The sequence below is a fragment of the Acanthopagrus latus genome, chromosome 4 (genome assembly GCF_904848185.1).
Source record: "Acanthopagrus latus isolate v.2019 chromosome 4, fAcaLat1.1, whole genome shotgun sequence".
Lineage (NCBI taxonomy): Eukaryota > Metazoa > Chordata > Actinopteri > Spariformes > Sparidae > Acanthopagrus > Acanthopagrus latus.
Genome location: NC_051042.1, coordinates 4,111,157 through 4,183,245, shown reverse-complemented (window position 1 = coordinate 4,183,245; position 72,089 = coordinate 4,111,157). Strand labels below are relative to the sequence as shown.

Genomic DNA, 72,089 nt, shown 5'->3' with positions numbered 1-72,089 from the left:
TTTTAATTAAAGTGAAAATTAAAAAATCCCGTAAATGTAATTTTGTGGCTTTCATAGAGCTATGTAATATATGGGCTTGTTTGCATATGAAAGGCACCTGGAAAGAGTGAGAAATCAAATGAATTCATATTTTAAAATATGAATATCCACCAGCCTTGACAGTTAAAGGGTAATACCACCAATTTTAAATATTAAAGTTTACAGGTTACAGGTCTTGGGGAGCACTACTGCACATGTGGAAACAGTAGCATGAAGCCTTTTGTGGCACCAGAGGAAGCTGAATGTAATTTGATATATTATCTACAGTGATGTCACCAAGCAGCAATGTTGCCTTGTGGGTAATGTAGACACCATGTTCTGAAAAGCAGTGTACTGGTCTATCATTGAACTCTCATAACACTGTTGGACTCATGGACAGTTTTAAACAGAACCAGAGATATCCGCTTTTTATTCCACACATTCGACTTCCTTTTCAGAACCTGGTACCGACGTTACCCATAATGTGGCACTGAGTGATTTCTTCTTTCTTCTTTCTAGACTTTTCAAATTGTCTTGGACAGAATGGCTTAAATTATCATAGTGAAAGGAGTCGTTTTGTGGGGGTTGTGATAAATGTATCCAGTATTTTACAGTCACTTCTTTCACAATGTAAGCTTTTGTACAAAGGTCTTGTTTGACCCCGGTGCACCACACACTGTGGTAATTAGACAGTTTGAAGGTTGGCTTCAAAGCCTGGTGCTCTTCATCGAGGCTCGATTCAACATCACAATCAAGGACCAGAAAACAGCATGGAGGCCAGTGTAAATGTTACAGTGGTTACTTTTTTAAATATAATTTACTGCAGCCTCTGTTTCAAACTCAAAAACCTACTGAATGATGTTCGAGTGCCTCTTGAATGAAGATGGATGGAAAAGCGTTTATGTGTCGATGTCTAGAATTTTGATGCGCGGCATAGCTTCATGCTGGAAAAGGCCAGACGGGTTTTCATTTTCCCATCACTGCCGATTGGAGCAGGAGCCAGAAAACACTGGTGGCTACTGAAGACTAATTCTAGCCTGGATTGAAATGCTACTGTCCCTATTTACACTGGAGACAAAAGCCAGATATTAGTGAGGGTTTCAGTGAAGCTCAAGTAATTCCTCTTCAAAGATGTGTGAATATTTTACATACACAACACACATTTGTATGATTTGCTCAATTATTTTGCTTTTCCCTCCTTCTGCACTGATTTCTTGAGTGAATTATCATGTTTGTGTCACAAGATGTACGTCTCCAGATGTACCTCTGTTCTAATATGAATGTGACTCTGACTGAAAATAAGGTAGAGCCTTTGCTCTCCCTCTTTACTGGCGTAAGAATTCCATATCCTGAATTTAAGATTATTATGCCAATCATTTGTGACATGACTGTGCCTTTACATAAAATGGAAAGTTCACTCAAGTGAGCTGGTTTCAACCGGATTTAATTTTCAGTAATTATAGTCATTATTTTTTTCCGTTCATATTTTGCTTAATGCTTTAAATAATCTAATGTTCTACAGCTTTAAGGGTCAGGCTGAAGTCACAAAGAGATTTATTCTTGTTCTTGGTTGAAAAATTAAAGAAATAGATAAAGTAAGAATAGAACAGAGAAGAAAACAGATGATTGGGAGAAGACTGAAGAAAAGAAATAGATGGAGTCTGGAGAGAAGGATAGGTTGAGGGGGGTGGAAAGGCCTGTATATGTGCAGCAACATTAATCTCTGTCAGTCTGCTGGTCAATATTGTCTGTGGTCTCGACCATTGGATGTCGCTGTAAATGATTGATATGGCAATAACCTGTTTACCCAGGTGGCTTAAAGCAGTAGTATTCTGGGCAATATTGAATAAACAGCACAAATCCACTCTTCTCTGCAATAGTTTATTGGTTCACATGCATGTGTGTGTACATACACACATACTGCTCAGGGGTACATACGTGGTGGTGCCAGGGCTGCAGGGTGGAGCTGGAAACTAAAAAAAGGTTCCTTGGCTCGAGAAAAGTCCTTGAGCAAGACGTTAAACGTGTACTTAATTCAACTCCCTTCTTTCACTCACACATTTTTTGATTATATCAGGACAGGATATTAATATACTGAGTCACTGTTTATTAATTTCTAAGGCTGGAATATTGGCCAGCTGGCAAAAGATGGAAAGCAGGAAAACATGGACAGATTGCCAATCCATCAGAGCGCTAACAAACATTCATGCTGTAGAAGTGTGTAAAAAACAAGCAAATTAGACAATTTTTACGCCAAATTAGCACATATATGCAGGTTTTCAGCTTAGGTGAACCCACTAAAAAAAAGCCATTGACTCATGTCAGTTGCCAGTGTCTGAGTTTGCCTCTGGCTTTTTTTTCTGTCACATTTGTATCATTATCAATGACACAAATGTGCACAAAAACAGTTAACCGTAGAAAGCAGCTCATCGCTTATCTCATCATAATGATGCTAGAAGATGTTAAACTTGTTTTTTTTTTTTTTTTAAAAAAGTCTTTATCAATAATGCTCTGAATTAGGTACATCATTTATTCTGGAACTGAAGGAAGTAGCTATGGAATGAGACATCCCCCTCCTACAGCATCTCTGCTGAGAGCTGCATATGTGCAGTGTTGATCAGGCAGCTAGCAGGAGGCCAGTGTAAATGTGACCAGGTCACTTTTTTGTATCCTTGACCTTCAGACTGTCTTTCAAACTCAGCATTGGCGAGTGCAGCTTGAATGGAGATGGCTAGAAAACCATTTGTATGCCAGTGTTCTTAATATGTGAGATGCGTAAAAGCATCATGTTGGGAAAGGGGCAAAAAATAGTGTGTCCACCCAGGCGTTATGTTTTCATAGCCGATCAGAGGTGGAGCCGATAAACAAGGGTGACTCATTTGACATAGGAATGAATGCTGATTGCACCCTTTCACATAGAATACAAAGGCCAGGTATTAGTAGGTATTTGTCTCGTGTGAAAGGGCTAATAGTCTCCTGTCCACCCTGCTTGTTTAGACTGTTAGAATAAGGCACATCCAGACTGTGCTGCCATGCCACACGTCCACCGCTCACATTCTCCCCCTCATAAATCAGTATCTCAGAGGTTACAGGGAATTATCCGGGAGGCCAGTAGCTTTGATTGAGCGTTGCCCTCTGTGCTCTAAATGACCTGCATCTGGATCAAGAGCTGAAGGTCTGCAGAGAGGCAACAAGAGATAAGATGTAGTGCAGCTCCTGAGGCCTCAGCCGTGGGCACAGTCACTTCGACTCTTGCTCTGCTGTCCTCGCTGTCTCCACCCACCTCAGGGCCGCTGGTGCCTCCTGCCGTCAGCTGGTCAGCTTATCAGCTCCAGACTACTGACACACACACACACACACACACACACACACACACACACACACACACACACATATACTGAGAGGGTTCTAAATGTAAACACAGATTAGATTTACTACTGACCTGCTTCCAGTGTACCATTGGAAACCTCCATCATCTCAGCACATGATGCATTATCCTATTAGGCTGTCTGTATACTGAGCCATTTATACAGCACAGCATGCCACAACATATCAGTGACAGAATGCTTGGATATGACTGATGCATTTTTTTGTGTCTTAAATGTTCGTTTCAAGCAGCCCCTGGTTTTGTTTTATACAATTTCATAATATGCCATTCTATGCACATCTATTATATCTATCTTACAAAGGGATGCAAATTAGAGAGAGATTACCCTCGATGCATTAAAAGTGACAGGAATTAGTTACACCATCATTAGAAGTCATTAGAAACGTGGTAGGCCTAATTGTTTTCTAAATGTACTTCCTTTGTTTGTTTTGGAAGCTTCAGATAATCTTGATTCATCATCGTCCAGGTGATACGTGCCGAATTTGAAGTGAACCTTCACTTTTTCATAAAGGCAAGAAACTTGTGTTGTCCAATCGAACAGTTTGATGCCCTGAGCATTTTCAGATATGGAGCCTCGTGCCTCGTGGCAGCCATTGGGGCCATTTTACCTTGTGCCATTACTGAATAATATATTTGCATCATATCTCCTAAACCAAACATTATAACATGTAGAGGGTAATGTCTCCCCCAGTGTTTCCATGGTCCAGCATTACCATGATACCATATACATTGTGAGAAGGAAATCACAGTATTTGTGAACCTAGGAGAGACTTCATAAATCATGTCTGTTGCATGCACGTTGTGAAGAGTTTTTTTCTCTGATATCTACGTACATAAGCTGGTCCTCCATGAGCCTGCAGGAGAGCAAACGAGTCCTGCAGCTACTGGACTACTTCAGTAACGAGGGTCAGTACAAAGCTGGCTTTGCCTCGACACTGACCCTTGTAAAAGGATCAGTCCCAACCAAACTGGACCCAGCAACTGCACCCGAGCCACAGGTGAGCATCGCCATGTTTTGATAGTATTTACAGTTGCCTGCGAGCATGGTAAAGTCAGCTTAAAACTGGATAACTAGTTAGCTCCGCTTTGGTTCACTATGCAATGGAGTCTGAAGCAAGTTTAATGTTAATAATATTACGATGGAGCGTGGTTGTCACAGTAAAAAGTCTGGAAATGTGCAGACTGGAGACAGAGACGATGAGAACAGTGTCCAAGAGTTTGGAGACTGTGTTGGAGACAAACACAGCTTTCGTTAGCTGTTAGCCATGAGCTACATGGTAGTAACTGTAACAACACATACAAACAAAGTAACATATTCAGACACGCTAACCATTCTGAAATGTCCTGCTGCAGCCGCAGAGTCTGTATTTCTTCAGGAGCCTCTCCTTCTGGGTCCGATTCTGGGTCACACTGGTTTGGTTTAATGACAGCATCATGGCGAGCCTTAGCGTTACATCCACCATAAAAATGAGTGCATGCTACCGCTAGCGTAAGAGGCATCCTCTCCCTGAGAGGAGCGTGTAGCAGGCAAAGCAGGAGTTGACAGATGGTGCACATTAGCATTTAAGGATGCAGGCACAGAAACAGACGGCTCTCAGCAGAGCTCACCTGAGTGACTTTTAGACAGCTGGAATTCAGGACCATGGATGGATTTTGGTATATATATGTATGTATAATATGGGACCTTTAATATATTATCTAAGGTATAGTCATAGAGTGTGTAGATTATATACGCTAAATTATAGTGGAGTGTGTGAAACAGTTTGACATATATTTGACTTTTGCATTCAGTGGCTTAACATTTTCCAATTCTTTTGATGAAATTGTGTTTTATTTAATCAGTTTAAAAAATATTATTCAGAATGAAAGTATATCCTAAATCTGTTTCACTGCTTGTTTTAAGCACATCTGAAAACTTGCTTGGATGTGCGCAGCTTTGAATTGTTTATCTGTGACAAAATGAGAAAACAACATTTAAATCACAATGAAAGTGGACCAGAATGAGCTAAAGCTGCAAATGTCTTAGCATGTTATAGTGTGTCACGTGTATATAGTGTCACACATACTGTGCAGTAATACGGTCATGAATATTTAATGTTTTTTTTTTTTATTTCACAAGCGCAGAGGGGTTTAAATACGCTCATGTAATTTTATTTGCCCAAACTTTTCCGTGTAAGAATAGCAGACTGGAGGCTGAGCTAAACCACCTTCCATTATATATTTCACAATGTGTGGCTATTAAAGGAGATCTATTGCTGGCACGCTACCGTATACAAAGACATTAATTATACAAGCCCCAGTTCCCAATGCTCTACAGTATTGACTTCTTACCTTCTTTGGCCGATTTCTATTCAAGCTAATTAAACATTTTCTATGACTTTTCTTATTGCAAATGAAAGGAAAGGCCTCTGGACTGCATGAAGCTGCTGTAAATGGAATAAAGACATGATAAAGGTGTCTTAGGAGAGGAAGGCCTTCCTCTCCAGGCTCTCCCACTGCCTGTGTGTCCAGAGATTGCTATAAGACACAGGGAATTAAATACAGGACCTTTGTACCTTTATGACAGGTATATAATGAGTCCTTGAGAAAGACAGAGTGGAGTCTGAGCAGAGACAATGAGTGGTAGTGTCTATCTATGTAAACTGTACTAGGAGCACTGAAGCACCAAGATAGTTGCCCGTCAGCCGTCAGACGCCATTGAGCCATCCCTGAGTGCCTCTGACCGACAATCGCTTGTAGTTTGTGTGGAGAATCCACCCTCCTTGGCTTAAGTTGGCCCTTATCAGCAACTGCTCTGCTGATTCAGCACAGTGAATTGGCAGCAGAGGCAATAGTGAGAATGACTGTCTGAGTGGCTAACTTAGAAAATCAGTGATATTACCCACAGACGGGAGACAAATTACAGGAGAAAACAAAATAACGGTGTCACCAGAACAGCTTCAATGCACCTTGCCAGTGATTCGACAAGTCTCTGGACTCTACAGGAGTGACTGAACGCCATTCCTCCAAAATGTGTTCCTTCATTTGGAATTTTGATGACGGTGAGAGAGTGCTGTCTAAGGCCGGGCTCAGACTACAGGAGTTTTAAAATCCTAAGATATTTTGAAATTGGGTTGCATCACGCACATGGGGAGAAACTTCACAGACTTCACTTCTCTTTTAATGTCAAAGCTGAACACACTGCAAAATTCGAAAATATTGGAGCACCACACACCACAGGATGTTATTAAGATCATTATGCCAGGGATCGATGAGGAACCACTGCAGCACCTGACATGAATCCTCCCACGTGTTCTCACAGGGAGGCAGATGTAAACAAAATGGAGGCTGTGGTGAAACAGATTGCTGTGGTAACTTTTGTACTTTGCAGTGAGAAAAAAACAAAAGCAGAGGAAACGAATCGACGGAGTTTGATCTTCGTCCGATCTTCAGCAAGACCTGGAGGCGAGAACTTAATATATGTCAACAGTGGTATGCTAGCTGAAGGTAGCCTCAAGGGTGAGATTGTTTACCGTTACTGCTCCTGGATGTCTCTCTCATTGGCAATTGTTTTGCTTTTTGTAATCAATACTCAGTCAGATGACGGGTGCGACAATTACAAACTGCAAGTGTCTTCTCTGTGCAGCTGCTCCAAAGTTGTAGCAAATTATAGCAGGAGTCACATGTCATTTATAACGTGAGAAAAGGAAAGGAAAACCTCCGTTTGACAATATTTTGGATTTAAATGAGATTTTCCTGCAAATAGGGAACATGATAAGGTTGATTAGGGAAACGGCGTGGGTTACCTCACCAGCCATAACCATGGCCGCTCCGTATCCCATCACTCTCACAGGTTGCGTAAAACCACTTCCTGACATATTTCAAACTGATTCGCTGATGAAAATGACGGTTGTTTGTCTCTGTCGACGCATTTTTAGAGGACGAAAGTGGTAAGTGCTGAACAAAATGATAAATACAATTAGGAAATCCGAGCAATCAATAAATACAGCGCTCTACAGATAGCGATCATCTTTTAATTTAAAAAAGTCCAGATCACTGGGTATCTCCGGTGTTGTCAGGACCTTATTAACAGGCGGGAAAATGTAATCACTGTGGCAACCCTAAAACCGACTTGTTATTACTTTCACCTGGCAAAGAGCATGTACTCGCACATTTCACTCTTTTTAGTTAAAGGGCAACTTTAGTGAAAGGTGTGACACAACGCTGATCACCTGATCGATGAGCCTTTGTAGATGCTCGTTCTTTAAGGTCAGTTTGTTGTGTCCTGGCCTAAAGGTACAGCTGAGAAGGGCCGGAGCAACCCTGAACCACACTGAGTACTTTCACTGATGTGATCTGCGTGTAGATCATTTAATATACTGCATGAACTGGTTTATTTTTTACCATATTTGAAAATGATTCCAGGAATGTGTGTGTGCACTTGATTTCATTAGCTTACGGGCGAGCCTCTGTGCCTTCCAGCAGTTGCCTCGGGTGAAGGAAATATGTTTCTATTGCAGACTCTGTAAAAACCTGCCTAAATGAGCGGCATGGTCCATCAGAGAGACAGGAGGACTTTGAAAAGAACGTATCAGAAAATGTATTAAAAGGATGTTATTCTCCTTGTAGAGAAGAAAACCTTGTTTCTGGTATTTTTATCAGATGAAAGATGCAGTAGGAGAAACCTTTCCACCTCACCTTTGTGTTGATGAGAAGGGGAGGAGATACAAAAACATGTCTCTTTATATGGCAAGAATGAGCACTGCTCATTGAAAAAGAGCCTGTTGTTACAGCCTGCGACCTGAGTTAATGTATTTTGGAGCAAAAGCAGTTCAGCTCGAGATTGAGCAAAGGAGGATAATCAGTAGAATTCTGCCATATATAAAATGAGGTTTCCTCTAAATGAAGCTGTGCTTGTTTATAATTTGCATTGTAAATTAATTCAAATGTTCTGTTTGCAGGAATATGCACAGCCTCTCCGTTTGTCAGCCAAAAGACGACACTTTTGGCTCCATGTCCGATAGCCATTGAAGCTTCATCTCGAGCTGTGGGAGGAAGGACCATGTGGTTGTGGGTTCTCTTAGCATAAAATGAAAGCCAAATGTGAAGTGGCACGATAGAGATCCTTGTCGAAGGAGAGCTGGTCTGGACTGAGTGAGCCAGGAAATAAACACAGTTTTTAAAAAAAAAAAAAAATAGATCCCCTCTGCGACTTCTCTGTATGGTTACAGTGAGAAGAACGAATACTACAGTCAGCCACAGCCTGGGCACAACAAGAGGCCATCAAGAGGACAGTGTTGTCACTGGCTGGAGAGATTGCACAGAATGGACCAAATCATTACCTCAAGATCCCTACAGGTGTCAGAGTGTGCATTAGTATAAAAAAACACAGAAATAATTCCAGTGTGGTAAAAAGTCCCCAAAAGTTATATATGAATAAAAGTCAAGATAGCGTGTTGAAATATTACTTTTAAAAAGTTTATATCAAATATTAATACACTGCAGTTTAAGTGAAGTATAAGTTAAAGTACATTTAACACACGTATGAACTGTCATGATATCATATCATATCATTGGTCGGCTGATTATGGGCCTGGCTCATTATGGGATGTCATATTCATCATTTTTCTGATTATAAAATTCAGTGCTGTTTCTTTTAATCCATTTGCCTATTGAATAAATGAATTTAGAAATGCTTTAGTTCAGCTCTGATTCAGTATGGAATCTGCAAAGTAACCAGTATTGAACCAGTGCACAAAGTACCCAAAACTCACTCTTGAATGGGAGTAAAAATAACGTGTTACAGTATTACTTTGGTAACAGTAAAATCAAACAGAACAGTACTTGAGTGAAAGTCTCAAAATATATTATATCAAATGGGCTGAAGTATCAAAAGTACAAGTAGACAGTAGACAAGAGTACATGTATTTACATGTGTGCTACCATGAATCCACTGATCCACAGCATCTGATATTCAGCATTATCTGATTATCAGACTCTGTGATTGTTTTTATCAATTGCTGATACAATAAATTAATTTAACTAGTGACTACAGTTATCCAGTGAATGTAGTGGGGTAGAAATGTTGCTTTTGGAGTGGAAGTACCTCAGAACTGTACTAATGTACAAGGACTTGAAGAAATGTACCTTGTTACATTCAATCACACATATCTATTTATAAAAAGAACAATTGGACAATTTATGTTCATAAGTTGACCACAAACACTTTTTTGAGGATAAGCACAATGGTTGATGTGTATTAACAAACACAGCTACTATGTAACAAAACTTTATACAGTAGTAACTTGTCCTCTTTCAGATGGCATGTTTCTACGCCTCTGTGAAGACATCCTTTAATTATTCTAGCATTATCCAATTACTTTTACCTTCCTTGACAGTCATACATCTCAATGATTATCTCTCTGTATTGTGTGCATGTGTGTGGTTTGTGTGTGGTTTGTGTCACACCGTAGGCTAACATGGTGCTCAAAAATATCCCTCAGGTTTGGCAGGTAGCCAGCGTGCCAACTTAGCCTGATATGGTGATGACACTCCGCTCTATTTATGAACTCTTAATGGCTGTGCTTGAAAGGGCTGGAGTTATTCTTTTTGTACACGTTTCTTCCAAAAATAGTCTCAAAATATGTCCGCCCTGTGAATATTTTGAAGATGGTTTTAAGAGTTACTCACTCTGAATTTTACTGGCAGTCATAAAGGAACAATATCAATGTTGTTATGAGGATGTAAAGGGGCACACATTCAGACTACATGCCAAATATAGATTTAACCAACGCGGCTTTCTTTTCCTAAATTTGTTGTACTTTATTTATGTTTTACTTCTTTGCCCCAAGCCTGTTATTCTTCAATTTTTGGCCTATACATAATGGATGCTGTGTGAGTGAGTCAGGGTGGAGTTTGGCTCTGGGGCTTGTGGGCATTGCAGCGAGCTAGAGTAAAGGAAGGAAAGAGAGAGACATAGAGAGCGGCAGACTGACCGAGAGTCTGAGCCAAGCCTTGGCAACTAAGCAAAAAAAGAAAGATTATTCGCCTCAGTGGAAAGGAGAAGAAATCATGGCAGACAGTAGCAAAACCTCTGTTTGTGACCCCGGTCTGGCACAGAATGATATGGAATCCAATTTATTTAGGTTTTTTGAAGTGCTTTACATCTAAATGGCGCGGACAGGTTCAGTGAGACAAGAGTGCACTTGTAGCATGCCATTCTGATCCAGACTTAACAAACGAGCCCCGTTGTGATATGTCGTGTCACATCCATTGTTTTTTTCTTGCTCCTACTGATGACCGCCCAAAGGTACATTATGTGATTTCCTGATGGGGATAATGACTCAACGTCTGAGTCATTCGTAGAGAAGGAAATTCATCATAAGAAAAGCAATGGCAGTCACCCCAACAGCACAAAAAAAAGGCTGTTCCTTGAGTGATTGACTTAAATTTAAATCTCTTCATCCTGAGAGTCATTCTGAGGGAAGTGAAAAATCACAAAGTGATGCAGAAATAGATCAGACGGGTGATGAGTGTGTGGGTTTACAGATACCTACACTGATAACAATGTGAGGCCATCTTCAGCTCAACATTAACACGGCATGACGACGCATCCCCACATTTAAGTCAAACCACTGTGTTGGCACCATGTGAAAGTGATGACAATGTGAGGGTCTTCATCAAAGAACATGCAGGCATCTGGCCAAAGAAGCTGACAGCGGCTCACGCAAAAGCATGTAGTGGACCTGCTGATCCATTAAAGGACAGCGTGTGAGTGACTGAGTGCCTCACTTAGGCACAAAAAGTACTCATGTAGTATGAGCAGGGGGTGGTATTAGTGTACAATTTGTTCTATTGTGAAGTGTGACTGAATTTTGCTTGTTTTTTTATTGCAAACTTGACCACAGGATAAGACAGTTGACCGGCAGCTCTACACTGGTTTACGCAATACAGGGTTTTCTTCAGTGGCACACACTGAGTTGCAATTCGTTGAATTGAATCTAATGTATTCTGTTTCAGCCCAGTCTCACATCAAAGCATGTATTATACCCACTGATCTGTTAGATGATTTCCACACATACTATTTTTTTTTGCAGGGGATACAGTGGGCAAGCCGAGCTTTGATCCATGGTGACAGGTTTAGGATTTGGGACTGACTGGAAAGATGTAAGTATTCTGACAATGGAAATCCACAGTGATCAGCTCATCCTGAGTGTTTGTATCTATGTCTGCAATGAAATTCTTATGTCTCCCCACCTCTTGTTGTGACAGAGGGTAAAACGATAGCTGCTCCAATGACTCTCCAGAGTTTTTAAAATCATGTTTAATCAAATTACAAACCACACTGCACCTTCTTGGCATCTGAAAAGCCTTGAGACTCATGGATTTATCACTCAAAGTGGCCTTCCCGAATCATATCTCAAGGCCTGAAATAACATGACTTCACTAGAACACCGCCTTATGTGTTTTCCATGGGATTCGCTACCTTTAAACAGTTAGTCACCTCATCATTTGTTAAAGTTTACTCTGAATTACCCAAAACACACTTTTTACCTGGTCACTAGTCTCATAACGAGGAGCAGCCCGGAGCCATTGTGCACGGCTGACGCTGCCAACAGGAGGCTGATCGACAGTCTAAGGGTTTGGGAGTGCCTTTTGCCTGGAACCATTCCTCTTCCAGGTATTGATCTATGGGCAAGGCTAAAGCTGATAGCTGAGCTGCAACCAGCTCGGGAGCTAACTCCCAGTGTACCTGCTGCTGACAGGCCCAGACCGGCATCATTATTACAGCACTAAGCATTGGCAGTCAGGCTGCACTCTCCCCTCTCTCACCCCATGATAAACTACTGACGGGACTCTAGGCAGATAGGTTTTTCAGCATACATCAGCTCCAAAAAGCACATCAATTATTCAACCTCACACTGGCCTATTGTAATTACTCTGCATTGATAGGCTGCCAGCCATCACAACCATAAGTCAATGAAATAAGCAACGAGATGCAAAAACTGTACCCCTGCAGCACTGCCAATTGCAACCTGATTAGGTTGTCCTTGTAGCCAGCAGGACACTAAGCCACTGAGACAAAGTCTATATGAAAGAAAAAAGACATTCACAAGTCAGTATGACAGCGCTGATAGATGGTGCGCTTGTCCAGCGGATGTAAATGCTGCTTCTTGTTTCAGGACATTCATTTTTAATGCAACCAAACCTCATCTGTGACTTGCTGGGCATCTTAATGCACCGAGACTAGTAAAGGGTGGAAGTCCACAGAAACACATTCAGCGGTCAAAGTCTTCAACACGCACACGAACTAATAGGCTGACATGAACACAGACAGACAAATTGAACGAACCACACTTTGAATCAGAGTTCAGAATGCTGATCAATGTCTTCCTGTTTACGTTTCACATGACTCTCCCCTTGCCTTCACTTTTCACAAAGCCCGTAATCTCCACAGAATATAGATTGGTTGTTCATCAGTCTGCGCACGAGCTAGTCATACCAGATAGCAAACAGGGAAAGAAGAGTAAAGAGGACAGAGAGAGGGAGCGAGCGAGCGAGAGAGAGAGAGAGAGAGGGGGCATAGTATGGCACAAAGTGACAACCCAGTCTCACCTCTTTAGTTTTATCGGGGCAAGCAAATGCACACTCAGTAGAGAGAGGGAGCAGAGGAGTAAGAAGGAAATAAAGAAAGAAAGAAAGAAAGAAAGAAAGGTGACTTACCTCTGAGCGAGGGTGACGGCAGACAAAGCGCAGGTGCTCCTGAGCGTCTTTGCGAGCCTGATTGAGCCGTAAGAGCCGCCACTGACACAGATGGAGCGCAGGAGACGAAAAAAGAGAAGGAGAGTGGTGAGAAGAGGAGATGAAGAGGGAGACTGGAGGCTTGACTCAGAGCGCTGGCTTTACTTTGTAGTGTACAATGTGGAAGTGCGTGTGTGTGTGTTTGTATGTGTGTGGGTGCTCTATATTTTTTTTGCTCAGAGAGATTCCTTGGATGAGCTCTGTGCAGATACACTTAACCAACTTGCTCCTGCTGAACCTCTTGTTCACTGCTCCGCGCTCGCATTTCCACACTGCGCATGCAGCTCCACATGTGTGCCCACAAACGCACACACAAATAAACACACACACATACACACACCAGCCTTTCCAAGTCGCTGTACGGCACAGCTGGAGTGTTTAGCACCAGTCAGATAATGCCATATTCCGTTGGCTTTTTTCCCCTCCCTAAATACTGATTCATAGGCAAATAATGAATGCATCTCTGCTCTGAGCAGGCAGGGAGTTTCAGTGTTTTGAAGAGATAAGGAATTTGGGCTCCATTCACACCAGAAACAGACTGAGACAAATTGATCCCCTCATTCTCTCGGTCAGTTGTTTGTAAGTGAGAATAAGGCTGAGAGCTGACAGTTCAGTGTGTGAAGATACACTCACTGATATCTGAACACTATTATAAAAGCTATTCATATTTTTTTCTTATTGCGTAAACTCAATTTGAGTCAAATTGCCCTCCGAGACAGACTCAGAAATCTTTCGAGGAGCGGCCGCTTTTGCAGCATGCAATTAGCCTTTTGTGGGGTTATTGTTGTGGGGAATGTGAGGAAGCCATGGAAATCAGGAGCGTAATGATGGCAGGTGTTGAATTAGTGTTGTCTCGTTGTTTCCACACCGCTGCTTTGGCGGCTCCTTCAAAAAAACAATCTTCTCTCAAGTTCGTTGCAAATCTTTGCAACGACAGAAACTTTCAGACAAAGACCTCATCTGTGACTGCTGCTTGGCATGAACACCGGTGTATTGAATATTAAGCGCGCGTGGGAAGACTCTGCAGAGTGCTAGCCTTCGCGTTCTCCAGCACGGACCATGACAGATTGTCAGAATCACCTTGTTTTCTTAAGCTGCTGAAGAATTGCCGACTGTAACCTCACATGTCAATGCCTTAAATTAGCTCATTCAGTCCTCCTCCCTCCTTGCTTCCATTTCCGTCTCAGCTTCTTTGTACGTAACTCCATCCTGCCACACCCACAGCAACCCAGTTTTAAGAAAGCAGGGTGAATCTGATAGCTGACAGTGGCACCTCTCCCTCTCTTTTCTATCTTTCACAAACTCTTAGTCTGGGCTGCGGTCCACTAAAGCATGGACACTGCCCTGTAACAAGACCAACATTTCCCCATGGGGTTTGGGGATTTATTGCCTGTAGCATTTATGGAGAGGTCCCAGTTGGAGATGAAAGCATACGCACACACAAACACACAAACGCATGCACAGGAAAGGGGGTTAGAAATGCTAATTCAGACACACAGGCGGGGGGTGTAAATCCAGCCCTCATTGTGAATTCAGCACGTTGGCTGTATTGTGCAGCGGTGAGCCCCTTTATTCAATTGAGCTGCCATCCATCCTGGCTATGGCGTCGAGCAGGCACGTACAGGGAGCTCCCTCAGGAACCTAACACTCACTCAAACACACAAGGGCTGTTTGCATACACATCAACAGACAGTGACGAGATACAAAGACCCATTATGAAGATAATGACCTGATGCAACTCTCTGTAGAGTCATTATGATCGGCTGAGGTATGCCTAAATATCACTTTTTTTTAGAGGGTGGATGTCTGTGTGCATGTGTCGCTGTCTCTCTGTGTGAGTGCATGTGATTATGAACATGTGTATCCCAGGAGTGCATACTAAAGCTGTGGTGTGTTATAAAACGCCTCAGGATTTTCAACTGAGCTCGTGAGAGAAAGAAAAAAAAAAAAAAAACGACTCATGTGAATGTATGAGTGCACACTGACGTGCAGCGAGCCACTGGAGAAGTATTAATAAGTACAGGGCTCTGTGATAGACTGACGACCTTTCCAGCCTGTACTCTGCCTCTGGTCCCTGCTAATGCAATAAGTCTTCCAACTTAAACAACAAGGCACCCTCCAAAATGGTCTCAAGTCACTGTTGACTAAGTTTTTGATTAGTTAGTTTTTGATTCCCCCACACACACCTGTCTCACATCTGCCTCAACATCAAACTTGCAGCATTCACTCAACTCATCTCTCCACCTGCGCCTCAGCCCCTCATTACTTTAGTTTGTATTTAAGCCTGTGCCGTTCTCTTGCTCTTTGTTGGTTTTGTCTGATGTCTGTTGTTCACGTGTCTCCTTTGCTCCTGCGCCTGTTTCACACTCCTTGTGTTCCTGATTCGTACCTTCTAGTTGTCCTTAGTTTTTTAAATTTTTTTTTATAACTTTGGTATTTTCCTTTGCCTGCCCCTTTGTTACTTGGATTTTGGACATTAGCATCATAGCTCCTTTGCCTCTGTGTGTGTCTTGTGTTTGAGTCTCTCTGTGTATCTCTATGTGTTTTTTTTGTTAGGGGACCCTTATCATCATGATAACAATAATAAACCCTGGGTTGTGGTTAAAGAAAGATGCACATGATTGTTTTTTAATCGTTGACTGTCAGTTCCCATGTTCGGTTCTGATGTTTTGTTGATCATATTGATCTTGTTTTGCTCCAGTCAAAACTGATATGGTCAATGGGAAACTTTGATACAGGGGGCAGAGGCACAATCAACAGGGACTTGGCTCAGGGTCTGGAGGATGGCTGGTTCAGGTCCAGCATGGACCAGTCGATATGGAGAGTCTGAGGCGTCCATAGGCAAGGCACTTAACTGCCCAGGGTAGTGTGCCTTGCTGCAGAGCCATTGTCTTAACATCCCCTCACATCGATTGCATGTGTAGGGGTTTGTGTGTATCTACTATTAAGAACCAAGAGATAGCATTCGTTTCCCCAAGGGTATACATACAACAATCGTGAATGTTTACTTCAAAGTGAACATATGTTGTCATGGGGCATTTGCTGAAACATATGTTTCTGTTCATCAAAGGACAGTCTCTGTCAAGGACAAGTGGGAAAGATAACAGATGAGTGGATGGAGTGAGGAAAGGGACTGAAGAAGTTCCAAAATTGCAAACTTAAACATAAAGTCCATGCTGTCATATCTTTACTTAAAAGGGCTGCACGATTCCACGGATTTTGTACTACACCTCTGTAAAGCTGGGGGCCTCACAAGGGACACATACAAAAATTCAAGAAAGAAAATGCAACCAGTAGTATTGTGATGAAATTGTATTGAAATGTATCACTGGAAGGCTCCATCATTTCCAAAGGCAGATCACTTGTTTTGTATGTAGCTTAAAATCTTCCTTTGCTGCTTTAAAAATGTGACTCAGCTGAATGTGAATAGTCATTACAATGATGTCATATAAGTTTTGAAAAGATAAAAACAAATGAGTTAAGTTAACTGAACCTGAGAAAAGTGATTGAATACACTAATGATAGTAAGTTGAATCAACAGCCCATTATTCTTGCTGTCTGATAGGCTTTTCATTGTCTCCGTTTAAAGAGTCAGTTCTTTATTCGACAATCTGCTCTTTAAACCACAGCTGCTCCTGTTGGCGTCTCTTTGTAGCAGAGACAGCACAAAGTCAACATATGAGGCTGCTCCCAGTGACCTTGTTAAATTTTATTTGTGAAGAAGTAGAGACTAACCTTCATGGTTTACATAGTTTGTATTATGATGGAAAAGAAAGCCAGTAAGTTTCCATCATCATTTTCGTTGAACTCCTTTTTAACACTTTAACACTTATGCCTCTATATATAAGCAAACAACACGATCAGTGAGAAGACTGGCTATTTCTACACAGTCATTAAAGTTATATTAAATGCCTGTCACTGGGTTTCAGTCCAACTTATCTGGGTTATACAAGTCATAATTTATGGGGTTTTTTTTAATGTTTTTTTTTTTATATATATAATGGAATGCTGTGAATGAACTGAGTGGATCTGTAGTCTGGTGGTAACGTACGACGTTAAACGTTTTCTTTGTTTCACTTTGTTCCACAGGGGCCACCAGAATCAAATAAAAGTTCCTTGGAGCTGCTTTAATTTGAGTGAACTTGGAGCTGTACATTCATTCAACTCATCATTTCAAGTCAAAAGACATCAAGTCAGAGGAAAAGATGTTTAAAAATTCTGAAATGGTTTGAAGGTGAAAACTAGTGACTTTTTAGAGAAAGCTTTTTAAGTTGTGTCGAATACCAATGAGTAACACTATAGTTTTTTGAGTTAATGAGAAATGATTACTTGATTCCAGCCGACTTATGATAAAATGCAATGTAGTAACTACAGTTGCTTTAGTAACAGGAGTTGCATACTCAAAACACGACTTACTGTTCACTGCTGCAGACTGTGGCTTGCTGTTAGCTAGTTAGCTCATTTAGCCATGTAGCCAGCACTTCAGACTGGGAGCTCTGGGACCAGGGGTGTATGGACTGGACTGGGCTAGCACGCTAACTTCAGCAGAAATCTCTGCAACACTATACATGCACATTACAACACATTTTCGACTTAAATGATTAAATATTGCCCCTTTAAATAAAGGTTGAGGGAAAAGCACAATATCTCCCAATGAAATGTTTTTGAGCATCAAAGTTCCACAAAATACTGCAGAGCAGTCAGTCTTACTTGCTTAGTTGCTTTTTACCACTGACCACAGCTGCTGCTCTATATATATTGTTGCTTCTCAGCAGTCAGGAGGAAGCTGGCACTGACCGAACCTCAATTACGCCTGTGAGGTTGATGGGACATCAACAGTGTATCCCCGCTCATCTGCCCACTGATGGATGGTGAGAACTATAATTGTGCTGATTGGTGTGAGGTGCGCACGAGTGTAGAGAGCAGATGAGATGCATTTAGCCCGCAAAGGTGGGCTGTGGCAGAGCTACGGCAAGGTGAGCTATGGTCTCTGGCCTCGGTTATTATCAAGCTGAGTTATAGGCCTCCACCTCCCCCACCAATCTGCGCACATTACAATGCCAAGCCACGACATGCAATCCTTCCTTATGCTCTACCTCCAGCTTCTACCCTGGCTCACTCTCTCTCTCTGTCTCTCCCTCTCCTGTCTCTCGCGCTCTCTTAGCCTGTTTAGTTCATTTCTGCACCCACTCTCCATTAATAGAAAGACAAGAAATCTAATGAGCTGGAAGTCATGGGGTCATTTTTAACAAAGTGTGTGTGTGTGTGTGTGTGTGTGTGTGTGTGTGTGTGTGTGTGTGTGTGTGTGTGTGTGTGTGTGCTGGAATAGAATCATTAATGAAAGTCACACAGTCAAAAAGGAAAAAAGCTGGAATCTCAATGGCCGCTTGTCCTCCCAGGTCCTCATGAGAACTGCTGCTTCTGACTGAAATACTCAATTTAATCATGTCTAACCTAATCCCGAGTTTAGAGTCCTGCACAGGTCTTATTTTGCAAACCCGCACCCGCCTGTTTTCTCACAGTAGCACAAATTACATTCCACACCCGAGCAGACCCGCTATAAATTGATACTGACACCTGACCCGCACCCGAAGGAAAATTAGACACATTAGATAGCCTACATGCAAATTTTAAAAAAAGAAATTAAGCTAGTGTGGGGAGTGGCAGTTCTGGGTGCAAGCACGCATGAATACGCTCATATGAAATATTAATGCTTATCATTTTGAAATGCAGGCATATTTTTGTAGATGCGTCACTAATAATGATTTTTATTTTTTGCATGTGACACCTTGAAAATGTCAATCGCAAAACCTGACCCACTCTCTCCAAGTTAAAGGGATAGTTCGCCCACAAAGGAAAAGGATTTACCTGTAGTGCTATTTATCCATCTAGATTGTTTTAGTGTTTAGAGTTATAATGAGTTAGATGATGAAAAAAATACATTTGAAAAACTCTGCAGCAATTTCTCTTTCCAGAAAGCATGACCTGATTACTCAAGATAATCCACAGACCTTTGGGGCTTTTTCGTACACAGTTTGACTCGGCAGCATGGCCCAGGGAGCAGTCCTGTTACAACAAGGCTACCTGCTCAGAGGTGTGTCTTTGAGTGCTGACGCACTTGTGCTGGCCTGGTGGTCAAAGGAGAAGCTATAAATACATTTTTCTCGCCATAGAAGAAAAGCCACTCCACTAATTTGGTTTTAAACAGTTTTCATTTTCTCATTTCATTCAAGTCTTCTATTATTTAGTTTTATAAAGATGTTACTATGGAGCTGTAAATCTCGGGAGTGACTCGACACAGTTCGGCCTGGTGAAACTGGTGATGGAAAAGCACTTGGGTGGATCACATTTTCACTTGGCAAACAAAAGTTCCACATTTGTTGTAAGTAGTTTGATATATGAACTATATTGTCGTTTCCATATTACTGCACGGAAGAACGCTTGCATCTGCTAGCTAAGCTAACTTGTCTAGGTAATGTTACAGCTCAGGGAGGGGAACACAAATGATCATGCAACGAGCCTTCTGTGTTGAGCTATGGTTTGCGGGTGTAGTCTGGTATAGAGTGAAAATAGTTTCCCACATGAAACTGCTCACAACATGGTCCATGGATTATATTGTGTTGTTTTTTTTTTTTTTCTTTTCTTTTTTCTGGTGCTTTGAACACCAGAGGACAATTGCCATCTGGTTCCATCATAATGGAATGATGGCAGACTTCTCCGAAACTTGGCATCTCACACTAAAACAGTCTAGAGGATAAACAGCACTATAGTCTCTCTACAATAAGTATTTTTGATTTGGGGGTGAACTGTCACTTCAAACATGGCTAACGTACTTGACACCACAAAACAGACCTCTCTCTAACCCTGAATAACCTCAAATGAATGGTCAGATACCTTCGCCCCTCTATGACTCATGCAGATATCTCCATCAGCCATGTGATTTTGGTCATTTTCATCCCTGTTAGTGTTGCCTTGTCTTGGAAAAGTTAAGCATATCTAAAAAAAGAAACTGCACATATCTTTGTAAAGCCAAGGGGAAGGGAAAGATGCCTGCATCATGGTTCTCACAGATATCACTCCCTGCTCTATAGCAGAAGAAAACAATAACATTACCATATATAACAGAGCTACCATATGTGAGTGGCAGAGCGCCATCATTGCTCATGTGACATTCATTGTGTCGCTGCCTGCTGGTCTAGAATGCTGACATGCACTGACTGGCAAAAGTCTGACTGGAGGAGCCCTGCTGTCTGTCACCCTCACCTCCTGCTGGGAAGGCCTGTGAGTGCACCCTGGGGGTTGGGTTGAGGTAGGAGACAGACGGAGAGAGCGAGTGGGGGTGAGAAAGTCGAGTCAGAACGAATGGAACATCCGGCCATATCCATCTTCTCCATCTCCTTATGAATATGTAAACCAGACAGGTCAAGTAGGCATCAATGACTCTCCTCCCCGTGGAATTCAAGGCGAGAGGAGTAGAGGAGAGAAAGGAGCGCTCCCCTCTGGTGCTTTCATCCCATAATGGTGAATCTCTCTGTTGCATGTCATAGATACCTCCGTGTGTGTGTGTGTGTGTGTGTGTGTGTGTGTGTGTGCACGTGCATGGCTGCAGTGTGCGTCTGTCATACAAATGGAAAAAACCCTGGCAGTCATTTATTAAAATACAATGAAATTGTTGCCATAAAATTGCCTTTTCGCTAACCTGCCTCCCTTTGTGCTTTTATCACATTATGGAAATTCAGAGGAGTGAATGTAAGGAGCCCTCAGGGGTAGATGTGGTTGGGGTTTTTGTCTTCCCCCTCAGATGTGGAGGGAGGACTTGCCGAGCCTTAATATTATGATGCTCATGCCAAAACCACTCCCTTCCCCTCGCTTTGGCCTGCCGTTCCACTCTGGTGCTGCCCTTGGCTGAGCGTCTTTGAGCGAAGCATTGGCACGGCATCAGTGACAGAGTACACCTCACCACAAGTCCTTTTGATGGTCCAAGATGAGAAGGAAGCATTTGGTTTGGATTACTCTCGTTCAGTTACTGACACACTGCGCACACACCACACAGACACAGAATCCCAGTGTGCTGGATTAAACTGAGAGGTCAAGTCAGGACCATTCTTAATTGGTCGTATCACTCCGGCAGCCACATTGTCTCTTAATTCCCCCGGTCATGGTTTTCAGGCAGTGCAGTGTGACGTGGTCTGCTGCACTTTATAAAGCTCCCTATACTAGTACTCATAATCTATTGATTAGCCTTCATGGCTTGGAAGGATCCCGTGCCAGTACTTGACTTTGACTTGAGAAATAGTACGATGTAATCAATACTGTCCTTCATACTTTTAGTTTTTCCCCTTGTGTTTATTTTAAGGTCCATTGCGTACAATTTTCTGGCTAGGAGGATTGCAACCAACTGAACAGCCGTCACCTCATCCTCCCATATATGGTGGCGGCCAAGGATAATTTAAAAAAAACATCAAAGTCCCTCTCTGTTCAGTGTGTCCCTTCTGGACCACTGTAAAAATATGGCAGTGCAACATTGCAGAGAAGAAAACCAGCTTCATCTGTAGATATAAAAGACCTATTTTAAGCTACTGACAACACAACAATTGTTAGTTTTATGTGATTATACACAAATGAATGCATTTGACCTCTAAAAACAATGTACAACAATCAGATCTCAAACATGCCAAAACCTTGCAACTAAACTAACAGAGGCTTTTAGAGTGATTTCCATGTGTTTCAGACATTTCTACTGGTCACGTCTGAATCTTAGCATGGCAGCATTTTCAAATTCAATTTTTATTTTTTTTTCAAAACAGTTTATTTCCCCCAACAATCCAAAATCCAATTGAAAAAACCCGTAGGCTTTCTGTCGAGGGATGCAGGACCTCCTGTGTTACAAGTTGGGAGTGAGAATGAAGATAAATCATCTTGATGAAGATTAAAAATATGTAATTTATGTATGTGGAATTTTCCCAATTTAATCAAATTAATGATATCTTCCGGAACTGGAGGATTAGATTTACAGAAAGCAATGATGTTGCTAGGCTGCGTCATTTATCACCAGTGAATATTCATGCAAATCCTTCCACAACTTAAGAAAAAATTCAAATCACTTCACTCTAATGACTTCACTTTCTCGCAATGTCCCTCATACTTCTCATTCATAACTTCCACGTAATATTTTGAAACACTGACTTGTCATTTGCATATTTTACAGTTGCTCATCTTTTCTATATTATTTACAGCTGATATCACATTTAGAAAAAATATGTCTTCTCCTCAAGCGATCCTTAGTATATTATTTGTTGAACACATGTATCCACTCAGATCATCGAAGTGTCATGTCTCATCAAGCTAATGGAGATGCCGTGTTTATTAGAGTGGCCTTTGAGCTCATCGATGTGACTATACAAGCTCAGAGCTCTGAGGTAATAATAGGGGGATCAGTAGCTCCCCTTGTAAAACTTACCTTAATATAAACCAGATCAGAATCAAGCCGGTGACGTCTGCTGTCCTCCTCTCCGCCCAGTGGAGGTCAAAAAACACATTTCATTATTTCCCTCTCATCCTTTAATCCCCTCCTACCTGATGTGTAAGCACCGGGCTGAGGAGTGTGCACACACACATACCCAAATGGTCAACAGGAGTTTTTTCGGTCATCAATAGTGATGTGCAGCATTGCTCCTCGGTGAGGGGGTGTTGGGTGTGTACGACTCCTTGTGGAGGTAGCGAGCGAGGGAAAGAGGACGGAAAATGCAGAGTAGAGGACGGACGGGGGCATATGTGTGAAGAGGAGAGAGGGAGCGAGAGCGTGCATGCATGACTTTTGGCAACATTGTCATCTTAATTCCACGTCAGGGACTGAGCCCGGGTTTACAGCAGGATTACAGCTCAGGACCAATTATTACCTGACGGACTGAAGGAGAAGCGCAATGTCAGTCCTCGGATCAGCAACCCAAACGTGATGTGACAAGCATGCAGTAACTTGAGCCGGAGCGGGTCAGCATATGGTCAAAATGATGGTGAGCTAGCAGTGTGTCAGGCGGCATTAGCTGGGATTTGCCGCTTTAATTTGTAATAGTCAGCTCCATCTTACCTGTCAGCGACTCAGACACCTGCCAGTCATCATCAAGCCACAATCCTCCAACATGATTGTGTTTATTCGCGTGTGTGTGTGTGTAGCTGACAGAGTTTGGGCATTATGTCCACACAACAGGTGACCTTTGTGTCCCGGCTGACGGTATTATTCCCTGTGTTGTGTTTGGCTCTGACACCTCATGAAACGTAAATTGGATTGTAAGAAATTTCATAGAGCCGCGGTGGGGAGAGAATACAAGTAGATGTCAGCGGGAGGGAGCCTCTTTTAAATTCCAGTGTTCTGGCTGCCTCAACTCAAGGGTAATGTATGCAGAATCATGGCCAGCCTGGACACATGCAGGGAGAAGGGTCATCTCTACGGCAGCATAGCCAACTGCACATTAGGCTGTTCTGTGTCTAACAGACACCGTATTATTCGCTAAGTGTATTCATCCTTTGTTCCCCATGTCTCATCCTAGAAAATCAGCTAATCACCATTAATCAAGTAATCAAGATTTTGCATGTATTAATTAGGCAATTACATATCGTAAAAATCCAAAGAAACTCACACAAAACAGAACTCGGAGTGTAATCTCCTCGCTGGCTCTGCTTTCGTACGGCTCCCGTGAAAAGAACAAGAAAAAGAAATGAATCCGCGACTGCCGAGACTAATCTGCGCAGATCAGCACGCACCTTGTGAAGCTGTGCCACGGACCATAAATGGCTGAGGGGGGTTTAAGCGGGATTTTCTAGTTTATACCTATTAGCCCTGGAATGAAATGACACCTGTAGTTATGGAAAAACATCCAAAACCCACAGAAAAGCCTTCAAGTGACATCACAGTGCATTTGGTGTTGATTTAGAAATAATATTAAGACCTCTGTGATCACCAAGTTACGTTCCAGAGTGGTTTTCGAATGAGTATCTGCACACCCTGCAGCTCGCCACAGGTCCAAGATTAACGAGCAGCGGTTGAGGCGTCCTCCTAAGGGTGATGCGGACATACCCAGTAGACATTAGTTCCATTGTTTACCGGTGCTATAGATTCTAGGCAATAAGGCTTTACTAATTGCTGCTGTGTGTAGATGGAGTCAGGTCGCCCAGCTCCCCACGATGAGTCCTGTGTGTGTAGCCGCAGAGGCTGGAGGCAGAGGCAGTAATGATTATGGAATTACCATGGCAGAGATTGTGATGGCTATCCTAATGATTTCATGTTACCGTAATTAGCATTACGAGGAGGACTGGTGGAGTGGGGGCGCGGGGATGGGAAATCGACGAGGGTGGAGGAGAGAGAGAGATTGAGGCATGGGAGTCGGAGAAACAGACAAAGACAGCGAGGAAGACGAGAGCGAGTGAGTCCGAGAGGGAGACGGAGAGCGGAGAAGAAAGGAGAGGGAGAAAGTGAGGGTGGGGGCAAGACAAAAGGGATGTGGGAAGTGTAGGAGGATGTTCATTAACTAAATGAGGATGAATTGTTAGCATGACTGTGGGCTGGTGAGGTTCCTTAGCTTCAATTTCAGAAACGCTCATCTCACACAGAGAAGGAAGTCAGCCCCCTCACAGGCTGTCAGCGCCAAGTCCAGGAGATGAACATCAGCTCATCAACATTTCTCTCTCGCTGGCAACCGTGTTAGTTATGAATGTAACATCCTGATTGAACAATCCCTTATGGATAACCGATGATTAATTGACATCGAAGGAAGATGCTTTTCTAAAATGCAGTCCTCTGTTCAGAGTGGTAGTGTTTGTGTTGCTGCGCATAATGTAGATGTAATGATGATGTAATGTCTACAGTGGATGCATGTAAACAGCCACCTAATAACATCAGATGAAGGTTATGTTGACAGGTTTGTCGACGGTCCTGCAGAATCAAAGCGCCGTGGCGGCGTTCGTTATTCCGTGTCAACTTTCTAAAAATCAAACGCAGTGAAAACATCGCAGAGGAGGGAGAGATTGATTGTAGCCCCAATAAATCTGATTGCAATCAGGGACAAGAGTCACTAAAATGGAGGCTTTTGCTATTGTCATGTCCTGTCCTGTTTTCAATCAACTGAAGAAAATCCATTTTGCAGATGGGTGAAGTCAAAAACAGAGATATTGGACCGTAGGCACTGAAGGGAAATGGACACCAATAAAGCAAAGTTCCGTTTTTTACTTCCAGAATAAATCAAACATTATTCTGTAGATAGATGATTTGTAACAGTGGTCTATGTTGCGTTATAGCCATATGGCTTTAGCGATGACAGCAAGTGGCATTCAGGCATCAAACTGACCACAGCAGAGTTGAACTGGCAAACAGAATGGAGACGTTATTCTCTGTAGGAGGTGACATTTTCCTTTGAGTATATGTTTAATGAAAAACTGGCAAATCCTCCACTGTCACTCAGGGGCTTGTGTGTGTGTGTGTGTGTGTGTGTGTGTGTGTGTGTGTGTGTGTGCATCCATGTTTGCACGCACACGCACTTTTGTCTTCCTGTTGTGTTTTAATTAGCACCTTATTGTGAGCTGCCAAAGCTGTGATAGTATTAGATAATTCCTCCTCTGCCTCTGAGATGATTTCCACTGTGAGTTATTCGAAAATGTGCAGAAGTAATTAACTTTAAGTTGACATTTATGTAAACTGAACAAGGCTGGACAAGGTTTTGTCCACCCGGCCGGAAACGCTGCGCTGTGCATGTACTTAAGCTGACCCGCTGTCCCTGTAAGTGGTCATTATTGTGACAGTGGAGGACGAGGCTGGAGTCATGTGGGAGCTCCCAGAGGGACGGAGCTGAACTCCTATGAAAACAGTTAAAACTTAAAACCGTGGGGGTTGCTAATACATTATGAACAAACATGACTTTAATCACAAATAATGCATTTTTAATGTAATAAGTATAATTCATGTTAACGATACAGATAGGCTAAAAGAAACTTGATTTCCTAAGAACTGTGCTGTGCTTGGACGGGGGCCCAGCACACAGTCGGACAGTTCGGAGGAGGAGCACTGGACATGTCTTTGTTATCTGTCATGTGTGCCGCTGTTCTGCTCCAACCTCCCCTTTCATACCCCACAGGAAACGTTTATGAAGAGGAGTGTCATGCCTACCTGATATCGCTGAGCGCCTCAGATTGTGTTCATTTCATCATCACAGCCTGCGCTAGGCTTTTATTTAGAAAATTGAGCGGATGTGCATCATTCGACTGTCCGTCTGTGTGTCGTGATGCAGCCGCTGGAAACATGAGCATTCTGTCTAGAAGAGAAATTTTTAGATACCCCCAAAGCTCAGTTTATGACTCGAAGCCTGGAGGATGATTATAAAGTGGAAGTAGTCATTAATCAGACAGTAGAAAATATAATATTGTATCCGCAGGTAGCTCACAGATAGCACCATTTCTTGCTGTGTGAACTTACTTAAAAAACATGATGTGCAGGTGTGGGTTCATCTGTTGGTGTGTATCTGCACTGATTTTAGATGAGTCTCTTCTTACACTTGTATAAATCTACACATTATCTAAATTATTAAAGGTTGTCACCTCCATCATCACTAATTACAAAGACAGGATGAAGACGAACACCCTGTCCAAGCACCAGAATTTATACCATGTGTGTTTGTGCAGCTCGGTGTCTAGTATTAAACGTTGGCATTGCATTCCCTCAAATGGTGGATAATTCAAATTCCTCTGCTTCATTTGTTTTATATCAACATTTCTACAATATGAGCCAAATCCCATCCAGATTACATGAATATGAGCTGACTTTCATGTCAGGAGGAGGAGGAGGAGGGGGATGGTGGAGACAAAACGGCGAGGCGGGATGGCTGCCAAGAGAGAGAACCTCGTTTGAGAAGGCGTTTCAACATTCTGAGGTGCAAAACCATTTTAGATTTTTAATGAAATATCGAGACAATCTGCGGCTGTGTTTGTGGCAAAGAACAAGTCAGAAGTCAAAACGTGATCTTCTCCTGAACCCTGACCACATGGTGTTTGTGCCTAAACCATAACCAGACTGTTCTTAACGGGAAAGCAACCATATATGTCGACTCTGACAGCAGCTTATTGTGACTTATATTGACGCTTGTGGTTAGGCGGTGACTTTTAGCAGCTGTAATAATTATTTCAGCAACAAAGGGAGAAGAATATGGAGGAGGTTGAGGTTGACAAGCACAGGACTGTAACCCAGGAGACTGTTTGTGTTGAGCGTGAAGCAGCGAGTTAATAGTGATTTATTTTCACGTACCGTGGGTACAGCCAGCGTCTTGTTATTGGGAGGTGTGCATATTTGTTGCATTTATAACGTTGGTGTGTCTGTAACTGGATTTACATAAGTAGCAGTTATTTTGACCCAAACCACACTGTTATCTGAAACCTAAGCATGTAGTTTCAGTCCCCAAACCCAGCCGACTGCCGCCGTATGTGTTTGGGTTGCAGTGTGTGTGGTAGTGAACATGTTTATATTATTGAGACCTTAGGCCCGTGCTTTAGGTTCCCTCTCTCTCTCTGTTTTTTCTCTCTCAGCCACTGTTTAACACCCTAATTCTCGTTGAGTCACATAAAGCATTTGTCAGATCCTCTCGCTGTGTTTAGGATTAACCAAATCCCACGGTTATGAAAATTAAAGTTTGAATCTTCCCGTGTCGCCCCTGAAACAAGTTTCTGCCTCTTTATTGTCATGTCAGACTGCCCTCAAAAAAACCGAGCTTCTCCTTTTTTCTCTCCGCACCACTGAGTGAAGGGATGGTTTATTCACTTAATGAAAGAGAGAAGGATATTTGCGTGAGAGAGAGTTGAGGCAGCCAGCTAATCCTCCTCTGTCTGCGTAGCTCCTGCTCCGGAGACCTCTATATGTCAGTTAGCATTATACTGTAAATACCTTCTCATAAGGCACAGAGCTGAGCAGCGGACACTTGTGAAAATCCAGCAGCTATACTAATGACCTGCATTAATGTTGTGCTAATTTGCTGCTTATCATTTCCTCTGCTTTGGATGAGGTTGTTATTGCCAGCTTTAATCCACAAACTCAGTGGAAACTTGGAGAAGTACGCCCGACGATGCGCCGCTTCTCTGCCACTTGTCGAGCATTCTTAAACATTTTGAAACACCATACACTAATTACTGACTGACATCTCGAGAGTCAGCTGCAGGTGCTGGATAACTCACTCATTACAGGGTGTTCTCTCTCTCATCCCACATTATTAAGAGGCTCCCACAGTCACTAAGCTTCTGAAGTTCTTCAGCATGTTCTTACAACTCCATCTTGTTTCATTTGTACTTTGTGCACCTGACACTTAGAATCTATTTTGTTCGTGTCAACATTTTATTTCAATGATAATTAGTTTACATTGTTTCTTCTCCCTGCTGATTTCCACTGTTAACTAAGAGATGTGCTACTTCCCAGCGCAGGACTGGCCGTCAGGAAACATGAAAACGGGAAAGTCTATGTGTCGTATTTATCTGGGCGGAGGTGGGAACCAGAACAAACTTAAGCAGATTTTTCAGGTGTTTGTACTTTATATGAGTAATTTTTTTTGTATTGTATTTATCTGACAACTTTTGACTGTTCCCCCTACATTTGAACACACGTCTGTACTTTCTCCTCCTTACATTTTCAAAACAGGATTGTTACTGTAGTTTTAATGCATTTGATGGAATTATTGAGTGATTTTATTTTTCATCACTGCACACCACCCTCCTGAGTATCAGTGCATACCACGCACTGCAGACGTAATGAGACGAAAACAACGTTAAAGCCTGTACTTTTTACTTTTGCTTGAGTACAGAAGGTTAATTGGTACCTTTACCAGAGCATTTTTTGCACAAGAATCTCATACTGATACTTGAGAAAATAATTTGTGTAGTTTTGCCACCTCTGTGTCTGGGAGATGTTATTTGAGGGTGATGATTGTCTGGCTCCTCAAGGTAACAACATGTGTTCAGGAAACAGGTCCAGTAGTGTTGGAGCAGTTAAGGACACAAAGGGAGCAGCCAAGGAAAAAGCGTTCGAGTAAAGTTTATATTTCACTGCAGCATGAAGCATAACGTGAGCCGTCTTCAAACATTCAAAAGTTCAGCTCAGTCCTACGTGAATCGGTTGGCCAGGACACTCTGTCCATTTTATATAATCCTGTTCAATGGATTTGTTTAGCCATAAAAATGTGCACATTGCTGTGTATCAGTGCGTGCTCACATTTCACTGGCCAACTCCCACACACTGTAAGGGGTTGGGTGCATGCATGGTCTGCGTGAGAGAAGCAAATGATGAAACAGGAAAAGAGAGAGACATCCAGAGAAAGGGAGAGAGAGAGCTGCCTTAATGCTAAACGGTTCTATTTCCTTCTGAAGTCTAAATGTTTAAATACACATGGCAGGAATCAGTATACTGTCATGTGGAACAAAGCCAGGCTGAGGTAATACAGATCACATACTGCAGCACCCTGTTGCTCCTGTCCTCCCAGAAACAGCCACTTTAACAGGGACATTCTCAAAGTTTCCCTACAGGTGGTCAATTTTATTTGGCTCTGATGTGAGAGGAATTTTATAACCTATTGACATTTTATTATAGCGAACAAGCCTAGTAACCGCTGTGCACAGGCACTGATGTATTTTAATGCAGTGTTGGCTAATGGCAAGAGGAATATAGCTGAAATCATATTAGAAAGGCTGCATGATAAACTCTGCATTCAGTGTGTTTGTTGTCAGCGGATGGAGGCTTCAGTTCCAGACACCAAAATCATCACGAGAGCAATGAACTTCGTATACCACAGCAGCTCATGTGACAGCAGACTATTAATGTTTGGAAGAAATAGATTTTCTGACATATACATTTACCATTAACAAAAAAATGTTAAGTAAATCTACCATGAATAACAACATTTACAGGGCAACATATACAGAGCAAAAGGGGGAGTTTTAGCCACACGAAGCATAAGCAGCTGCATGAATGTGGAATGGGGACGAATGTGAAGCTTGTCAGGTTAAATAGATTATCCCATCATCTCCGACTTGAACTTGAACCTATCGCCCTTGCTTGTATGTACAAATTAGAGATCAGATGACGGCACATTGGCGGCGTGCATGACTGAGTGTCCTGCCTTTCTTTAATGCATGTTATTATAATGGACTAGAACTGTCCTGTCACTATAGGGGAATACATGAATATGAGAACACTCACTTTGATGCCCATAATGACCTTCGCGGTCGGAATTCAGTTATGTGGTGGTCGAGTTCTTTATTTTCTGTGTTTCTTTACATTTGAGTACAGTTGTATATTCGCAAATATTGATAAAATGTCCCTCACCCAAAGTGATGTCATAACTATACGATTACAAAACCACTGGCAGAGCTGAGACAGATTAATAATGATCTAATGAGAGTATTCTGGATATAGCATTAAAGGCGTAGCCCTGTTCATTCATATGTAAGCTGCTCAGTGGCGGGTGAAGCCAAAAAAAGTTTGATTTCCTGTCGCTACATTACCCAGATCTTCTGCTGGCTGAGCAGCTCGCTTCTAGTTTAGACTTAGGCTAACTTGAATGAGGATAAAGCAATTGCATGACTACGTAATTACACCTTTTGGCCACTATGTCAAAAATGGCTTCAAGGTTGAGTGCTGCTCCTGGGGGTTTGGATGAGATGGAAACACAGTGGGCGGGGCCAGCTCAGGCCTGTGAGAGCTGACAAATCAGAGTGGACTGGGCCTTTCAGGAGTGGGACTTAAAGAAAACAGGCACAAAACCAGAGCATCAGACAAAGAGTGCTAAGATTAGATAAATAATGTGTTTCTTGAACATAAAATCAAAAGTATAACCCTGAAAATGAGCATTATATGCAAGCTTTGTACTTTGCTGATCTTACAAAACATGGTCTTTTCCATCCTCCTGTTCTGTTTGGGATTTGAAAGCAGCATTTTTTCTCTTCGCCTTTATCATCTTGCAGGACTGGAGACTCATTGTATGGCATACGGCCAGCTCACACTCATGCCTCAGACCACCTTCTTAGAAAGAGCTTTCCTAACTGAAATGAGGTAAAAAAAAAAAAAAAGAAAAAGAAAAAAAAAGAAAGAAAGAAAACAGGTAGCAATGTCCCTTCAGCACGTATAGAATAAAGTCTTAGTCTGAATCCTAGGAGACTAGTGAGAGACGGGATGATTTGTTTGCAAGGTTAATCTTTAAAAATGTTGCTTTAGATCTTTAACAGTGGCAACATATGTCAAAGAAGTAATCCTGTTGTATAAAATCAAGTCATAGCAGATTGTCGTGGATTAATCTGTGATGTGAGATCTAATCCACAGGCATGCCTTGACTGCTAGGGAGCTGTGATAATCCAATATCAGACCGCCGCTGTTAATCTTGTTGCTAACACACGGCCTTTTTCCACTTTGCGATCTCATCCGATACGTATGCCTGAACCTTCTTCAAGGTGACTCAATGTCATGATGCGAGAATGGATTAGCTGCGGCAGGTTGGCGCTGAAAATGAACAGAATTGATTAAAGAAGGAGGGTTTTCCATTCTGAGTGATTTCCTCCGATGCTAAATTTGTTTGAATGTTTTGAAGCGTAAGAAAACGAAATGGTTCTAGGAATGAAGTAATCCTCATTCAACAAGCATCCAACACAGGCTGACACAGAATCACCCCCACTGCTCAGCTGCACTCCTTTGGTATTTCACCACGCTCAGTATTCAAAGCATGCACAGCTTTAGATTACCACTCTTTCTGCATGTGTGTGCGTGGTTGCGTGGGTGCATGTGTGCGTAACTGCCCTTTTCATCTGCTCTTATTGGTAATCAAGCGACATGGCCATCCCTCTGCCTGCAGAACGGGAAAATGGCTGACTTTGCTGGGACTCGACCCAGCCTCAGCTTCACACTGTGATTTATGTGACCTATTCCCGGGCCCCTACTGGCAGGGCCCATCATCTGAATTATAACTAAGGATTAGGCCCCAGGCTAATGAAAGAACCGGGAGGGGAAATTGACCATGTGTTTGGCTGTGGCTTGTTTCCTGTAAACCAGATTATAGAGCTCATGCAGAGCCGCACAAATATGAGAGACAAGCACACATAAAAATCATGTCTATAAGCACACATGGAGATGAAACACACACTGACACACACACACACACACACACACACACACACACACACACACACACACACACACACACACACATACTTACTTAAGTCCTCTTTGGGGGCGCACATTTCAACACCCCCCCTTAGAGGACACCACTTTCTGAATGGTTTAGCGAGATGCTGGCAAGTGGAATATATCACTGGGAGTCTCTAGATTATGAAAATCACTTGAGATTTTAGTTTTAAACATCTTTTGTCCATACAGAATTTTTACCTTGAGATTGAGGACAAATAATTTTAATGTCATATTTGGGGTCTTCAGCTATACACAAATACACAGACTGATAAATGTCACCTTTGGGTGCCTCACTTTCCTTTGGGGACAAGACTCATTAAATGTTATTATCTGCATGCATGTTCAGCTATATTCAGTAAGGAGAGCATGTTGTAATGAAATATAAAATCTTTGATCAAGTAACTGGTCTCGAGTAGCTTCTGAGATATCTAAAGAAAACACATTAAACTCAATAAAAGTAAACCCCAAATTATCTCATACAGAAGGAAGAAGTGGTAATTATACCTATAACGCTGTTTTTTTCTGGTGACTGGGACAAAGTGCCATTGGTTAAGGTTAGAGTTATCCTCCTCCTCTTCTGATTGTGCTGGCTGCCTCAATCCACAACAACAAAGGAAGGATTTCCCCACTACCAAATTAACCATGATGAACAGCTAACTAACATGCTGTTTGAATCATCAACCTATAGTCCTGCTATCAAAACATCAGAATCAGAAGCACCAGTCAAATTTGCAGATTTGGAGACTGCAATCAATGCTACGGACCTGACTGACCCCTGAATTCACTCAAGCACAAATGGACTGGCGGTATCCCCTCCAATCCATTTGCTACAGATCTAGCACCTTGGGTCTCACTGGGGATTGACCTCACAGACAACCCGACTGGTGCTCACCACAGATGCAAAGCAAACGTGCTAGGCTGAAAATCTCCACTCCTGTGCTGTGGTCTGATGATGTCTGTCGGGTAAAAAACAAGCACAAGAGCAAATCTCAAGACACTCCCCCAAGGCTTAGTGAGCCGGATGTAATGACTGATAATGGTAATGACAGCACTACCTTGCAAGGGATGCAACTTATTAGCACTAGATTCAGAGCTAATGCCAAAACCTGCATAATGTCTATTTCTCCTGCCTACTACAACAAGACTACTGAGCGACCCTGCTGAGTTTACCTGAAGAATCTGAACCTCCAGAGTGGGTATACATTTTCCTTGACAGACCAACAATTTTGTCTAGCTCACTGCTCTGCAACATTTCACCCTGTTGAGGCCCGCTGAGCTCAACTCTCAACATACACCCGATCCCCAACCACCTGTAACTCATTGAGCCAAGACTTTCTACAGACTCCCGGCCTCAGTGTGCTTCATCGCCCTCTGGAACGCTCCAGGTGTACAATGATTGTCTGCAGGGCATCATTCATGCATCACACATAAATGTACTTCATGGCACACAACATATCACAAACTTAATTACAGCTCCCTATAGCTGTACAGTGTATAGCCGTTAACTATTTCTTCATTCAATTATCATCTATGTCAGTTTTCCAGATAGTTATACTGTCACCCCTTTATTGTCATTTTTGATGGTTCATGTCTTCCATCATGGAACTCCTGCAATTGCACTGCAGTTTGCACATGAGATATTGTTTTAATTATCAGTATTTCATGTTCACATGATAATTTCTTCCTGTTGTCACTGATTCATCATAATTCAACCATAGGTATACCTCTTGTATATACTACATTCACTTGTATTACCTGACTATTGAGTGTGCTTTACTTAAGTAATAAATGCATAATGTTACATAAAGTCATCTCCTGTGTTCATATTTGTGGTTTAAATTCTTGCAGAATTGAAATTCAGACATCTGTGATCTTGTGCCCCATTATTGTATTATATTATCAATAACAATCACACTACAGTATCACTGCATCTGCTTCGTGTTGGGCCAAACAATGCCCCTTAGCCATGATATAATCCCAACATCCTGTTGTGAGCTATTGCGTAATTAACACACCTGACTGCCCAGCAGAAAAGAGTACTCACCCAGACCATGTAATAATGTAGATTAAGAGGTAGATTGAATATGTGTTTTTACACCACACTGAAAATCTGCATGAAATAATTATACACCAAACAGACTTGTGTTTGCTGTTAACTTGTGTTTTAGTAACATAATGCATGGACATCACGTACAAGTGGCACACAGCTCAAATGGAATGTCCTTGAAAACTACAGGTCACCACAAACTTGGCTAGCTTTCAAATGAATGCATCTGGACAGCAGTCAGTTCACATACTTGACTAGAGAATATTCAGAGAAACAATTTCTTGGACTCGCTAGCAACATGATAATAGGAGGTTGTGCTCCAAACTACAACCAAGAACATCGGTTATATGAAAAGAAAGAAAGAAAGAAAGGCTTCTGGCATAAACAAATTTAACATTAGCCTCTAAAATAACATAACAGGCACTTCACACAGGTATACTTCAAAAAATAGCTAGCATGAGTCCTGAGAACAAGCCTTTCTCTTTAAGGCAGTGATCCGATTTCTGACATAATTTTTCACTCCAGTCCAGTTTCGGTCTTTGAGTGCATAGGGTTCTGCACTAATGCACCGGATGCAGTCGATCTTTTGAGGTACCTTGCACGTGTGGATGAAGCGCATCATATGTCTTTCAACTGCATGTACCTCACTGTCTTCCCACTTGCGTTTGGAGTTACCTGTGTTGTCTGTGAAGAAAAGATACAGGTATTAATATCTCATTACTAAAAGCATTTTTTGGAGTCCATCTAAAAATGCATTCACAATCTTTGCTTTCTTTTAGTACTCCCGTTCAAAATGCAAGGACAACACCATGTCCATGAATGCTAGATATTGCTACAAAGGTTCTTTAATTATCTAAACACAATCCCAAATAGGCATCCCAGTTAAATTTGTTAGAAAAAAAAAAAGCAGACTCCCAGCTCCACCTAGGTTTATGCCTTTATTCATAGAATCTGGAGTTCAAAGTGTTACAGTGTTACTACTTAAACTTAAGATTCTTCTCTAAACTCACTTGTTAGTTGCATTTGTAAACACTTTTTAAACTGAGAATTTAGTATCAAACAACTTTTTAACAGAATGTTAACTTTTAGATTGAGGACAAATCATTATAATATCACTTTTGAGATCTTCAGCTGTACACAAATGCACAAACTGATAAAAGTCTCCTGTGGGTGCCTAACTTTCCCGTCAGGGACAAGAGTCATTAAATGTTATTATCTGGATGCACTTTAATCTACAGTATGTTTAGTAAGGAGAGCATGTTCTAATATGAATATGAAGTTCAGCCTTTGATTGTAGCATAACGCTGCTCTACAGAGACTGCAGTGCAGATTCTGCCATAGTGCCCTTTCTTTAGGCTATCAAGGACAGCCAAGTTGTCTGTTAGTGCAATGGACAGACACATTTATGTTATAGGTGGTTAGCAAGACCATCAGTGAAGCATGGTAAGCAGTGGTAATGTCTGGGCGTGTTAGATTTATGGAGGGTCCCTCGCTTGTCCCCAGCTCTGACTGCTTAAAGTAGAGAGTGGGAGTTTGGGGAGCAGTGGCACAAATCAATTAGCAGTGGTGCTGCACTGCTGTTGAATGCATACAACATTAGGGGAAACACTTTGATTGTGTCCTGAGTTAATAACTACAGACTTATTAACAATAACAAGTTTTACCTTGAATCAATGAGGTCGAGACAGTCACATTTTTAGTTTGGCAAACCCCATCAGCATCGGAGCATCCAGATACTAACTTTCTTCCGTTAAAAAAAATCTAACCCAAGCCAAAACAAACCTCGAATGCGAAAAGCACTGGGAGGAGTGGAACTGGAAGCAGTGGTCGGAAGTAAAGGTGCAGTCTCTGGTGGCTCCTGGCCGTCTTCGCCTGTTGCTTCAGTGGTCGACTCAAGAGACTCATCCTCATCAGTTGACGCATCCTGATCTTGTGAGGAATCAACTTTTTCTGCAGAGAAAATGTAAGAGTATATTTAAAAAAAATATGGCATAGCCTCAGCAGTTGTAGCCTTAAGATGAAAAACCAACAGTCAGTTCTGAATGTATTGCCCACATTATTGCAGTTGCACATTAAATCAAAATAATTTGTTATAGGTATAAGGTTCTACATTTCTAGACTTCAAATACCAAATACAGCATAAACATTAGCTAGCTGTCAAAGAGTACCAATGATGCATGAGGCAATAACATTAGGTTTCCCAGCATCTGAACCAAATGTATTATACTAATGTACACTAAGATACACACAATCTGTATCCATACCTTCGGGGTCAATCTCAATGTCATCAAGGGTTTGACCTTTATACTGTGATAGAGTCCCCTTCTCCACAGCCAAAAGCATTTTGCTCATTTTGGCGAGCTGAAGTGTTCCCTGCGGAAGGCGGTAATACTGCCTGTGCACACGAATGTCATGACCCAGGAAGTCAGCAAGTTGGTCTGCTTCATTTTCTTGAAGATTCAGAACTTGAGACATTGTTGCTATGTGCTTCCGGAGCCTTGTTGAGGTTAAGACCTCGGGATGTTTGGCACCACTCTCCCTTGCAAACGTTTGGATGCATTCTCCCCCTCTGTAAGCTGATAATGCTCCTGGTCTAGCAAACATGTAGATGTTCTCTTTGGAGACGCCACACAGCTCACGAGTGTCAGCTAGAAGCTCCATAGCTGACACCATTGATGGTTTCAGGAGCACAGGGACTCCTCTTCCTCGTTTCCCCCTGATTTCTACTCTGGTGAAGAAATCACACATCTTGTTCTCAAGTGGGGTAAGACATAGGGCCATGTCCTCATTGAGTTCTGACTTTCTCCTTTCTTTGAAAGTGGCCAACTCCATTCTTGACACCTCTCCTTCTCGTCTTCTGTTGAAAATGATCAGCTGAGCAAGTGTCACTTTGGCAAGTGTTGCATAGTTCTTTGCAGAGGGACACAGTCTCAGCATTCTTTCAGCAACAACTTTAACATTCTCCATGTGAGAGTCCAAAAGTTTGACATCTTCAGTGAGAGGTATAATCAGTGGTGCATTCCACTTTGACTCTCTCAGAGAGGTTGTTGCTCCTCTGGTAATCAATCCCTTCCATCGAAATTGTTTGATGGTCTTGAATTCTCGCGCAAATTTTACAAGACTCCAGTCTCTGTCAACTGTGGACAAATTATCACTCTCCACAAGCTCACAGATTATGCCCAGACTGTTACCAATTTTGAGGGCTAAGGAAGGTGTGCGGAATGTGTTGTCCTCTGTGTTGTACCCAGCCAACTCTTTCACTGCAGATATCACATGATTGAAGTTTGAAGGATAGATGAGTTCCTCTGCCTTCTGGATGGGAGTGTTCTTCTTAGCCACAAGTAAAAGTCGCCCAAGTTCTCTAAGTCTTTGCCTTATGTAGTCATGTCTGTTCTTTCTTGACCCATTCAGATCAAACAGGTGTTGTCCAAACTGCAAGAGAAGTTTGTCATTTTGAATCATCCGAGTGACCTCATCATAGGTCATGGAGGAAATCACATTCTTCAAGCCCTCACTAATCTCACGCACGATGGCAGTTTTAAGGGCACATTTGGATCGAACTCGCCTCCTCCCACTGCTGGATTCATCACTAGTTTCTTCCTTCGCTGGGCAATTTTTCATGTGCTTCCACAATGTTTTCTTGCTATAAAGTCCTTGGCAATGAAAACAATGAATAAATTCAGAGGCACGTTTACACTGTCGTGGTCTGTAGCAGGCCTGGAGCTCTCCAGCTCCCTCCCTTACAACATTGGCGTTGTGGGCAAAGTTTCCACGTCTTCTAAGAATGTTCAACTTATTGCGTCTCTCTTTTGAATTCTTTGAATACTGAAATGCTAGGGCAACCTCTGCTTCATCCCCATGTACAGCTTCCAGGTGTCGTGAAATTTTTGATGAGGGATGGGAGCAAAAGAGACAGTAGTTCCTCTTGTCGTACACTCGACGTTTTTCAGAATTTGAGGGAGGCAATACTCTAATTGAGCCACAAATTTGTTGGATTCTGCTTTTCTCAAGAGTGTTTGAGTTGCTCTTTAGTGGACTAGGGGATGAGATCTTTCTCTTCCTTTGAGTGAGCAAGTTCCTCTTCTTAGGGCTGACTGCACTGTCTCCTTTTTCTGGGCTTCCTGAATCAATATCTTGTTTTGATGGAGATAAAATGGGATATCGCAGAGACGGCAGGGGCTTTTTCTCAGCTGGATACAGTGGTGCGTCTTCATCAGGCTCAGAGGAACTTCCTGCTTCAGAGTCTGGGACATAGTCATGATCACTATAGTCTGTGTGATCGGACTCATCAAGGGATGTTTCCATATATGAAGTGGCCTTAGAAAAAGAAAAAAGATTCTGTTCAGTAACATAGGTCATCCTTTACTATACTGAGTGTCATATACTGTGTTGATGCATCGGACTTTTATTACAGGAAGACTATCTCTTTTAGCTTTGGGATATGACATATAAAGGCTACGTTTATCAATGTTTCTTTAATGAAAAGCCACATAATAATTGCTTTAGCCTTATGTATACATCAAAATGTACACGACTGTTATTAGACTGTAGGAAAATACCAGTCTTTGTCTTGAGGATGTCCTTTTTGAGTTATCCACTGAACAATTCCAAGATCTTTGACCATCTGACGATGTAGCAAAGGTAAGAGGAGTTGTTGTCTTAAAGCAGAAAAAAGGACAAAAAGGTAAAAGCGTTCCATTAAGTACAAATTACTGTGCAAAAAATTTTCATTCCCATGCATTTTTGACCTTATATTGAGTAACATAATAAATAATAATAAAGAATAAACACTGTTATGATTAAAAATGATGTAAAATGATACTGATGTTTTGAGGATGGGATTTGTGACAAATTCCTCTCCCTATAATGATCAAGGAGTGATCAGCCTTTACTCTTTTTCAGGGATAATAAATCGGTAAATTAACAAACTATATGACTATGTATTCTTGAAGAGCATCATGAAAATTATTGGATTAATGATGGTTTATTTAATGATGCCAAATGATAATAGTAATCTTATCCACACTGAATATAATTGTACAATTGGAAAGTAAATGATATTCAGCTATTCAGCAAGCAGTGCAGTGTTACCTGTGTTTTTGTTGCTGGCTTTCCATCTTCCAACGGATCACTGCTTATCGTTGATTCACCCAGGGACGAGGTATCTGATGAGGTTAGTGACTAAAAAGACAAATCCAACTTATTGTGTGCAATATTCAAATTCAATTGGCATTTTGTTTTACAGTAGCTTCCCTTTTAAAACTCGCCCCTGTTTGAAGTTGTAGACATACCTGAATATCATCATGCAATGGGGATTGCGAAGTTAGCTAAGGGAGGAAAAGAAAGAAAGGCAAGTCAAAAGCTGAGAAAGTGATGGTTAGGGTTAACAAGATAGTTGACTCCAGGACAACAACAAAACAAAATTAGACCAATGGTCATTTGGAATACAACTGCAGACTACTCATCATTGCCTTACTAATGTCTAAAAGTTAGCAAGACAACAACATTTCAGGATAAATGGACATTTGCAGTAAAAGTCTAATAGTGCATCCAGATGAAATATAATAGGCCAAAAGTTTTTTCTTTGGGCTCATGGGAATTAGTCAGAGAACGAGTAAAAAAAGTAATTAAGGGCCGTATCTGCCCCACTGGCTGTCAGTTGAAGAACGCAGCTTTGAATGTGTTGCAAAGAATAACAATAGTAATAATAAAACTCAATCACGCAATCAAGCTCCGAGTAATGAATGAAAAGAGGTTGAGCACAGAGAGTAATTTCTGTCTCTAAGATGTTGAAGTATATTACTCACAAGTGTATCCAGTTGTGCCAATTGTTGAACCAGTTGTGCACGCTTTAACAAATTCATTGTATGCTGTCTTTCTCTAGCATTTCGCTCCTCCTCTGCAATTTTATGACGATTGAAGCATTCCTCATGGTGCTGTCTATATTTGGCCATTCGAGACTGTAATGACAGAACTGACTGTTTCAAAGACAGTTTGTGAATACAACTACAAATTATAACAATTCACAGCCAAAAATGAGCAATAGTGATTATATGTAAAGATGAAAATGGGCTCTTACTGTATGTGCCGCTGGATTGCTGCTATTTATGTTGATCTTATCATACACCTGAGACGCATCCATAGGACTAGATGACAGCTTAAAGATAAAAAAAAAAAAAAATGAAGTTGTGTGTGCAGCCCACATGACTTTTGTTAAAAGTTACACCAGCTGATGTCATGCAAAACATTAGCTACATGCTAACACCAACTGTTAATGCTTAAGAATCATGGAGTTCATAAGGCAAGGTTTGACTAAATTGATTGTACAAAATGATATTGTGTTAATGTTGTCACAGTGAGACAAAACCTAGAGGGCTTATTTTCCCCAAAGTGTTTTTCAGATTAAACCGGAGGGCACAAGGAACTGCAGACATCAGAGACTAGTGTGTTGACCCCTGTGACCACCTACCAGAGGTTTGTCCCTGACATCAGGTGTCCGCTGCTCACTGACATCAGGTGCCATTTTCTGCTGGAAAAGGAAACCGGATAAAATAAACATCTGATCAACCTTGATACAGCTGAAATTTCAAGACATGCTGAGATAAAGGTGATGCTTGAGTAGTATATGTGTGTTTAGAACGACCCCCAAAGTATTATATAATAATAATAATAATAATAATAATAATAATAATAATAATAATAATAATGATTATTATTATTATTATTATTATTATTATTATTATTCATAACAACAACAATATTAATGATATATTATTATTAATAATAATAATAATAATAATAATAATAATAATAATGATAATAACCGCAACATAAGGAGCACTTTTCTAAATCCATGTCACAAACTGCTTCATAAAGGTATCAAGATAAAAGTCATAAAATCATCAATTTTTCAATCAAGAAAATAAAAGACAGTACAAAGGAAATTGAAACGCAAGTAAAAGCAGGAAAGTATGTTTTAAGAAAGGACTTAAAGGTGATCTCTGATTCAGCAAGGAATTTGTAAAAACAAAGAAAACAGGGCCAAAAAGTAATATAATGACAATAATAATTATTTATAGAGCACTCTAAATCCATGTTAAAAGTGCTTCATAAAGGCAGCAAAATAAGTAATACTTTTATCATATAGCCTTTCCTGATTATATTTGAGTTTTAATTACATAGGAACTGTCTTTTATTTTCTTGATATGTATTGGGTTTTAGACACTAAATGTTTTCTTTTAAAACTTGATGATTTTATTACTTTTATTTTGGTGCCTTTTTGAGGCAATTTGTCACATGGATTAAGAAGACTGCTCTATCAATAAAGATGATAATGGTGATAATAATAATATTATAATCATTATCATTATATTATTACTTCTGGGGACATTCAAACACACACACACGCTACTCATACCTAATTGGGGACATTCATCTATGTTTAATGTCACAAAGTGGTATGTAAGTCTGTCAGTATTTTAGAAGACGTTCCAAACACAGGTCATTGTCCTTACAGTCCGTTACTACTTGGGCTGTCATAAGAGAAAAACTGGACAATAAAACATACTAATATAAAAGGATTCAGCAGAGGTTTAGGTGGCAGGCATAGACCCCCACCACTAGGAAATTAGAAAATACAAGTGGAAGGCAGGTTCTCTGTGGACAGACACACTGCCACACAGGAATGAATGAGTAGGACCATTTTCAGAGAACTTTTCTGCTATTTCAATAAAGAAATTCTTGCTCAACAGGTCTTAAGGTAGTACTTTATAAACCGGTCCCTACCTGAGGTATGTCGCTTTCTTCCAGAATCGGCTGGCTAACATCAGGTGCCAATTGCTGCTGGAAAAGGAAGAAAAAAATGTATTAACTATTTTCATTACTTTTGGGGTCATTCCAAACACACACACACTCATACCTAATTGAGGACATTCATCTATGTATGATGTCAACACACCAGTATGTAAATCTGTCAGTACTTTAGGAGACGTTCCAAACAAAGATCATTGTCCTTGCAGTCCATTACTACTTGGGCTGTCATAAGAGAAACACTGGACAATGATACACATTAATATAAAAGGATTCAGCAGTGGTTTAGGTGGCAGGTAGACACACCCAACACTAAGAAATAAGAAAAAAACAGGTGGAAGGCAGGCTCTCTGTGGACAGACACACTGTCACACAGGAATGAATGAGTAGAACCATTTTCGAAAACTTTTCTGCTACTTCAATAAAGAAATTCTTGCTCAACAGGTCTTTAAGTAGTATTTTATAAACCGGTCCCTACCTGAGGTCTGTCGCTTTCTTCCACAATCGGCTGGTTAACGTGAGGTGCCAATTGCTGCTGGAAAAGGAAAAAAAAATGAATTTACTATTTTTATTACTTTTGGGGTCATTCCAAACACACACACATGCTACTCATATCTAATTGGGGACATTCATCTATGAATAATGTCAAAACACCAGTATGTCAGTCTAACAGTACTTTTGGGGTCATTCTATACTCACACACACGCTACTCATACCTAACTGGGGACATTCATCTATATATAATGTCAAAACACCAGTATGTAAGTCTGTCAGTGCTTTAGGATATGTTCCAAACAAAGATCATTGTCCTTACAGTACGTTACTACTTGGGCTGTCATAAGTGAAACACTAGACAATAATACATACTAATATAAAAGGATTCGGCAGTGGTTTAGCTGGTAAGCAGACACACCCAACACTAAGAAATAAGAAAATACAAGTGGAAGACACACTGTCACACAGGAATGAATGAGTAGGACCATTTTTAGAGAAATTTTCTTCTATTTTAATGAAGAAATTCTTGCTCAACAGGTCTTTAAGTAGTATTTAATAAACTGGTCCCTACCTGAGGTCTGTCACTTTCTTCCACAGTCAGCTGGTTAACATCAGGTGCCAATTGCTGCTGGAAAAGGGGAATACAATGTATTTACTATTTTTATTACATTTCAGGTCATTCCAAACATACACACACACACGCTACTCATACCTAACTGGGGACATTCATCTATGTATCATATCAAAACACCAGTATGTAAGTCTGTCAGTGCTTTAGGAGACGTTCCAAACAAAGATCATTGTCCTTACAGTACGTTACTACTTGGGCTGTCATAAGTGAAACACTAGACAATAATACATACTAATATAAAAGGATTCAACTGTAGTTTGGGTGGCAGGCAGACACACCCAACACTAAGAAATAAGAAAATACAGGCGGAAGGCAGGCTCTCTGTGGACAGACACACTGTCACACAGGAATGAATGAGTAGGACCATTTTCAGAGAACTTTTCTGCAATTTCAATGAAGAAATTCTTGCTCAACAGGTCTTTAAGTAGTATTTTATAAACTGTTCCCTACCTGAGGTCTGTCGCTTTCTTCCACAATCGGCTGGTTCACATGAGGTGCCAATTGCTGCTGGAAAAGGAAAAAAAAAATCAATTTACTATTTTTATTACTTTTGGGGTCATGCTATACACACACACGCGCTACTCATACCTAACTGGGGACATTCATCTATGTATAATATCAAAACACCAGTATGTAAGTCTGTCAGTGCTTTAGGAGACGTTCCAAACAAAGATCATTGTCCTTACAGTACGTTACTACTTGGGCTGTCATAAGTGAAACACTAGACAATAATACATACTAATATAAAAGGATTCAGCAGTAGTTTGGGTGGCAGGCAGACCTACCCATCACTAAGAAATAAGAAAATACAGGCGGAAGGCAGGCTCTCTGTGGACAGACACACTGTCACCCAGGAAGGAATGAGTAGGACCATTTTCAGAGAACTTTTCTGCAATTTCAATGAAGAAATTCTTGCTCAACAGGTCTTTAAATAGTACTTTATAAACCGGTCCCTACCTGAGGTCTGTCGTTTTCTTCCACAATTGGCTGGCTAACATCAGGTGCCAATTGCTGCTGGAAAAGGGGGGGAAAATGTATTTACTATTCTTATTAAATTTGGGGTCATTCCAAACACACACACACGCTACTCATACCTAATTGGGGACATTCATCTATGTATAATGTCAAAACACGAATATGTCAGTCTAACAGTACTTTTGGGGTCATTCTATGATCACACACACGCTACTCATTCCTAACTGGGGACAGTCATCTCTGTATAATGTCAGAACACCATTATGTAAGTCTGCCAGTACTTTAAGAGACATTCCAAACACTCATCATTGTCCCTACAGTGCATTACTACTTGGGCTGTCATAAGAGAAACACTGGACAATAATACATACTAATACAAAAGGATTCAGCAGTGGTTTAGGTGGCAGGCAGACACACCCAACACTAAGAAATAAGAAAACACAGGTGGAAGGCAGGCTCTCTGTGGACAGACACACTGTCACACAGGAATGAATGAGTAGGACCATTTTTAGAGAAATTTTCTGCTATTTCAATAAAGAAATTCTTGCTCAACAGGTCTTTAAGTAGTATTTTATAAACTGGTCCCTACCTGAGGTCTGTCGCTTTCTTCAACAATCGTCTGGCTAACATCAGGTGCCAATTGCTGCTGGAAAAGGAAGAAAATGGCTTTACTATTTTTATACAATTTGTGTCATTCCAAACACACACATGCTACTTATACCTAATTGGGGACATTCATCTATGTATAATGTCAAAACACCAGTATGTAAATCTGTCACTACTTTAGGACATGTTCAAAACACGCATCATTGTCCTTAGTGTTCATTACTACTTGGGCTGTCATAAGAGAAACACTGGTCAGTAATACGAACTCTGAAACCCACTGAGTACTACACTGAAAACAAATACCTTACAAAGTATGAGAGATTAAGTAGTACTTTTTAAACTGGCCCCTACCTGAGGTCTGTCCCTGACATCAGGTGTCAGCTGCTCGCTAACATCAGGTGTCAGCTGTTCACTGACATGTATCAGCTGTCCGTTGACATCAGGTGCCATTTTCTGCTGGAAAAGGGAACCAGAAAAAAAATAAAACAATCATAATATAGGTCAAATCTCAAGACACATTGAGATCAGCTTCATCTGAAAATGACAAAAACAACTATTATCAACATTAAACAAATTGTACCTGTCTGCGCCAAGGCCAGTCTGAATCCCCGTAATTGTAAGTTATTTCTTCACCTGGGGCAATGTCTCTTAGGGCAAACAGGCAAAGATGTGGCATCCCACCAACATCAATAGCTTTTATCTTGCAGTTAGGCTTGATGTGATCGTCATTCACAAGCCTTCCCAGTGATTTGTCTTCAACAGATGCATCAAGACTTAAGGAAAAGAATATTGATGTTAAAGTAGACGTAACCTACTTTGTTTGGATACAGGGTTAAGAAGGGCACGTTTTATTTGAAAGCTGAGCAAGCAATTGAGGTAAGCAATATACATTTGCAGTATTACCGGGATGATGAGCCTCTTGCATGTTTTTTTGGAAATTGGGATGTCCTTAGGTTAACAGGCCATTCAAAGCTCATCTCCTAAAACTATTGTAATGTTTTACACCTGGCAACAAAAACATATTCATTATTCAACTTACCACCAACATCCCCCTTTCCATTTGAAGTCAAACAGGAATACTGCTTCCGTGTCATTGTACTTCTTTGTAAGAAGACCATCCTGTTTGAAAAGTTTACCACGGTATTCAAGCACAAAATCTCCTTGGTTGAAAACCTCCACAGCAAACACACCTCGACCTTTAAAATTAGAAAAAAAAAACATGACGTGACTTACATTCTAAAACCAGCTGTTGGAGATTCAACAAAGTGAAATGCAGGCGACAACATCAGCCTGTTTGAGTCAAGATGAAACGGGCTAGATCACACCGCTGCAGTGTTTGCCTGCAATGTTCTAAAACGGTTTAGTTTTGTTGTGAATCATTGGTCTGAACTGGGCTTAAAACACCAAAGTCACACAAGAACACAAACTAACTAATCGCTTGAGGCAGTGGTAGACTAGCGACTCCCTTGTTCTGCAAGGTAAAAGACTTTAACTAACTATAACCATAATGGCTCTAAGAAGTTGTCTAACCCAGCTTTAAAATGTTAAATGCAAATCCACACCGCCAGTATGAAGTAGCCTTGTGTAATTGAGATATGCATATGAAGCAAAGATGAATTTTGAATTTACATTGTGTAATTCAACATTATTAATAGGCTCTGTACAACTGACACAAACACGACTTGCAAAATGTAAGAACTTACCTTTGTATGGGTTGATGAAATGCTCTCTGAGACCAGCCTTGTCAGTTTTCAGTTTGATGTGTTGTTCGGCATCCTGTTGAGGACGGACCCGTCTTCTCCTCACAGATCTCTCCATTATTGCTTCATTACCAGCCGTATCATCTGTTTGACAGAATATTCCATGTGAGCACATATGTGAGCCACCCAGTTAAGCCAACATACATTTTTTAGTTTCCTTTATACCAGGATATAATGTTTATACTGATAGTTTAGTCACAAACTAATGCAGGCTTTTTACCCACATAATGAAATCTCTTCAGTAGCAAATGCAGTGGATTTACCTGGAGGAAACCTGTTGTGATCCACAGTGTGTAGCTCAAGGTATTTACCCTTCTCTCACACACACTTGTTATTTTATTATGCACACAAGAATAAATCTATATATATATATAATAAATCATATTCCTAGCATCAAAATACTGAGTGAAGTTTAGAAAGAATTTAGAACACTGACATCAGTCAGTATTTGTCAAATTTTAAGACACTGGCACAATAAATTAAACAGTTAAATGACTGGGAACAGGGCAGATTGAAATATCGCTTTCTACATATTTACATGTTTATGCATGTTGAACAGGTATATTGATAAAGCACTGGCATTTTTCTCCTGAAGATTTATTGCACTTACAGTAAAGAACATAGTATGAGGAGCTCCTCTCCTCTCTGTGTCTGAACTGTCAGCCCTGACAGAGAGGAGCATAGAGGCTGCAGCTTGAGAAATTACACCGTACACAGTACATACAAAAGAACCACTCATGTCAGAGCTTATAATTACTACTGTCTTTAATAACTTAGCCCAGGTGACCATTTAATATTGTGTTAAGGTGCCATCCTACCACTGCCTGCTAACTAATCTCAGGCCAAGCAATTTAGCAACCATGCTAATTTTACCTTGAAATGACAGTCATGGTGGTGGCTTGCTGCAGTCCAGTTATTCTCATGTTTAATAAGGCTATCCATCACCAGCCAACCAACTTGCTAAAGCTTGTTTTCTACCCAGCTTACTTAGCAAGAGTGTAACTAGCTAGCTAACACTAGCTAGCTTTGTGGATAATTATCTATTTATCGCCACCAACTCGACAGAAAATTGTCAGTTTCACATTTTTCTATAAGTTCACCATCATAACATGACTGGATGAACCACATGGCATAAAAACCTGATAAATTTTCAAAAACGTCAAGTTTGCTTACCTTAAAGGCTGCTCCTCATGGCATCTCCCTGCTGTCCGTCTGCAGCATGCAGCTCATGCATGCACCTAATGGGGGGGGCGGGGCTTGCGCACCTCATGTAGGAGGTGGGGGCGGAGATAAACTTGACTTTTATCTTTCTATCATGACCACTTTCTTTTAGTTGATTTTGGATTGATCAATTTATTGAATGAGTTTGTAATTTGTGTTTAGTTTATAAATATTCAACAGTGACTATAAGATATGAAGAAATAAATAAATTTTACAGGCAACAGTTCACCCCTATAGGTTTTATCAATTAGCCTACAGTATATTACATAGGCACACCTTCTTGTGTGTCCATTGTGATGGCAAACGTGGGTAGTGAACAGCAAGTGTGCCCTTGTGAGTCCTATCTCGTTAATGACAGATCTTTCTCTTGCTGACTGATCACTGATGATTCCCCCATTGGAAACCTGGGTGCTAATCCCATGTGTTAATATCATGCACATGTGCATTGATGAAATGATGACGATAATTTTAACTGCACCTGCTTTCACATAGCACATAGCCTATTGTATGTATACTGGCTAGCTATTCAAATTATACCTTGTACAATTTTCAATAAATTTTTCGAATCAATTCAATTCAAATCAAAGCATTTATTGTTATATGCACAGTTAAAACCAAGTTTCCCTGTACAATGAAATTCTTACTTTGCCTTTCACTCTGAATGCCATTCATATACAATAAAATAAATGAAGATATTTGGAGAGATAAAGAAAAGTATCCAAAGAACACAACAGTCTGTGTACAATATATACTTTACAGTATCAATATACATTATACAGTAACAGCAACTAATATCTGTGCAAAGTCTGTCCTGGCAAAAGCTGTCTTTGATTGTCCAATTGTGCTCCAATCAACAGCTCCAATGTCGATGTCCAATTACACAAAGACGGTACTAATACAGATGGATAAGTAAACATAGATAATTGCTCTGGATGTCAGTACAGCGACTGCCTTTCTCAGATAGGCTATGAATATTTACAGGTTTTCATTTAACATTATAAAGCGGAGAGCTCATACCAAGCAATCCAACTGGTTGTTAGCCATGATATAATACCTATATCCATGAGTTTCAAATGTAGTCCTACACCTGCCATGTTGGGGCCCCACATGTGTTTCAAACTAATTAATTAGTTCTACGCCAATCAGAAACACAACTCAAATAGAAACACCTGTGTTGGTCCCCAACATGGCAGATGTAGGAGTACATTTGAAACTCATGAATATCATGGCAATGACATCTAATTCCTTTACACAATTCAGTATCACTCCATGTTGTTTAACCCTGTCTGCAGTGTTGAAGGAGGCTCGTGGGCGGCGGGCCAACAGGACTGACAACAGAGCTAGCAGGGTTGATAACTGGTTTGCAGTCAGGTGTTGTGTGGAGCAACACAACCAGAGCTTGCCCTCATGAGCCTTCTCATGCTGCTGGACAGGGACAAACTCTGCAGCAGTTGCTGAGACTATGCTAGTCTGCAGCTAAAGTTGTCTGGAGTGGCCACGATATCTAATGTAGCTTAGTGGCAATATCTCTCTAGAGACACCCTGTCTGTAACAGCAGAACAGTCAACACAAGCCATTGTACTTTATATAATTACTAGTGACAAATACACTTGATTGATTGACTGATAACACAGGTTATGAGGTTGGGTTGACTGCAGGGGTAATGTTAAACTGGCAGGCTAGGCTAAGATAAGCTAACAGGGCAGCAACAGGCTAAGTTAAGTCAAGAAAGTACACTGCATAACAAATGCCAGCCCAGTGGGCTTATTCCTTTGTAAGAACAATGTTTTATGGATGTTTGTTTGATCATAGAAATAGTTTAAATTGGAATCTGTCCATCATTTCAATATTGCGATACTTGGTTACCATCTGATGAAAGCAACAGCTGTCTTCAGGCCGTAATAAATTGGGATTATATCCCAGCTAAGAGGCATTGTTCGACCTAATGCAAAACATTTGCTATAAGTAATACCATTAATTATTACCATTTAAAAATCAAATGATGTATTTAATGTAACATGCAAGAGGCAAATGTTACTCTGAGAATCTTCATGACATGCCTAACCCCCTCACTCTCCTGAGAAAGTATAACTGTTGTGGTGTTTTCCTGACCAGCTGGATGATGTCATCTGTCCAGGTTAGGTCATCAATGATGTGTGATAGTGAAAATGATCCAGCCAGTGACTGTGGTGTTGTTAGCAAATTTCAGGATAATGTTGTCCTTGTGTGAGGCAACACTGTCATAGTTGAGCAGTGTGTAGAGCTCTGACTGAGTTCTTGTGGGGTGTCAGTGTTCATCATCACATTGTTTAAGGTTAGATTTCCTCACTGGCAATCTCACAGAGTGTGGGGTTTATGCCAAAGTTGTAGAGTTGGTTTGTGAGTTTGTGGGGGAAGAGGAGGCTGCGCTGTAATTGATGAAGAACATTCTGATGTAAGCCTCTTTGTTTTCCAGGTGTGCAGAGCTGCAGAGATAGTATCCTCAGTGGATCTGTAGATACTGTAGTGGGTCCACTGACTCAGGTATATTACTCTGGATGTGGGAAAGAACCACTCCCTCCAAACACTTCATTATGATTGAAGTGAGTGCAACCAGCCTGTTGTCATTCACACAAGGGACTGGGCTCCTGTTGGGGACTGGGATGGTGGTGGTCTGTGGCCGGTGCAAGGGACAGGTTAATAACGGAGGTGGATACTGATATTCTTATCCTACACATCCTTATTCCTAAACACATACCCTATAGGCTTGAAAACATATTTCAAGCTTGAGAACTGCATCTGCCATATACAGAATCATATACCATTTGCATCTAATCATGTATATCTAGTGTAGTTATTATGACAGTGAATTCGTCTCTTTTGCTTCACATACATTTTTTTGTTAAATCTGTAACAAACCTTAATATAAATTACTATTTGTCCTAGAGCATCTGGGTCCATGTGAGCACCTTTAAAAACACAACTAACTAACTGCAATTTATGAATGATTTACCATCAGTGCCATTCATGCATACCAGCTGCAATGCTTGGTAGCTTTTGGAGAAGTAGGCTGACCATGGTAATGGTAGACGCATGGTGCCGATACCTTGCAATGCATAGGAATGTACATTTACTTAACTAATTATGCTAAAATTGGGTACGCAGAAGTCTGTGACAAGAATTAGGAATCCTAATTCTCTCTCTCTCTCTTTTTCTCTCTCTCTCTCTCTCTCTCTCTCTCTATATATATATATATATATATATATATATATATATATAGAGAGAGAGAGAGAGAGAGAGAGAGAGAGAGAGAGAGATATAGATATACTATAAATGAACATGCCCATTTCAACCCCTTTTGTGTCTACAATAGCATGTATGTAACCTTTGCTCATGTTCAGTGGAATTGTGGAGCTACTGAGGAAATTAGGATTCCTAATCCTTGTCACAGACTTCTGCGTACCCAATTTTAGCATAATTAGTTAAGTAAATGTACATTCCTATGCATTGCAAGGTATCGGCAGCATACGTCTACCATTACCATGGTCAGCCTACTATATATATATATATATATATATATATATATATATATATATATATATATATATATATATATATATATATCTATATTAAAACAAGAAGAAAGACAAGAGCTTTAGTTAGCCTGTACAGACAGATAGACAGATAGACAGATAGACAGATAGATAGTCAAGAGCTATAGGTAGCCTGTATTTGCATGATGATCTATCTATCTATCTATCTATCTATCTATCTATCTATCTATCTATCTATCTATCTATCTACACACACACATACACATACATATATATATATATATATATATATATATATATATATATATATATATATATATATATATATATATATGTATATATATATCTTTAATCATGCAAATACAGGCTATCTATAGCTCTTGACTTTCATCTATCTATCTATCTATCTATCTATCTATCTATCTATCTATCTATCTATCTATCTATCTATCTATATCTTTATTATCAGGCAAAATACAAGCCACCTATCAGGTCTCTATATGCCAATTCACATAGCGTTAGCATGTAGCGCTAGCATTAGCATGCTAGCAAACTCATTTTAACAGATTGTATCTATCTATCTATCTATCTATCTATCTATCTATCTATCTATCTATCTATCTATCTTATCAGGCAAAATGCAGGCTACCTATAGTGCTTGACTGGCTTCTCTATCTATCTATAAATCTATGATTATGATCAGGCAAAATGTGGACCGCCTATGGGGTCCTAGACAATTCCACACACTTCCACTAGGGGCAATGTAGAGGGATACACAGATTGGGTGGGGGGGTGGAGGGGGGGGCATACACACACACAGAAAATCTGAAGTAAGTCACTTTTAGGGACTAAGGAGATTTTTGGAAAAAAGCACATTTTGGAGCATGCTGAATGCAACTGAATTGAAATCTAATTGGGGACGGTGGTTTTGGTCCCCAAAGGCAAAGGCGTCCCCAAACAACTGGTGTGTGTGCTGGTCAAAGTCCCCAATCCAGGCTTAAGTAAGAGCACACACACACACACACACACACACCAGTGTAAAAGCAGCCTACAAAAGCATGGGGGTTGCAGCTGTGCTTAGATTATGAATCTCTATTAACCTTGCCAACCCATCAACTCACTCTTAATGAGGCCAGAGATAACACTCGTAGACACACACGCACACAGATACACACACTGATTTAAATTAGTCTGCCCAAAAATATATATTTATTAACCTCGGTTTATCTGAAATTCAAAATGCCACTTGGCCTACATATCCAAGGGGAACACACAAAATTGCCAAAATACACGCCGAATTTAAAGAGCCCAACATGCTCATAAGCATGTATGAAAAGCCTGAGTGTCAGTGACACACATGAAATCCATGTTTGGGTCAGTAGTTGGGTAGACGTGGCTCGGGGCAGCTTTCATATACTGTGTGCTGCTCATTTCCAGTGAGTGGAGTAATGGCACAGTTTGAAGTGGCCTCCGGCGTTAAGATAACCCAATATCAGCCAGCAACCTGACTGCTGTTGTTTCATTTATAAGAAAACATTGCGCTCTAATATCGCATCACATCTGCTCCCTCCTACAGGGAATACTGTTGCTCAGCTTGTGTTCGTGTTTATGCCTGTATGTGCTGAATGTTGCACACCGGAAAAAGGACCATAGATCACAGGATTCCATCCCTGCAGCCCGCTACCCTGCCATCCAATCAGCAGAATCAATATGGCCCTTGTCGGTTATGGACGATATCAGTGTATCCCCTTTTAAAGAACATTATAGGAGCAATTCCATGAAGCCATCACCAGTTCAAGGGCAGGTGTGCAGGGATCAATAAGAGTCGAGTACATGGTGTTAAAGGGGATTCAGGAATACTGCCTGGCCTCTGTCTGTCACACAATAGCAGAATTTGAAACTCTATCTGGATTGATTTTTTTTTTGTCCCTCAGCAAATATGGAGCAGCCTCGGGGTTCTGATGCAGTTTCTCTGTGATATTTTTGATTATTATGTGCAAAGGATTTCTTGGATCGCAGCAACGAAACAGCCCCTTTGATTACCAACAGGAGTATTCCTTTACTCACCGGCTAATATGAAACCTGGACGAACTAAGCAGCAGCGTTGATGTCGGATCTCCATGCATGGATCAAAGCAGCCAGACCCTCCTCCTCCTCCTCCTCCTCCTCCTCCTCCTCCTCCTCCTCCCATTCCCTCCCACTTTTGTGGTATACTAATGCTGCTTTGCCCTGCATATTAACACTGCTGTAATTGGACTTGTTGTTTGTTTGTTGCTTCTCTGTTTGTTTAGATTGTGTTTGAAGCCTCGCTTAATTAAATTGCGTCCTTGGTGTCGGAGTCTCCAAGCATGTGCAGAGCACGAAGATGAGTAAAATGTTGCTCGCTGATTTCAGAGAACATTCGATGTTGGGGAGGAGGCGTGAGGACTCTGTACAGTGATACTTAAATACGTTAACTTATGGACACCGTCACTGTGCTGTGGGGAAGTGTCGTTTGTGCTCATTTAGCAGATGATGTTTGTGCAAGTCAAGCACATTGCTTGACTTTTCAACGTTCAATTTCATCACGTTTTAACAGAAAACTGCGGAAATAAAGTGATGTAGTTAAGATTGAGCTAACAAGGTGCACAGTTTTACCCAATGAAGGAATGTAACTAAGTGCGTCTGATAAAAAAGACGTGACCGTTCCTAAACATACCATGCAGAACTTATAGCTGCTTCTGAGTCAGGTTCAGTTTAAAACTGATGCCTCTGGTTGACCTACATATGAAAACGAGACCATGAGATTATGTCTGTATAATTATTATAGTTAATCTCAAGGCCTATCATCGAGTCTTATTCCGATTTATCCCGGTTGGATTAGTTATAAACTTAAAACCATATTTTAGGGTTGAGTGTTGAGGATGAATTTTCGAGTCTGGGGAAAGAAGCTTACTTTTATTTACTTCATTTCACCGTCATCATTTCTCATCCATAGGGGCCACCAGGATAATCAAAAAGGAAAGTTCCTTGTAGCATCTTCAAGTACAATTTTGAAGTACTCGTACTACTTTATAATTCTTCAGTGACAGTGTTGTACAGTTTACTCCACTACCTTTATTTAATTGAGGTACTAGTTACCTTGCAGATTGCTGCATCAGAACCAAAGTAACGCATTTTTAAATGGATTTAATTAAAAGGCAATTGGATACACACACACACACACACACACACACACACACACACACACACACACACACACACACACACACACACACACACACACACACACACACACACACACACACATTCAAATAATTAGAAAACATTTTAGTGCTGAATCTGATAATCATCCAGAGCAATTATTGGTCGACCCATACTATATAATATCAACATACAATTAAATATTTGTATACTTTACTTTTACTTGTAATTTTGATACTTAAAGGGTAAGGGCATTCATTTCTCACATTTAAGGGTGTTGACAGGTCTTGTCTTGTCTTGGAGGAGGCTCATGCCATTAGGGAAATTGCCTCCAGTGATGTCACATAGTAGCAAACTTGCTTTGTGGGTAATACTGGCACCAGGTTTTGAAAAGGAAGAAGAATGGATAAAATGAAAAAAGGGGATATCTCTGGATTTGCGCTGCATCCATTTTGATCATTTGTTTTTAAACTGTCCATAACGAGTCCAGCGGTGTTATAAGAGTACAAAGCTGGACCAATGGACTGCTTGTCAAAATCTGGAGCCTACATTACCCACAAAGCAGCTCACGCCTTTTGTGGCTCCGGAGGAAGCTGCACATAATCTGATGAACCAGAGATTAAACCTTTTTTCTTCATCATTCTTCCTCTTCAAGACCTTGTACCTACAATACCCACAATGCAATTGATAATCGGTGAGTGACATCACTGGAGGCAATTTAACAGATCACAGGCAGTTTCTTCCGAGGCCACAAAAGGCATTATAGTACTTTAATTTTAATGTGTAAAGTATAAAGTAAATGTATTTCCAGAGAATTACTTTTGATAATGAAGTGCATGTAATATATTAATATACTTTCAGACCTTAGTGAAGTACTTTTCTTATGGGTGACTTTCACTGCTAACAGCATGTGTACTTTTACTTCTGTGTGACTTTTAGCTACTTTTCACAATCCTTCTTTTACCACTTATTACTTTGAACAAACTTAGAATGAACAAAAAAACCTTCCAACCTCATTTGGTCAGTTTGAGGATTTTGCTGAGATATTTCTCCCCATTTGAGCAAATTGAAGTATAATTGTCCACATTTCAATTCCACCAACTATTGTGGGACTGTGAAGTGTGTGAATGATTGAGTCTGCGGAACATAAAAGAAGTTACCAGACCATGGAGACTAAATATAACCTTTAAAGGCTGCCTTTTCCTTCTAAGTGTCCCTACACTTCCACTCAGCCACTCTGAGTTGTGTAATGACTTCCCCATGCAGTTTGTATATCCACTGCAGGAAATCTGTTGACAGACGGGAGTGTAGCAGAGCCAAGCCGGTCCTGCGAGATGCAGAAAAGTCTGATGACTCGTTTAGAAATCTCTCAAATGGCTCCCAGACCTAATCACTGGTCTTGTCTAATGGCCATTGATGTTATTACTGTGGATGACTATTTGATCTTGCTGTGCCACCTGAGAGGAATTAGAGGAGTAATTCACCAACAAATAGTATAGGCGTGGCATCTTAAACACAGACCCCATCATCCCTTTGCTGTAACAGACTCCTTCGTCATGAGGCCTCAGTTTTGACCATTTATTTTGTTTGCATGCATGCACACTGTGGAGCGTTGATCCCTCTGCTGCACACATCAGTGAGACGGACCAGGCCACATCTTTGCTCCGTGCCAGCACTTGCATGTCCCTTCTCCACTGCTCCATCACCCCAGCCAGGCACTAACTAATGTAGATAGTCTGGCTATGATAGATTACATACTGCCAGCCTGGCCGTTGCCAAACAGCCAACCTGGAGCTGGAATGTGATTTCCAGCCTGAGCTCCCTGACTAAAGCAGCCCTGTGAGACATGATGTGGTGTCATGCTGTATCACCATTCTGTAGGATTTCTCGCAAAATGTCACACTAAAAAATAAACGAAGAACAGTGCCAAATGTAAGAGCCGGATGCATCTCTTATCCACACCTTACCCTAATAGGTTAAGACAGCTGAGTGGCTGTTTAAGGCCAGCTGTCGAGGAAATTGTTTTGGCATGTATTTTTCCGTTGCTGTGTCCTCCCTCTGTCCTGCAGCCCAATCAATAACAGCCTCCACCAGGCCATCTGTGGGCCTGTGTGTGTGTGTATGTGTGCATATGCATGTATTAGAGAGACAGAGAGAGAGAGAGGTGCTGTGTGTTTCCATGTGTACGTATATATGAGTGGTACACATAAATGTGGCTGCATCATGCATCTGTCACTGTTCCTCAGTGAAAAAATCATTTCAGGTTAATGAGGCAGATTATATTTTAATTTGCTGATATACCCAACATGTTTTATTATTTCTGTTGACAACTCTGGATAATGTGTGTGTGTGTGCGTGTGTGTATGTGTGTGTGTATATATATGTATATATATATACACACACACACACATATATATATATCCCCTTAACATTGCCATGATTTCTGACCTTTTAATAACTTCCAACTCCAATCTCATAATTTCCTGCAGACATACCACAATAAAAGCCTTCCAGAGAAAGGAATGGAAAATGCCCCTTTGTAATTTTAATTGCATTGTACTGTTGTAATATTAATAGCGTGTAAAAGTGTTAATTTTGCATCTCAAAATTTGAGGAAACTATGTTTATTTGTTGTCTAAATGAAATGAATCTTCTCTCACACAGCAGACAGATCCTACATGTGACAGATGGACCTGTTGTTTTCTGCTCTTGTTATTTTTTGTTCAGGATGCATCATTCTAGTGAACTTCCTGTCCCCTCCCTCCTCTCTACGTTATAACTGTGGTCACCAGACAGAGCAGCAAACAGCAGGATCCTGAGCAGACAGGACCGCCTCTTCATGGAGTTCTCTCATGCACCGAAACAACAATATAACATCCGGTTAATTTTCAAAATAATACACTCCATGTTGACGCCAGCGCACAAATCCAAAAAAATAAGACAAATGCAAGCTCTTCTACTGATCCTCGGGAACACTTCCTGTTGTTGTTTTTATAACACATACCTATAACTGCTGTCACGAGTGATAATGACAGCACTGCACCGTTTCGGACTCAATCGGTGGGGGTTACCGGATCCAGATCAGAGCCGTAATGCAGCGGACACCTATCTGGTGGAATCTCGGGGTTAGTTAGCTTTGGGGAAATATCACAGTGGTGTTAAGGGTGATCATAATCACTTAAAGAAAACAACAACCTGATCGTTTAAAACAGGACACTAAAAAGGACATCTGTCTCCTATTTTAAAATCTTGTGCTTCTATGGACTCACTTAATGATAACGTCCCCTGATTTTCTCCCTTGTGTTTGTCTTAAGAGAGCCAACAGACAGCCTTATGACTTGAATGTAAACACTTGACATTTTGAGTTATTTGCTGAAATGACTGATGCTGTTGTTCTTCCTGGGAGTGCCACAGTCGTGTTTATAGACAGAGCTCCTCACATGGCAGCACCTTGAAAAGAAAGAAATAACATCCAAGTGTAAATATGACACAGGTTTATGATTGAAGATGTGCAATTGTTCATTTTTAATAAAGCCAGTGCTTTAAAAAATAATAAAGATAGAAGAAATGTGCCTCATGAAACAGATTTCTGATGTAAACTTTCTTTACTGTATTATAACTGTACATGGTTGAATTGTGAATGGATCCTGCTGGATGCTGGTGCAGGCTGGCTCCATGGTGCCATGTCTCTGCCATGTTAAAAAAAAAAAAACATTTCCTGTGCATACTTGTGGCAGTTGTAAATAGGGTTTTCAGATGTTAAGGCACAAGTATGTGAAAACAGGTTGTTGTGGCATCAGCTCTTTATATAAAGCGCTGTAATTTTAGCATCGGATGCTTTTGAGGCAATTTTGTGCTTCTGCATCAATGGATCTTCATGCATGTTGTTGAACTGTTGCTCTTCTTCCCCACTTTACGCGACCAAACACTCCACTAATTGTAGGTTGGATCTCAGAGAAATGTGGGAATGAAATTCCCCGTATTTGCCGTGAATGCACAAAGCTCCTCCTTTGCCGAAATCCAAGTCCCAGTGTGGTTTTAAAGAGGATGTAAAGAAATCCAATCATCTCGACAGGAAGAGAGAGGCCCCTTGAAAGTCAAGACTGTAGTCTAAAGAAGGCGAATACATGAAATCTTGAAAAATAACCCAAAATGAGATGGAATTTTCTGTCATTTAGTACATAATGGATGGTAAAAGTAGCTCCCTCATGTCTTAATATATTCTTCATACACTACACTACATGTGAGATCTGATGGGATGTTACACAGGTGGGCAGGTTAATGTCTGCAGCAGATCCTCCTGTCACATCCAGATATCCAGGAAGGAGCAGCCTGTGATTTTGTTAGCCAGAGATAACAGCATCATTTGGCACTCAGCATCCCAGTTCAGCCCATTATAGTTCATTGCCCTTGCAGTGACATCTCACTGAGGAGGGAAGTGCTCACAAATGCCACTTCAGATGTTAAAGTAACTAGGTCAGATAGAAAGTAAAAAAAATAAGATTATAGCTTTTGTCATGCTGTGAAATGGCCTGGTTAAAGAAAAAAAATAGAAATAATTACTGTGTCATAACAAAGTAAATACTGCAAACCAGCCTCTCTTTGTTACTGTCTCAGCTAGACATCGTGAAAACCAGAACAGCACTGTGAAATGATTGTAGCTGCGTTCACTTTCAGCAGGTGCTCGGAATGATTTTGAATCACCCGTGGCACCTGGTCTTTTCATTTTCTGCTAACTACACTATGATAAGAAATTAGTGCCTGATTTCAATAGATTTTCTTTAATCAAAGACAAAACATTTTTTTTTTGGCAATGGCTACTCAGCTGAAAATTCAAAGGAAGTGTGTAAGATTGGGTTGCTGAAAACCTTTTGCTAATATCAACCACTGGGGAAATCACTGAGTGGATCCTTAACTTTCAAATACATAACAAAGGACATGCTTTTTCTTAAACTACTGGCTGATTTCTGCTGGTATTTTTATCAGGCAATTTTCTGAGTGGGATAAAGAGTGCTAAAATAAGACCCACTAGGTGTCCAGAGAGAGCTTATAACTTCATTCCACTACAATGTTAATCAAACACGTTACTGCTCATATCAAAGTCAATAAAGGAATCATAGAGTGATACTGTATCCTTTAAGCCCTCATCAACATCTCAAACTGGATGTTTCCTCTCTGTTTCCTGAGTCAAGGTCATCTCATTGTACCACATCCCAAGGTCGTCTGACCACCTCCGTCCCCCAAGGCTTTTCTCACCATCTGACCAAAGGGAAAAATCGAAAGTCCTGTTCAGGAAGAACAAAAAAATGTCAATTTCCCTGTTGATTCAATTAGGGAAAAGGACTGTGTGAGATAAAGCTAGTGCTATTTATCATGGCTAAGGTAACACTCAGTATCGAGCTATGTTAATTAGAGCGCTGTAGCTGAAACAATGACTGTGGGAAGCAGCACTTCCACAAATACCTTCTACCTAGCAGGATCAATTGATCTGAAGGAAGCTATACTCGGGCTTTCTCGGCGAGGTGTTGTTAGAGGGAATACATCCCCAACATGGTAACAGCTTGATTATCATCAGCTGCAAAAGAATATTGTTATTAAATCAAGGGAATTGTGAAGATCAACACTCTCAAGGCAACATAACAAGAAGCTTCAGTGTATCGATGACGTGGTTTAAAGAAAACAAAAGTGACCTGTGTGTATCGACCAACTACTGCTCTGTAATAAGAGTCAGAGCTGGTCCTTTTGATAAATGGGGATCCAACCTTCTACAGCCCTGAGATTAGTTTTTTCATGTTGATGCAAGAGGCTTATATCATTTTTCTGTCTGTTCTTATGACCACTGAACAAACATCATCTGTTGGCATAAATTGTTATATATGTGAGTGTTTTGGGGTCTTTTTTGTATGTGAATGTGTCTGTACAGTTATTTTATTTTATTTTCATTTGTTTTTTTCATAATGGCAACAGTTTCAGGTGAACAGCTTGTTCAGGTACATTCTCATCTGCAGTGACACTGACTACATTCACATGCACAAACTATTCTAGATGATGCTCCTGATCTATAAAAGACTTATAGAAAGTCTTACGTCAGCCTTTATATGTCTAATGACAATGAATATTACTACTAATACTAATATTCCTACTTACATACAGTCATGCGTACTCCGATTAACAAGCACAGCCTGAATGTATTCTGAAAGCTTCATGATGATTTCAGACATGTGATTTCTGATTACAAATGCACATAGTTAAGAATATGCCGACTGCTGTTAACTCCTGCATGTGCTCATTTAGTAGAGATTAAGTTGAAAGGCAATGCTCAAATATAATGTGACTTTTATCATTGCCTAGCTAAAGGCTGAGAAACAACAATAGGTTTGTTGAACGCTTGTAAGTTTCTTAGACTCCCCACAGAGTTCCTTCAGGCTCTGCTGAGTCTTATGATGTACATGTCTTCAATAGATAAAGCCACATTTTCCAGAAAATTCAAACAGAATATGCTGTTAACATGACCTGTTCCACATTCTGAATATTGTTATACTTTGAATTTTACTGGAATATTTGTATGTTGCAACAAGGATTCTGTTTGGGAAAAACTCGGTATTACAAGGCGATGTAACCTCGCTCTATCAGACGTTCTTTGTGTCTGGAATTGAGGGCACAAATTCAAATTTGGCTGCAAACAATACTGGTCAGACATCTAAGTGAAATGGATGAGCTGAGACCCTGAGATGAGTGCATTGCTTTTTAGGCTTAGTAATAGAAGCATAGATTTCTCCTTTCTCATTCTGTTCCCAAACTCCTCGACCCATGTCTCATTTAAATTTGCCCATACACACACCCACGCACAATCTTCTCCTCCCTTTGCTTTTCTTATGACCTTGTTTGGTTTGTGTACAGTGTATTTGTGTGGGAGCCATTGATAGCAGGTATATGGGCGAGATTGCCTCCAGACGGGGTAAAATGTTGATGTATACGGCTGATACTACAGTCGTTCCCCCCAAAATGCAAATTTCTCATCTTAACAAGAGAACACAACATGCACCTGTTAACAGACAGCCCATAACAGAGTGGCCACTACATGGAATACGCTTATTGCATTTTGAAGAGTCTTTATGCTGCTTGATACTTACCATTATAAAATACTGATATACTGTGTGGAAAACACACAAAAAAGACTTTGACGCAGAGTCACGTCACAACTCAGGTACGTGGCAACGCTATACTGGACCTGAGAGAAAACATAAAAAGTGATACAAAGCAACCAAAAGTGGCTGAGTCAGGAGGACATTGGTAACAGGTGATGAGGCAAGGGGTACAGGTAGTTAGGATGGATGGAAAATACAGTATGGAGGCTGAATTGACTGCATTAAGCTACCTGGCGAAGACTTTATGAAAACTGACATCTATATATATGCTCTGGGGCTGATGAGGTGCAGCTGGGTAGGCAGGTGACTGGGTCAGATCATCTCTAGAGGAGGGAAAGCCATTGAGGGCAATTGGATCACATATCATGCAATGTACAACATAGTGAAACTGGTGATCTGCATTGGACCAATCCCGAGGGAGCAGTGGGCAACATACATACCTCGGCGAGCAAGGCCGTGGTCAAGCATAAGTTTGCATGTAGATGATGTTGATAATGTGATGGTGGGGTAAAACAGAGTACCCAGAATGCAAGCACGGGGAGTACATGCAAAGTCCACACAGAAAGGCCCTGCCCCAGTGGAATTCAGATCGAGGAGCTTCTTGCTGTGAGGCAAATGTGCTAACCGTTGCAACACCATGCTGCCAATACAGGATGGGATATGGAAAATTCCCGAACAGACTCCCTGGGTGTGGGAGGAAAAACTTGGAGGAGATGGAAGCTAAATGGCATTGACACCAAGGTTATACAATTGAAGCTTGAGATGAGCACTGAGCTAGGTGGGTGGTGAGAACCCAAGGACAAACCAAAACAGGCTTGACCCACGAGACCTAATGCCTGGGATGAGTATGCAAGAACTAAAGCACATGCAGGAGGCAATGTTAACCACGCTGGAAGGAGCCTGTGGGACTCAACCTGCAGAGGCAAGCTGTGGGTGGACAACCAAGCCAGATGCCAAAGGTTGAAACAGCAAGCTGAGATGCAGTGACTGAAATCGTGAGACCTTGCAGGGCCAATTGAAATTGATGCTTGAGCTGCCAGGGTATTGAGGATCCAAGCAGACAGTCTTGTAGGAGTATGTCTTCAGGAGCAACAGGTACAATAATCCAGAAAAGCAACAGCTACAGAGACAGTTTACCTGAATCACAAAACCTGAGGAAGGACCTGTACACGAGATGACAGGGCTGGGAACGACTGGATGTTGGTACACTTGGCTTGAAAGGGAAACTCAAGGGAAGCCACTTGTGTGTTGAACAGCAAACTGAAAACAAAGCTCAGCAAACATATGTAAGCGCTAGGAGCTGAAACAGAAGCAGGTGCTGGTGAGGAGACATGAAATTGGTTAAGTGGAGACACTGGAGCAGACAGGAAAGATGGATGTTGCCTGATGGACATAATCAAGCTACGGCTGATGGACTTAAACGTACAGGCTTTTGACCAAGAGTCTGAGAAGCTGGACTTCCTAAAGAGTGCACCGAGGCTCAGATTAAGATACAGAAATCAATCCAGGCTCAGCCTGACAAGCTTTAACAGTATCAGGCTCTGGTTCAAAAGCAGAATCTGGCTCAGAATCAAACTCAAAGATGGAGAGGTTAAAGCTCAGACTAAGATACAGAGAGAGGTTCATACAAACAGAGACAGGAAAATAGACTGAAAATTGAATGCCAAAACAGAGGCTAAAGTAATGTAATAGAGGGTGACAGACTGGCCCGACTTGGTGTAAAAAGTAATTATACTTTGAAGGTGCAAAACCAGCAGGGGGCAATAATGAAAGGGAAAAACGGAAAAAGCAATTTACGGAGCGATAAAGTCCATTTTGGGAGCAGGTTGAGGCTGATCTGATGATCTATACGTTTGACTTTCACTCAGGCAACCTGTGTTTGAGTCCAGCCAGTTGTGACTGTTTTGATCTAATAGTTATTTTTAGCAAAACCATGACCTTTTCCTTAACAAAACCAAGTAGTTGGGTGCTTTTATTTTAAGAATGTAACCCAGTGTAGCATGTTGTTCTCTGTAATTTGACCACAAAAGAGACTGGGTTCTTTTTAATGGCTCGGTGAGGCCAAACGCAACACTGACGGAGTGGACTGACGGGTCTATTACACATGTCAGGTTCATGCTGTGGCTGACAGAGGCCACTTAACATAGAGACAATGTAAAGGATCTGACCACTTAAGACCAAAGGAACTGAGCTTTGGCCTTATGAAAATGGCTTTTAAGGTGAAATACATATTCAATGCCTCTGTCAAATGTATTTGTTACATGTGATCCCATATTTATATAAACTGAGACTGATTTCTCATGCTTCCCTCAACACAACCTGTCACATGTCTTCATGCAGGCAGCTTTACAAATGTTGGCTACCACAGACTCATCTCTGTGATAACTGAGCCCTCTCTACCCCCACCCCCATTTTGCCATGTGCTGCATTGGCTCACTTTGAGCCCTTTAGGCTTTCCTTCTTTTTAATATTTATCAAAACAATTTCAAGTGACACGTTGCCTCTATTGCGACCAAGGATGCGTGGCCTCAGGTACAGCAGGACAAATGCATCCAAATAGGTTCAAAAACAAGCTTACGTCAGCTGCCCATGTGGCTGCTGTCAGAGTTATTAAAGAAACCAGTAGTGAAGGATATTTCAGTATTCTGGCTCATATTCTTGCAAAAAACTTTTCACAATAATTTATCCTTCAACACCGTAGACATGATTGAGTTGTTCTCACATGAATACTGTATACTCCATGTGCTGACATGTTGCAAACATCAGTAACAAATGATTGTAATTATAAAACCAGAGCCTGGGTTCTCCATTTTGCATAGGAACCCTGACATGGATCACATGCATGTAATGGTTTTTGTGAATAATTAATCTGGTGGGCTGCGCTGTCTCCAGAATACTAAATATTAACAGTCATCTAAAGTGCTATTAGGGACCAGTAGTATCTGCTGCCCAGCCAAATGAATATATAATTACTTAACATTTCAAATTGTGTCCACAGCGTCGTTCGAGCCTTAACATATTCCCCATCTGCATGTTCTGTATACATCCATCAGCGATGACACACAAATACATACACAGAAATTAATGCTGGGACCAGCTGAGTGATCCGTCTTGTGTTTATGTTGTGGGTAAATGGAGTTCTGTGTTATTCAGGCAGGCATGCTCACTCACTGCTGCCCCCGCGTCTCCCCGGGCTCTGTTTCTAACCACTGCCACAGAAATACATCAATCATCTCTCAGGGCCAGACACTTGGATGGACATGGAATATTGATATGGCTGTTAAGATGTGGGGCATGAATATGATCTCTGACACCTATCACACTTTGCTTCGCAGCTGCTCTACATATAGCCACTGAAGTATTGGTAGATCTGTGTGTATTTAAAGGCACCTTATAGCTGGTGCACTGACATACGAGAAGGGGAGTTTCAAGTGTGGATCAGTAGGAGGGAATTTGAGGCAGGGTGCCTCTGAAGACACAGTGCGGATAACTTGAATGTTCATGATAGCTTTCACTAGAGCAAATATTTGCTTTAACATTATTTTGTCTTCGTGATTATGAAAAAAACAGTTTCTATTAGTTTCCTAAGTGTATATTGCTATCGTGTGCATGTGTGTATTTCAGTACGCATACAAATGTGTGTCGATGTTCCACAATTAACTGGTGAGTGGAAACTTTTCCCTGCAGACGTCTCCTCATTACCTGCTGTGTGTACTTCCAGCTCACCCACCATCTCCTCAACTGGAAAAAGAAGTGTCATCGTCACCATAAATAACATCCCCCCCTTCCCCCACCCCCTCGTCTATTTTCACCTGGCAGTTCTAGCGTGCTTTGTGCAGCTCTCCGTGCATGAAGATTTACTGCTTTATATATCATTTAAGAATCCATTTAAATCAACTCCCCCTTATGTTCAAGCAGAAGAATGATGGTTCAGCAGATATATCTCATCCTGTATGTGCAGGGACTTTGCACGTATCAGTACATCCTGACGTCGAAGCATGTGTGGGAATATTTCCTGGTGGCCCATTTATTCAGGTCAATGCATACATGTGTTAATCTGTCTGGACTAAAGAATGTAAATATGTATTTTGTGTTGAAAATGGAATGCAGACTTTCTATAGCTCCCGGTGCACTTAGGGCTTGTCCAGCTCCCTTGTGCTAGTTAAACAGTGCATAGCAGTGCATATTTAGCCTCCTGATTATTTGTAGGTTTGTTTTGGGCACAACCTGAACCAAGCCATTCAGGGTGTCATCACCCATTCCTTTTAAAAGACATTTGGAACACTGCTATTTAAATGGCAGATTCGGTAAGCTGAGGTGTTCCCTTTTTCCAGCTGAGGGAACAGATCTGCTTGTGTGTGAAGTGTAAGCTTGCAAGTAGACCACTGAAGCAGCAGAATTCTACCAAAGCTTTCTGGGGTAAAGCAGGCATGGAAAGAAGCAGGGTGAGTGTGTCCCTGAGCATATGTGTCTCTGTTTTAAATAGGTATGAATTATCAGAAAGATCAGAAATTATCATTCAGAATAATAGCTGATGGTATTTGGGTTGGGTGACAGTACATGTTACTTACTGCTTTAATGAGGAAAATATTGCTCACATTACCTGCAGTGACCCCCCGCAGCAGAAACAATAATTATGTCACTCTAATAAAAGAGTCTCAGTGACATAGGAGGCACAGCAGGTCAATTTCATTGATCATTTAAATTTCCCAACACGGCCAGGACCTAATATTAATAAATGTTCTGGGTTCATGTGAAAGTTCACACACAGTTCAGGGTCATACTGTTAAATTGTTTGGAGTGAAGCAGCTGTTCTCCTGATAAATCCCGAGCTCCGTCAGAGGAGAGTTCAATTTTGTTTCCTTGGTCCTGTCAAAATTTTTAGTTTTGCTACTTTTATGTGCCATGATATCCACCGCAGTGACATTACTGTGTCCATGTAAATGTTTAAGGCAGACTCTCTATCATTAACAGAATGTATGCACATTGTGAACTCACCTTTGTAGGCACATCATACTGCACATCAAGTGCATTTAAGTATTAGGAATAATGTTGCTCCATTGACTTTAGACAAGTTTTCATTGGTCTGTGGCCCAGTTGCTTTCTGCTGCCTCAAGATAGCAATGTGCCAACAGTGTACCTGGCCACACCTCATTTTAAAACCAATGCACCCATGAGCACACAGAGGGGCTGAGTACATTTTCTAATAGCACTATGTTTGTGCCTGGTGTGAAAATGACGTTTGACAGAAACCAGCAAAGACACTTGTGCACTGCTGTGCCAAGCAAGATAGAGCCCTCTGTGTCTCTCTCAGAGTTGTAGTGCCTGATGAATGCATTAACACATTGTATACATATAATCACACAAACAATATCACAGATAAAACACACTGTAATGAATGCTGAATTCTAGGGTGGCTACCACTTCCCTCACAATGCCTTCACAATGATGTGTAGAACATTTTTTTCCTTTCCCTGACAGCCAAAATGGATTCAATCCAAAAATGCTGTATATTCCAGCACCCCTGAGAAGTGAAAAAGGTAGAGTTTGCAGAGTTCAAACAATGTGCTTCAGGAGAGAGCACAACAGTTAAAGTGGCAAAACCATGATAGATTTTCTACATAACTATAAATCCATCCTATTTCTCAGGAGGACGAGCAGAATTTCTCTGTCTTCTTTGTCTTTATTTAGGCAATAGGGCCACATCTTCTAGACATGTGGTTGCAGCTATTTTTATAAAATACACATCCGTCTCTAACTTGTCTGACTTTCAGTGTTCAATACAGCTCTTTCTTTGTGACGGATATAGATTTAAGAAATAACTGTTGTTGGTTCATGCACCGAAATCATGAAACGCCATGAATAATGCAAAGAGTGGATAAAACATGTGAGTAGCTGATATTTGCAGTATGTTAAATTAAGCAATATCTGGCTACAACGCAATCATGCACATGAGATATTAAAAAAGATGAGTATCCCTCCATCTATTACCTCTACCCAGTTATCCTTTCAGGGTTGCAGGCGGCTGGAGCCTGTCCCACCCCACATTGGGCAGAAAGAAAATAAAGATGCCAATATTTCTGAAAGGTGAGGGAATATTTTACCCTCATGTTTGCTCAGTTTCTGGATCTTTCAGTAGACTATGCATAATAAAATCAAGAAAGAAAACAGTGATTCAAATACAGAGATCTCTCTTGTTAAGAGAAATACTGGCTATAAATAATATTTCAAATCTAAAGCTAAGTGTTTGGATAAATTTCCTGTCTTGCGAAAAAAAGGAAAAACTGCATGTAAATTATAATTGGATGGTGTTGATGTTAGCCACTTAACCTTAACTGGTAATAAATATTGTTCAACTACACCAGCAAATCAGTTTTTGCACATTTAGTGTTTCATTTCATCTATTTCAAAAACAGACATTTAGTTTGCTGTTGATCTTTGATATAGTTTGATATCAAACATCAAATACATCTCACTGCTGCGAAGGGTGAACTTAAAAATGATGCTGTTGGTGCAGAACCACAAGGACTGCTTAGTCATGCATAGCTTCAGGTCTGATGTAATCGGGAAGACTTTTGAGCGATTGGATTATCCCAACTGTTTTCAACAATATCTAACCCAAGGAATTCTTATAAAACAAATGTTATTCAAGGTGATGGCACATTTTGTTTCGTCGCTGTCACTATAACTTACACATAAAGGCCAGTTGTTACGTCAGTGAGGCAGGAAGTCAGCAAGTGAAATTAAACTTTAAAACATTACGTCACATGAACATTTCAGCCAGAGTCACGTCAGAAAGATTCATCTGCAGGGGTGGTTGTTTAACGATGAAGACGACAACTCCCGTGACTCCACACTACTTCACGACATCATCAAACTACAACTTTCAGTTTTGTTTTGATTGAGAGCAGCAGAATAAACAGAGAGCATTCAAATTACATTTTAAACCAAAAAGCAATCAATTAAACAGTTACTATTGAAAAGAAAGCAGATTATCATAACAAAATAGATATTATGATAAATGATATAGTACATGGCAAAGGACAGTGTAATGGAAATTGTCCAAAGCTTTGATTTACTTGTGACACATTTTATGTTTGGAGTATTTACTGCTAGCCTAAAGGAAGGGAAAGCATATTGTTTGTGTTTCTGACATTTTGTCTCCAGGTGTACCTGTTGAGCCAAGAACAGTAAATAAGGAAATATTTCTGCTGTTGGACAGTCATGGCTGATAGAGTGAGACCATCTGTGTCCTGGCTCGCTCTGAAAAGGGGGATGATGTCGAGGAAGGAGAGATGAAGGTTTGGAGACAGTAAAGGCCTGTGCAACTGTTGGTGGTCACAGCCCAGTGCGCACATCCCCCTGGCTGCCTTCAGGCTTGACCTGTGTATGAGCTCTGTCTATCCCTCACAGTCTGAGCACCTCTGGACACACACCCATGCACACGCACGTACGCATTCGCGCGCACACACACACACACACACACACACACACACACACACACACACACACACACACACACACACACACACACACACACACACACACACGTATTCACGGGTGCGCACAAACAGATCTGCCTGTCTTGCAAATGCAGACAGGTGTGCAGACTCAGTCAACAAGATTTTTCCACAGTGCTTTCACACACACGTGCACACACACACAAACACAAACACACACACACACACACACACTTGGCTGCCACCTGAGAAGCAGATTGGACAGACACATCCGGTAGGTCACTTGTGGAGCAGGTGCTTCCTGCTGCTGAAGCTGTAAAAACCCTCGCCTGTTCCCGCATAATGTCCTCCTTTCGTCTTCTGACAGGGTGCATTCTGGGTCCAGATTACCTGTCAAACTGGTGTGTTCACAATCACAGTTTTTTTTTGTTATTTTTTTGCCACAGTGATGAACAGTTTCATCGTATCCTTCCACTGTCATGTTGGGCTACTTCATAACCACGAATAAACGGCATGTGATGCTATTATGGAAATGAGGTTGGACAACAGCGAGGATGCGAGAGATGCAGCTCTGGGACTTACCTTTGTCACAGGAGGAATGAGTTACAAAGATCTGTTTGCAGGATTTATTAGCATAACATCCCCGGACAACAGCGAATTTGTGTTTCTAAGTTCCAGAGAGCATGAATATGAAACAGTGCATTAGTAAATCCGTATGCAGATAACTGGATTGCACAGAGAGTGGCGCAAGGTCAAGATGTTTTTCTCATGATTTCTAACTACTAGAAGTAATGTGAAGATTGCTGGTGGAAAAACAAATAAGTTGCTTGGCATGGTATCTGTATGAGGGTCAAAAAAGGGTCTAATTTCTAACATTATGCAAAATGTGAAGAATCGGTATCTCCGTATATAGAGGAGTGATTCTTTCCCTGTAGCACTGTACTGCTGATGTGTTACCAGCTGCAGTGCAAGACAGATTGGCCTAGCGAGACAATGTCTCACCACATGATCAATATCTATCTCTGTCTCCCAGTTAAATGAAAAAAAGACAATCTTCTGCTAATGTATCTCCTTTATTACTCGTATTTATCACCAAGCGAGATGAGAAAGAAAAAGGAGGGTGGGTGGGGGGTAGCAGCTCGGCGTGTTGAATATGAACATAGTGAGTCACACATAACAGCCTGTCAGCTACAAACAGGGCAACCGAGTTCTCTCCCACCATATGTGGAAGTGTGGTTCTGTATGAATATGGTAAAACAGACCAGATTTTCATCTCCTTCGTCTTGTAACTGCAGCGTGGATCGCGCTTCAGGAGTTTCGTGTTTCCCTACAGCCTTCCTTGACTGCCACTTTAATTTTTGATGAATCTTGTAATAGCTCGGGCAGAATATATTGAGAAAGTGGCCTTTGTGCGCGCGGCGACAGGCGTGTTGGAGGGAGGGCGGCACCATATGTTGCAAAGTGGAGATGAAATTGGCTTTGTCTAAAACAGAGAGAAATCTGGAGAGTGTGCCGGAGTCCTGGAGGGAAGACGAGGAGGAAGATGAAGAGAGGGAAAAAAAAAAAAAACTCCCCCTCATTTCCTCATCACTTCCAACAAAGCAGGGCATTAAAGAAACACCTGTGGTTTGAGCAATGAAAGATCCTGAGCTTCCCCCCTCCTCTTCCTCCTCTTCCTCTTATTATTGACTCCATTCCTCTTTCACCCCACTGCTGCAGCACCCTTTTCTGGCCTCGGGCATAATCTCCTTCTCAGACAAAAAACGAAAAGAAGAGATGCTGACGTGTAATAAAGCAGGACTGGTTCTGTTTGGGGCTGAGGCTGGCCGCGGCTGCTGCTGGAGCCTGGCTTGTTTCCTGCTCTTGGGTAGCAGAGAGACAGAGGCCGATATTTCTACAGCAGAAAGACGAGATTACTTACGAGCAGATGCCTGCTAATGAAGTGTTGACAGGCCGGGAGAGGGAAATGACGGAAAGGGGAGGGGAGAAATGGACGTTGAATAGACTGATGAACGCAAGGGAGGAGTGTGTGCGAGTGTGTATCTTAAGCTTCTGTTCTTCAGCTTCAGAACTTGTGCTGTGCCACCAGGGGAACAGACAGCTTTTAGCAGGCTACCCTGAGGTGGAAAAGACCATTCAGCCTCTCCTTCTTACTCCACTTTTTCATCTTTCTCCTTCCAAGCGTTTTGTTTTCCTTTGGTATCCCTGTGACACTCCCTCTTTTTTTTTTTTTTTTTTTTCGAGGCAGGTTTGAATTGAAATGAATTTATTTCCTCTCTCCTCTCCTGCTGCGGCGGCTGCTATGGACATAAACCTTCCCTATCCATAGCAGTCAGCGCTGTCATTGAAACATATTACCTCTGTTTCCTGCTCTCCTCACACAGGTGGCGTCGTATTTTCAAGGCTGCCGATGAATAACAGGGATCATTTCACACTGACATTTTTTTTTCTTTTTTATGAAAACTTATCAGCTTTGTTTACCATTTTCTATGCCTCCCCCCCCGCAAGCAGATCAGAACCGGATGGCAAACATCGGAGACAGACCTGGTGGATGATGTAACACAAGGACACATGCGGTGGAGAGGTGTAGTTTGATAGAGCAGGTGAAAGAGGGGTTTTTTATGAAAAAGGATGGAGAGAGGCAGCTGGTAGGAAATTCCACACAGGGACTTGTGGCGTGCCATCAGCTCCCTGGACCTGCGCATTTAACTAAGACCAACCACTTTTGAAGTTTCATAGCTGCCACCTACCTGTCCATCTGTCTCCCCTTCCATGCTCCACATCAGAGCAAGCTCATCCTGCTCAGGTCATTTCTAACACCGTCTCCCTCTGCCTCCTTT

The 72,089-nt window shown here is 41.2% G+C and overlaps 1 protein-coding gene across 16 annotated transcripts; it reads right to left on the bottom strand.

The window, feature by feature from the left end:
• Positions 1–34,543: 34,543 nt before the first annotated feature.
• LOC119017757 lies at positions 34,544–47,930 on the bottom strand. Of its 16 annotated transcripts, none has more exons than XM_037094748.1 (20): positions 47,878–47,930; positions 46,648–46,788; positions 45,984–46,140; positions 45,525–45,717; positions 45,296–45,400; positions 44,928–44,984; positions 44,321–44,377; positions 43,814–43,870; positions 43,304–43,360; positions 42,716–42,772; positions 42,214–42,270; positions 40,898–40,957; positions 40,508–40,585; positions 40,236–40,388; positions 39,720–39,755; positions 39,520–39,609; positions 38,988–39,086; positions 36,693–38,745; positions 36,211–36,378; positions 34,544–35,112 (listed from the first exon to the last, which is right to left on the bottom strand). In XM_037094748.1, exons 2-20 carry the CDS (start codon positions 46,760–46,762, stop codon positions 34,880–34,882), a joined length of 3,882 nt encoding a protein of 1,293 aa, XP_036950643.1. In that variant the 5' UTR covers positions 46,763–46,788; positions 47,878–47,930; the 3' UTR covers positions 34,544–34,879. The 16 variants fall into 16 exon arrangements, with proteins under 16 accessions (XP_036950643.1, XP_036950645.1, XP_036950647.1 ...); XM_037094750.1 differs by having other exon boundaries at positions 42,214–42,267; XM_037094752.1 differs by having other exon boundaries at positions 42,716–42,769.
• Between the last annotated feature and the right edge of the window lie 24,159 nt (positions 47,931–72,089).

Excerpts from the sequence above, each read along its gene's own strand:
- LOC119017757 (XM_037094748.1), bottom strand. The coding sequence starts at position 46,762 with ATGGAGAGATCTGTGAGGAGAAGACGGGTCCGTCCTCAACAGGATGCC. Across the intron at positions 43,871-44,320 it reads AAGAAAACGACAGACCTCAG|CAGCAATTGGCACCTCATGT; the intron begins GTAGGGACCGGT and ends TTCCTTTTCCAG. Across the intron at positions 39,087-39,519 it reads AGCCAGCAACAAAAACACAG|ACAACAACTCCTCTTACCTT; the intron begins GTAACACTGCAC and ends TTCTGCTTTAAG.